Source organism: Telopea speciosissima, chromosome 8, assembly GCF_018873765.1.
Source record: "Telopea speciosissima isolate NSW1024214 ecotype Mountain lineage chromosome 8, Tspe_v1, whole genome shotgun sequence".
Taxonomy (NCBI): Eukaryota; Viridiplantae; Streptophyta; class Magnoliopsida; order Proteales; family Proteaceae; genus Telopea; species Telopea speciosissima.
Window position 1 is genome coordinate 47,718,041 of NC_057923.1, and position 72,089 is coordinate 47,790,129.

Genomic DNA, 72,089 nt, shown 5'->3' on the forward strand with positions numbered 1-72,089 from the left:
ATAAACATTTCTAAATTTGTTGCAACATCGTACGTAATGTTGTCTATGACATTAGGAGTAACATGACGAGTAAAAGAGAACACATCGATAGGTTTTAACAAATACTTCTTATTAGCATCAACTTGATCAAGATGAAAATATTAAGAGGATGTACCCTAAGATATTGCAAATATAGTATTAAACATATGGAAGTTCAATTCCTTATAATATTATAACAGTTATAATATCCACTACATCAAGGGGATGCAATGATTCGTCCTACAATGAACAATAATAGTATTTTGACCTCACTCATTTGTCATTTTAAACTCCATGAATATTTATTTTTTCTCTAATCAAAGTATAAAACTCTTTTAATATTTATTTTCATGTCTCATCAAAACTATAAGAAGACAAAACTATAAGATTAGACAAAATTAAGGTACCTTTTATAAATGGGCAACAAATAAAGATGTTGTAGTTTGTGTTAGGGTTTAGGGTTTAAACACAAGGTTGCTTAAAGCAATACACCCTGCATATCAAGTTTGGAATAATGCAAGTTGTTGTCTCCAGCTAGTATTTATAGGAAAGACTAAGGTTTTTAGGTTAGATGAATTTTATCCAGTAGGGCCCACCACATCCTGATTCCTTCTGAGCACCACGATGTATCAAAATATCCTTTCAAAATTGAAAGATGTTCAATGTAGTGTAAGGCATACCTTAGAGTACCCTTAAGATATCTCATGAGCCTTGTAAGAGCATTCCAAAGTTCTTTACCAAGATTACTAGTGAATCGACTCAACATGTCTACCGTAAAGACTATGTCTGGTCTAGTATAACTCATTACATACATGAGACTACCAATCATTTTAGAATAAATCAATTAATTCACAGTTTCGCCTGTATTAGGTTTTAGCCGTTGGTTATAGTCATATGGTGTCTCAATTGGTTTGCAATCACTGTATCCCCATTTAGAAAGTAGTTTCTCAATGTAATGAGTTTGACTAAGAACGATCCCTTACCTATCAAAACTTAGTTTCATACCAAGAATGGTATCTACTACACCAAGATCTTTTATGTCGAATTCTTTAGATGAAGTTGCTTTAATGTCACTCACTACAGAATGATCAGAACCAAAAATCAATATGTCGTCCGCATACAAGCAAATAATCGTAACCTTATTTGACACAAATCGAAAATAAAAGCATTTATCCGAGTTACTGGTATGAAAACCTAAGCTCTTTACTGTTTTATCAAATTTTTCATGCCATAATTTAGGTATTTATTTAAGACCATATAGAGATTTGTTCAACTTGCAAACTCTTTTTTCAAACCCTTTCATGGCAAACCCTTCAAGTTGGTTCATGTAGATTTCTTTCATTAGGTCTCCATTGAGGAAGGCCATTTTCATATCCCTTTAATGCACAACATAGTGCTCAATAGATACCACAGCAAGAAAAATTCTTATTGTTGCCAAGTGACAAACCGATGAGTAGATATTAAAATAATTTATCCCACTAACTTTAGTTAAGCATTTTACTAAAAATGATTGTGTGTACCCCTCTAAGTGTAGTTGACTGACTTAGAAATTTCAAATTTTTATATGTGTTTCACAATTTGTCCACTATGGTATCCATAAAACTTCTTATGCTGGTAATGGACTTGAACTATTAAATATAGGATAAATTTTTAGTTACCTAAGGTGAAAAAAAAATCTTTTCATCCAATGTGATTTTATGCAATGATTGGACTCTTGGAATAGTGATTACTATTATTAATTTTTACCCTTATTTATGAAAGGCCAAAATACCATTGTCAAATATTATATCGTGAGGAATAGTTTATTTTTCTTATTATATTGATAGTGATTTAGTAGTGTTTGATTGTATTTAGTCAAACAAAGTATTATTAGTCTTGTCTTGTGTGTTATTTTCAATTGGTTCTAAGTATGACTCAATCGTTAAAGATTAATAAAAATTATTGGTCTAAGCCATGATAAGGGATACTGAATCCTCTTGGAGTTGTATGTAGTTCTTCCTTTCTTCTTATGATCTTTTTCTATTTCTCTCTTGTTTCTTTTCTTTTTTTTTACAGGTTCTGATGTTGAGATCAGGTTTTTGTCACATGGTATCAGAGCTATGAAAAATAATATCTATCAAACAAAACAATTGTTTGAGTTCCCCTTTATGCTCATGTACTCTCTTTATTTTTCTCTCATTTTTTTTTTCTTTTTCTTTATAGATTCTGGTTGTTGAGATTATATTTTTGTCACATGATATCAGAGCCATGAAGAATAATATATATCAAGTAAAACAACTGCTTAAATAGTAAAAGTGCATGCCGTAATCACTTTTTTTTTTTTGGCAGATTAAAGCACCAGAAACTTTCTGATTTACAGGAAAAAAAAATCATTGTCATTACTAGTAAATGCCCAGAAAAATGTAATTGAAAATTTACAATACAGTAGTAGGAGTTTATACTAATCCTTCTCTTCCACCAATTATGCCTCAAAACCTAATGAAATCTTTGAAATGCTGGGGTGATCTTCTCTTTCTCTATTCTCTCGCTTAGAACCTTCTTCTTCTCTTCCACTAGTTATGCCTCAAAACCTAACGAAATCTTTGAGATGCTGAGGTCATCTTCTCTTTCTCTTTTCTAGCTTAGAAGCTTCTTCTTCCGCCACCTCCACTGGAATGTCTTCTTCCGCTACTTCTACCTCCACCAGATTGTCTTCTTCTGCCACTTCTGTCATTGGAATGTCTTCTTCCCCCACTTCTGCCTCCACCAGATTGTCTTCTTCCTCCACTTGTACCTCCGGAATGGCTTCTTCTGTCACCTCTGCCTCCACATGAATGTCTTCCGCTGCCTCTACCTTTTTTGGCTTTTTATCATCTTCCGCCACTTGTGCTTCTATTTTTGCTGAAAAGAAAATAAGGCTTTGAACGCTGATCTCCTCACTGTGAGTTATACCCATCACCTCTTCGTCCTCCTTAGATCGTTCCCACATACAGTTTAAAAGATTCTAGAATACCGAAACTTGTGATTTAAATTCATTTGTTCCTTGTCCATTTTTAATCTCAAAGTCATGCATTCTGAACTCTGAGTAACAGTAAGAGAAGGGTCGTCCATTAAGATTTTCAGATTATGAGATACATAGTACAAGTTTATTCAGTGCTTCTCATAGATTTCAAATTTCTTGGCCGCTTCACTGAAGAAAGATGTAGTATCGCTAATCGTCCATTCTCGCTTGTCTGATGCTCCCCGTGTCTTAACCACTTGTCCATACGTTGTAACAAGAAAAATAAAAAATAAAAATCTAGCTATTAAAACATAAATAGTCAACAGATAAGATATGAAAACAATTACTTGTTTAGTTAGTAGAGTCGTCAGTTCTTGTAGAGACGTGATTTGTTATACATATATTCCTTTTTATAAAAAATTAAAAAATATATTTATCGAAATGAAATTGATCAGTTCACAAAAGCTAATTGTGTGAACCTCTCTAAGTGTAGTTGACTGACTTAGACACTTCAAATTTTTGTGTACTTCATAATTTATCCACTACGGCATTCCTAACAACTTCTTATGTCGATAATTGACTTGAACCATTAAATATAAGATAAAGTTTTTAGCTACATAAGGTGAAGACAAAATCTCTTCATGCAATATGATTTGACGCCATGATTAGAGTCGTGAAATTGTGATTGCTATCATCAATTCTCGGCCCTATTTATGAAGATTCAAAATACTATTTCTAATATTGTACCGTGAGGGTAGTCTATTTACCTTGTTATATTGATAGTGGATTAATAGTGTTTGATTGTATTTAGTCTAGTAAGTATTATTAATCTTGTCTTTGATACTATTTTCAATTGGTTATAAGTAGAACTCAAATGTTAAAAATTAAGTTATTGGCCTAAGCCATGCTAGGGGTATCACTTGTGGCTCTAAGTGATTCACTTTTTTTCTCATGATCTTTCTTTCTTTCTCTCTCTCGGTTTTTCTTTTTCTTTTTTACAGGTTTTCGTTGTTGAGATTAGGTTTTTGTCACATGGTATCAGAGTCATAAAATAAAATAGTTAAGTAAATAAATATATTAATAAAAAATAAAGTATCGGTATCTTGTTAAGTTTTACGATTGGTGTGAAGTTCTATTGCTCTAATAAGAGTAGTACTTTTGAATTTTAGAAGTTAAAATACAGGTAAAAATTAAGGGTGTCAAAATGAAACCGAAATCGAATATCGAAATTGAAACAGACCGTTTACGATCGAACTGAATCGAACCACAAAAAAATTGTGCGATTTTGATTTCACATGTTCTCTATCCGGTTCGGTTCAGTTCAGAACCGGATAATCGTCGGTTAACCCTAATTTTGAATCGAATAGAACCGGATAGAATCCAAGAGTCCATAACTATCTAATCCTCTTCCCTTTTACGTTTTACCCTAATTGACTAATCCCTTTACATTTTACCCTTTAGGCTTTAGTAGTTAGTTACATACTCATCAATTAACACAGCTACGAAATCGTCTTTACGTTGCAGGCTGCCTCTCCTCAACGTTGAGTCGTTCACTTCACTTTGTCTTCTTCATGGTCTCATCGCTTAGAGTGGTTTCAAAGTTGCAATGGAGTTCCATAGTGATTTTTTATTCTTTACTGCAAGAGGTAAATCTCAATATTCTATTGTTAGCAATCAGTTTTTTCAGTAGTTTATGGGTTATTGTCTCGGTTCTTGAGCTTCTCTCAACCATGGGTGGGTTGTGTCTTTTAGTGTCCCTCTCACATGTGGGCCATACCAAAAATAATACTTTTTCTGATTTTCCCATACCCATCTAAGGCATGATGAGGCATTTGGGATTTTGGGATATCTCCTCATTATCTCAGATTCATGTTGCCCCTCTACGAAAGTGCAAAATTGAAAGGATTAGCTTTACCAAAAGAACAAAGTATTGTTTGTCAAGTTTGTCTCTTTGTGACATAATGGCAAGGATTCTTTGTCAGCTTTACCAAAAGAATAAAGTATTGTTTGCAAGTTTGTCTCTTTGTGACATAATGGAAATACTTAAATTGAAGAATCCACTAAGTTGGATTCAGTATTCTTTTGTCAGTTTGTGTTTTACTAATTTTTTTATCATTGTTTATTTATAATAAATTAAACTATATATAATTGTAAGCTCTTATAATCTTATTACATACAAAATTATATAGTTTAAGAAATGATAAAATGTTTCACTATATTTGTGTTTCTAATACGTGCATGCTAATATGGATTAAATTATAAGTTTGTTTTAATATGTTTAATATTTTTTTGTATTTGTAAGTGCTTTAGATATTGTATTTTCTCTTCATTGGTAAAATGGAAAAGCCTGAAATTGAGATGAAAGAGTCCAATAATGGTAATCTAGTACCAAATCTCCCTTTGATTGGGTCTGTGCCTGGGATAGCAATAGAGGTTAAAAAGGAAACTACTTCCCTTCCTAAGAGAAAATCCAAGGCTAGGACAGCATTATGTTGGACCAGTAATTGGTTCAAAGAAGCAGATCCAAAAGATTGTCCTGATGGAAAGCCTAGGGCTCAATGCACTAAATGTGGAGCATGATTCTTGGCTGACCCTGACAAAAATGGGACTTCTAGATTGAATAGTCACATGAAAAGGTGTCCGAAACGTGAGATCTTGGACATAAAGCAAATGTTTCTGCAATCATCTAGTGGGAAGTTAAATGTGAGTGATTTGAAGATTGACCCCGAAGTTGTTCGTGAGATGATTTTGACTCTAATTGTCAAAAATGAACTTCCTTCAAGATTTGTAGAGTATGAAGAATTTAGGAAGTTGATGTTATATATATACCCTGAGTACACTCCCATTAGTAGAAATACACTCCCATTAGTAGAAATATACTTTTGAGTGATATTCAAAGGGTATTTAAGAAGGAAAATCACAACATCAGAGAGGCAGTCAAAAGTTTTGTTGGGAGGGTTTTAGTGACCACTGATTTGTGGACCTCCGTCTCCAACGATGGTTATATGACTCTTACAACCCACTATATTGATAAGTCATGGGTTTTACATAAGAGATTGATCAAATTTACAGTCTTGACTCCTCCACACACTGGTGCACATATTTGTGAGGCAGTTGGCAAGATTTTGACTGAGTGGGGGATTGAAGGGAGATTGTTTTCTTGTACCGTAGATAATACAAGTGCAAATGATGTATTTGTTTCTCATGTGAGAACAAATTTGAATACAAAAGGTACATTAGTGTGTAAGGGGGAATTTTTTCACATCCGTTGTTGTGCACATATCTTGAACCTCATTGTGCAAGATGGTATCAAACTGATTGATAAAGCAGTTCAGAAGGTACGAGACAGTGTAAAATTTGTAAAGAGTTCTCAAGCAAGGAAGGTGAGATTTGCAGAAAGTTGTGGGCAAATAGGTTTGAACACCAAGAGGGGCTTACATGGAGATGTTAGTACAAGATGGAATTCAACATTCCAGATGCTTGATGATGTTTTGTTCTATCGTCAAGCTTTTAACAACTTTGAGAATTTAGAGTCAAACTATAGAGATCGCCCTACTGAGGAGGAGTGGCCAAAGATTCAAAAAATTACAAACTTTTTGAAACCTTTTGATGAAATCACAAAGCAATTATCTAGTTCAAAGTATCCAACCTCCAACTTATATTTTGTAAATGTGGTTCGTATTCATATGCTTTTAAATGATGGCTCTTTATTTGAGGAAGATTTTATGTTGGCGATGGTATCTGCCATGAGAGAGAAATTCAATAAATATTGGGAGAAATATTCACTGATTTATCCATTGCTGTTGTTTTTTTATCCCTGCTATAAGTTGGGAGTTATTGAGTAGGCATATGAGGAGATCCATGGTGATGATAAATTACTGATTGATGAGTCTGTTGACCGTGTGAGATCAGCTGTACGCCAACTTTATAGCGAATACAAGAGCATGACGAAAGAGCAGTGGTCGTCTTTGACTTCTGGTTATGAGGAGGTTGAGGATCCGTTCACTAAGTGGTCAAAAAGGAAGAAGCCTAGAGCTGATGAGAAGTCTGAATTGGACCAATACCTTGCACAAGATAGAAAACCATCAACCACGAAATATGATGTTTTAGCATATTGAAAGGGATGTGAGGTCCAATGTCTTGATTTGCCTCGGCTAGCCCGTGATATTTTGGCGATTCTTGTGTCCACGGTTGCATCTGAGTCGGCATTCAGTGCTGGGGGTAGGGTGATTGATAAATACCGAAGTAAATTGCTCCTAAAGAATGTTGAGGCTTTGGTATGCCTACGTGATTGGATGTATGATGTGAACTAAGGAGGTAATATTTTGTTTTCTAATCTTAAATTAAATTACTTGGACGTTGATAGTTTTAGAATCTTAAGTAATTTTTAATTTTTTATGTAGATGAAATGGATGCAGATATGGATACTGAAGAGTTATCAGAAACCTTGGGAGGTGTGTTTGCAGCACCCCTACACCTTATGTCGCTCCTGACATCATCCCCACCGTTATTGAATGATTAGGTATATTATGAGCTACTTGTTTTACATTTATTTTCTATTTCTGTAATTCCATATATATTTTTTGAAAACATTGTTTCCCTTTTGCAGGGCATGAAGCAATGATTGCATGGAGAGAAGGGGGAGGGAGTGGAGAACTTTTGATTTCTGGTAGATTACTGGTCATGCTTTCCTTCTTATAATTTCATTTTAAAAACCCATTTGATCCTTCTATAATATCATTGAACTTGCCAACATGATTTTCTCTTGCTTTTATCTTAATTGGATTGACTAACTAATGTATAATACCTATGGAGGGTTAGCTTGTTCAGTATAGGTATCAACTTATAATTCCTTCATTTATCTTTTATTACACTTAAGAAATTAACAAGAAAAATTTACATTCACTTTGCATAACAGGGAGGTGTTGGAATCTCTGGAGCAGAAAATTCTAATGGGTGGAGACAGGAACATCTAAGCTCATCTTTGTTGCGTTGGAACTCTTAGTAGAAGCTAAAGAATGCAAATTAAAGTGACATGGATGCATCTTTGTAGAATGTCTATGGTTAACTATGGACTGTTGGATTGAGAATGGAGCTTGGAAGCATAACATTACATAATATTAGATTATTCAGTCATTTTTCCTTGGGGATAATTTTGATGATTAGAACTTCTTTTGTTTGCTTGATTTTGGTGGTGTTGGAAACCTTATGGAATCATCTTTTGAACAAGATCAAGATCTTTTATTTAATGTTTGGTGTTAGTTTTTTATAGGGTTCTATGTTGATTGCTTATATTCTAATTTGTTTATGAAATGGGTTAATTGAATTAAAGGGTACAAAGGTGGAAGGTTGAGTATTGATTATAAGGTTTTGTTAGTGATATTCTGATTTGTTAATTAAATTCTAATTTATTTATGAAATATACAATTTCTCCCACATAACAAGGAAATGGATGATAGAATTAAAGGATACAAAGTTGAAACCAGATGTGAACTGGTATGACAAACCACATGTAAACCGGTTGTTAGCCGTATCATAAAAATCGAATAGAAATCGCGAAAACCGCACCGCATATAAAACGATTTTGATTTTGGGTGATTCTTATCCGGTGCGGTTTTGATTTCTACCTTACAAAATGTGCACCGAACCGGAACCGCACCGTATAATCAAAACCGCACCGTTTGACACCCTTAGTAAAAATGATTTAAATCTAAAGAAAGACATTTTACAACAAATGAGTGAAATAATACTATAAGGAGGAAACTGTGAATCACATGCAAGTTAGATGAGATTCAAGTTTTGTGTACCAGTAGATTCCAAAGTGCCTTGGTCTAATGTCAAGTTTTCGGTCCAACATCACAAACTACAGTGGTTTATTATATATATATTCTTTTTCATTAAAAATAAAATAAAAACTCTGTCGGAATGAAGTTAGTCATTTAACAAAAAGTGATTGTGTAGACCCCTCAAAGTGTAGTTGACTAACCTAGACACTTCAAATTTTTATTTGTACTTCATAATTTTTCCAATACGGCATCTCAAACAACTTTTTTTGTTGGTAATGGATTGAACCATCAAATATAAAATAAAGTACTTAGCTACCCAAGATGAAGACATAATCTCTTCATCCAGTGTGATTTGACGCTATGATTGGACTCCTGAAATAGTTATTGTTACTATTAATTCCCTCTCATATTTATGAAGGTCCAAAATATCATTGTTAAATAAGTTACAGTGAGGAGTCTGTTTGTCTTATTATGTTTGTAGTGGATTAATAGTGTTTGATTGCATTTAGTCTAGCAAACTATTATTAGTCTTGTCTTAGGTGCTATTTCTAATTGGTTCTAAATAGGATTCAATTGTTAAAAATTAATATAAGTTATTGGGCTAGGCCATGATAGGGATATTGAATCCTCTTGTGGGTCTAGGTGGTTTCCCCTTTCGTCTCATGATCTCTCTTTCTTTCTCTCTCGATTTCTCTTTTTCTTTTTTACAAGTTCTGATTGTTGAGATCAGGTTTTTATCATATGGTATCAGAGCCATGAAAAAGAATAAATAAATAAATTATATATATATATATATATATATATATATATATATATAATAATCAATAGTAAATAGGGTTTCTTGTGAAGTTTTACGATTGGTGTTAAGTTCTACTACTTATTCAAAAAAAAATTCTATTGCACTAATTTTATTCTTGCACGTGAAGACTTGCCCAATCTCGATCTATGATTGCTCATCTCAAAGATTTGTTTTCTACAACAATATGATATATTGTCAATAATTGTGTTATCTATATTAATCAAGCGTGAACAAAAAACTAGGATAATTTTTGTGAAGTTCTACTACTCTAATTTTCTTCTTGCATATGAAGACTTGCCCAATCTAGATTTGCAATTGTTCATCTTAATGATTTGTTTTCTACAGCAACATTACATATTGTCGCTAATTTTGCTACATTTTATAGTTGATTTACTTTACATCTATGATATGTATGTTGTTGTCCCCTTGTTGAATCACAAGGAATATGTTGATTTCGCCTTCTTGGTAAAGATTTCTTCATTCTATGATACATGAGACTTGCTACAACCAGTATATATTGAGATGTTCTTAATTGTTCTTGCTTGCTTTCTTGCATACTGCCACATTAGGTTGTAGAGAAATTTACTAGAATTGATTTTGATCCAAGGATGCGTACCTAATGAGGGTTTGATTGATGAAGGATTCCGCACCTGCCCTTTAGATTTCTTGCGAGTTGGAGCTTTAGCTGGTAGGTTCTGTTGATTGATACCCAGCTAAGTACCACTGGTTGTGTTTGCGAGAGGTTGAAGATAACCTTTGGTATTGCTTTTAATCCCCATTCATTCTTTGATTACGATTATTACCCCTCCCCTTTATTCTTATTTTATTTTATCTCATATTTTGTTTTGCTTCCAAGATTGTCTCTACTCAATAAATCAATAAGAATCACCTTTGTGTCTTTACCCCTTTTTATGTACCAAGTGGTCCTCTCATATTTGGTTAATTATAGTTTTGCCACTTCCCCCTTGAATAATTAGCTTATTTACAATTTTGCTATTACATTTTTTCTCTTAGCTACCAATTAGTTTTTCTTAGGTTTCTTGGTAACCTCATAATTTGGTGGGCGTGCTATATGTCTTGCAAACCATCCATTGGATCAACTCAATATTTTTTGGATCATTGTTATTGTCTATAAGGATCATTTAACTAGAGTTTGGGAGACATAAGGCTCTTAAGTGGCTCCACTTCCTATAACTTGGTTTTCTCCTTGCTTTGTGATTTGGTTTCCTGTAGCTGGGATTTCAGATTTTATTATAAGATTTGTCTTGCGGTTGGAGTTATTTATCTATTTTGATGTAGTCCATTGATGCTATTGTTGACGCTCTTGATCATGTATTTATGTGTTGCTCAAATTTCGTGATGCTGGTTATTATCACCATATATATGATGATGGATTATCCTTTGGTGTTCTCCCCTGCATTATTTGTCCACATGTAGTGCTACACCTGAGGGGTAGATTGGAGTTATCATCTAATAATTAAAGATTATTATTATTATTTAATTATGCCATCTGCTCTAGTCGTCAGTAACATATATATTTTCTTATAAGATGATTAGTTGTGGTTTTCAACAACAAGATTCTTGTATGTAGTTCCAGCAACCTTTGTTGTGTTTTGTGGTTCACAGCAACCTATGTTGCACTTTTTCCAATGGTTCGTAGTAATCTATGCTTCATTTTTATTAGTGGTTTGCAACGACCTATGCTACACTTTTATCAATGGTTTGCAGCGACCTATGTTGCACTTCTATGTCTTCTTTGTGAAGATTATTACTTCCCTTCCTTGAGAAGGGCTTAGGGTGTTGTTGCAATGTTTTTACTTCTTGTAGGTATTCTCTACTACTTATTTTGCTCATTCCTAGCTGGATTTATTTGACACAGATTTTTCTCTACTGCAATGATGGTGGTTGATATGCTATGATTGAGTTGCGACTGGAAGATGGTGTTGTTGACTACTAGCTTCTACATATAATTATTTTTTCAAGTTGGTTCGTTTGGTTATGTCTACCAGTCTATCTTTGTTGTTCCAAGCTGGAGCCTAAGATACATATGTTATACCCTGAAGGGGAGTCTATTTCCTTTGTTATGTTAGTATTGGTTTAATAGTGTTTGAATAGGCCACTATAGGGGGATATTGAATTCTATTGTGGCACTAGGTGATTCCTTCTCTCTCTCTCTCTCTCTCTCTCTCTAAGTTCTCTTCTTTTCTTCTCTTCTCTTCTTCTTCACGGTTCTGATTATTCAAATGAGGTTTTGTCACAACCATTTCTCAATCCAATCAAAGGGTCAGATCTAGTGAATTAAAAACTTCTCTCTTTTTTTTTTGGTAAATAGAAGTCAATTGATGAAAGGAGTGCGTAGTAGCCAAGGCTTAATTTATACACAAATCATTAAGCCAAGGAATGGAATTAGGCTAAATTGTCATACGCACTAATGGCAGGGTCTTCTTGGCAAGGGAATAAGCTAACCATTTTCTCCCCTTGAAAGAAAAGAAAAATTACAATCATTAAAGATAAAGGAAAGATATCTAAAGTCTCTAAGAAGTGAATTGATCTCGAGGGTACAAGGACGACCCTGATTTGTAATCCCGCACCGCACATGCCTCTACATAAGGTGTTTTTACGCCGGAGCCAACCAACATCATCTAAGCAAACCTGTCACCGGTTCAAGAACAAAACTTATCCATCCATACAACTCGACCGTTCAATGATCATTCTATGATGCCGCTCAGCCAAGACTGACTTATGGCTTGGCTGTTGCTATTAGTTGTCCTTGTCTTCTATTAAAGTAGGTTAACGAATGGAGTGTGCATTAGAGTTGCCCTGTCCAATTCCACTTGAACCTACAAAAGACCTTCCTTCACCGCTGCCTTGCGTTGCCCTTACTGCACGAGCCTCTCACACAGTACCAGAGTTAAAAGATAACTTCTTTGAAATCGTCAAGATCTGTGCCCCAAAGCAGTCCCTGATAATAAAACCAACTCCACCAATACCCACATTCAAAGCGAGGGAAGCATGAGTATTAATTTTTAACATACTAGATGCTGGCGGTTTCCAAATTGGTCCATCTTAATCCAATGGTATAAAGGCTGAAGATGCTATTGGCGGACAATTTGCTACTCCAACTTCTCCATTGGCTACTTGATATGCATTAACATATGACTCCCCACCCCTAGACTTGTGTTAATTTTTTAAACCTCTTGATGTGTATTAAGGATTGAAATTACTTGATTAGTTGTAAACGCTTGAGGATCAAGACCCACTTGATGAGCTTTGGGGTGAGGGTTAATGAGAGGTTGATAAAGCCTGGGAACCATTACAATTGGATAAATGAGGGTTAATGAGAGAGGTGAATAAAGCTTGGAAACTAATTGGCAGCCGGTGCATTGCACTTCTGATAAGGACCAACTGATTAATCGCTGAATGAACTCCATTACCATCTTCAATCAAGGTTGGAACGATAAAGCTTAGCATATTCTCTAACTGTCGAGCATCAAGGTCAGAACTAAAATGCATCTTCGGCCCATAGCGGCGACTTAATGCTGCTAAACTTTCATACAACTCCTTACATCGCGCTTCCTCATGTCCCAAAATGCCACAATAAGAACAGCATCCAAGCAAACACTCATACTTAATCTAGAGATCCACTCGCACCCTAGACCACCACCGGATTTTAATGGACGGCCTCAGAGGGTTACTGATGTCGAAGACAATACAGCAACGAATGTGCTGAATTCGACCTCCCATTTGCATTCCTTGAACAAGCATTGCCTTGAGAGGGATACCCATGGTTTCTGCCAACTGAAACGCAAACTCCAGAGATAGGAGTTTCTATGGTATATGATAAAGCTTTACCCAAAATTCAACCTTCTGAATCTCACAAACCATCTTCCCTCCGTCTTTCGAGAACACGGAGGTTACCTGCAACACTCCAAGGGCCTTCATCTAACTCATTCCTGTGGTTATTCCCATTAGAGAAATCTCCATCTGGCACGTAGTAATCCATGTTGCCACTAGTGATTCTGTCATGACGATGAGGCTTTCTATGGGGTATATAACCAACTAGGGTATTCTTCCATGCTTGGGCAATGCTATCATCTATATCATTTCTATCCTCGAAAATATCACTAGGATCTAGTACTATACCTGTTACTAGCGATTGACGCTCGGTAAGGAGTTCCAATGGTCTTCTGTCTTTGTCTTTGTCTTCGCTCTCGTTTTTGCCTACGGATTCGATTAGATGACTTCCAATGGTCATGGTGATTTCACTCACGAAGAGAGAAAAGAGAAACGCTCACGGATAGGAGAGAAATTGCTACAAACACGAAAATTCAGTTTACACTGATAAGGAAGATAGCATAGCCATATAGAGTGTAGAGTAATACAGTGTAGACCGTAGAAACCTCAATGTGTACAAAAGCATTTTGCCTTCTCTGAAGCCCTAATTTTGCTTTAGGCATTTCGCTCAATTCGCTCTGCAATTAACACAGACGACCATACCAAGAGAAGTCGAATTGAAGAAAGAAGGTTTCAATTTCAAAATGGCGGATTACGGGAGGAAATATGACGGTAACGACGATGGACTCAACAATTACAGTACGTTCCTCACCTCCACAGAAGACTAGCAGTCATGGCAGTGCAGACGAGTATAATGACTCAAAATCGCGGTAGCTCTATCTCTTCAATTGTTTAAGGTAAATAAAAACATGCAAAACAGATATTGACAATGATTTATATTGGTATCCATTTCCAAGAGCTCCTCACACTTTGGCTTTTCACTCTTTTAAGAAGCTCTTTCTTCACCATGGGTGGAATTAAACTCGGTCCTTAAATATATATTTACATTTACAAGGTGAAATATACTTGGAAACTATGGCATGGGATATAAAATATAAAACTTGCCTTGGACCGGCTTAGCCTCGCCAAGGCATCCTCTAGGTGTACAATAGTTCCATATCGGTCCCGTAAAGGCTTGGATGTGGGCATATATAATAATGGGTTCCCTCCCATTGTAGACCGGTTAATGAGGGTGAGTTCTTCCAATCGTATCATTTGGTGCTTTCATTGACCTATTCTTTTGCTGTTGATTACTCGGGAGGGGCAACGAGCTGCTAGGAAATGGCTACCTACCGCTAGGCAGAATCTTGGAGCAGGGTGGAGCCGCCTAGAAAGGGCTACTTGATCCGGAGTGGGTCTTTGAAGGGTGGGGTAATGTAATATACAAATAGTCCCACTTCGGTCTCGTAAGGGCTTGGATGTGGGCATATATAATATTGGGTTCCCTCCCCTTGTAGACCGGTTTATGAGGGTGAGTTCTTCCAATCATATCATGTCAAGGCAATTCACCACTGCCGTGGCTCACCTTCACCATGAAGGCTTGTGTGAGACAGCTCTGTACTGGATCTCTAGGGTTCATTGTTGGATCAATAGCAGTATTCTTTAGCCTTTGCACTAAATGCTAATAGAAAATCTCTCTCCTTTACAAAGTTCCTCATACGAAATACTAGTTGTCTTCATACTCTGCCCGTTCCTTGCACATGCATCCTCAATTAGTACAGAACAAATAACAACTATGTGTTACATATTTTCAGTCCAAGTGTGTCTATGTTTTGTTGTTTTTTAAAAATTCCTTTTGGTGGGTTTGTGCATCTGTCTATTACGGGTACTACCATTGTGCTGCTGTAGTCTTTAGGGTAGCCTGATTCTGCTGACATGGGGGGAACAAACCACCTGTGAAGCCTGTGAAGCAACAAGAAAAGGAGGAGATTCTAGTGAAAGTAGTGCTCCAATGGACCAAGCCTATCTCAGGTGGCTTACATGAGATCTTGAGAGGATTCATGGCTTTACCCAAGGAACCCTCTTGTTGTAAACCACCCAAGCATTACATTTTTAAGTACATCCGCATGAATGGGTGGTTAGATTTGAACCTAGATGATCCTGTTCTGGTCCACTTGTTTAAATAGAAAATTTTTTTGCTTGTTTTAACTAGGATGTAGTTTTTCCTTTCGGATTTGTACAAAAGAGGAGCTGACTGAATGTTTAGCTACACTTACCAGTCTTCACGTGAAGTTACTTAAACCCATTCCATTTGGGGACCTATCAATTCAAGTTTGTTTTTATTGGGAAATACAGAATGGGTCGGGGGCCAATGACAGCACATGCATTTGCATCATAGGGGCGAGATTTCTGCCTTTCTTGGGGGAGGGGCAAGTCATTTCACCCCCTCTCTGGGTGTGGAAGGCACATTTCCTGCAGAACTTTTCTCCGTAAAGATTTTACATAAAAGTTTTAACCCATATTTGAAAAGATAATTAATAATTAATTTCACTTCCCTTCATCTCCCCGTAATTCCTTCTTCATTACCAAAAAGCCATGCCAGAGATTTGTACTATGTAGGTGGAAAAGGCCTCTGCATGAATCAAGCTGGGCGGCGGTCCTACTGTGACCAAGAGTGTGGCCTACGCCAGCATTCCCATGTGTCTATCTCTCTCCTAAAACATTGGAGGCAGAGATGTCTTTTAATATAAAGAGGAGAGAGATAGACTCATGAGAATGCTGGCGTAGGCCACACTCTCGAACAGAGTTCCTTTTCCCTTTACTTTTACTCTTCAATCTCTCATCCACCCAACATTCTCCTTTCAAATGCAGCTTCCAGTTCAGCCCTTTTTCCTCTTTCAACAAATTTTGATGTTGAGAGTTGAGACTTGAGAACCAACTGGTATAGCCTCAGTCAAAGATCACAGAGACAGCCGTTGCTAATACCAACCGTCTCCCTGAAGTGGATTCTATACTCCCACCATTCACTCCTACCTGCGTACATACTTTCCTTCAACATCGATAATCCCTTCAGTAGTCCATTAATCCTATTAGTGATTGACATTTCTTTGGGTTCTTTAGATTGTAATCAGCTCTCTACTCCATATTCACTTGCACTATGGATAACCATATCTCGACTCTGTTTCCTGACTTTGTGCAGACTGCTTCCAACATAACAAGGATTCAGACCAAAACAAGTTGGAGCCTTCAATCTTGGCATGGATCTCAAACTTAGCTACTTATAAGACATTTCGATTCAAGTTATAAACACCAAATTTGAGAACTTAATGCAACTGCACAGCCATTGCACGTCCTGACTCCTGATCTGTTTTTCTAGTGTACCTTCAAGAATACATGCCAATACAAAAAAACAAGCTTACAGGTGATACAAAGTGTCCAGCTATCAGGAAAACTTGAGGGAATACACGTCTTTATTTCCATGAACTGCTCCTCTAAGACTCATTTGACTAACAAGACAACAAAATTCTCCAAACTCTCCTAATAACAAAGGTGCTACCAAAGCATCACTTTGGTTCTGTTATATCGCTGCAAAATATTCTTTGCTAAGCTTGGGATCTGGCTTCATGGACTTCTCACCAGGCTTCCACCCAGCTGGACAAACCTCGTCTGGATTCTCTTGGACATACTGCAATGCCTGCAAGACAAACGCATGCAAGTAATCATCATAAGATGATACAGAATAAATTGTAAATAGTAAAAGTAGCAGTGTCACCAGTAGTTTAATCGTAATAGATTTGTTAAAGATAGATGCAAGATAATTTAAATAAATTATTCACCTGGAGTGTTCTCATTGTCTCATCAACACTACGGCCAATGGACAGATTGTTGATGGTGGAGTGTTGAATAATTCCTTCCTTGTCAATAATGAAAAGTCCCCTCAATGCAATTCCCTGTTACATTGACCAACTACTAGTGAGAAAAAAATCTAAATGCTTCAGGGTAGAAATGCAATACACCAAGACAATGACACGATGTGCAATATAGAAAAAGAGCAAGCATCAAGACAATATGACACGACGTGCAATATAGTAAGAAGCAAGCATCCATGGAAGGGCAGAAGCGTAAAGCATAAGATCAAATGATGTATAAAACATCTGCCTGAGATTGAGACCCAGTTTGTGTTAGGTCATGTTACTGAGAAAATATTTAATCATAACCTGGTCAAATTATTATGTGTTGAGAGACACAGACAATCATAGAGAACATCAGGTTAATTAGCCAGGTCCTTCAATAAAACACCAGGTTGGACAAGTTTTGGTGGGGATTGGATCTCAGCTACATGAAAATTTCTCCCATCTTGAAACCAATTGTTGGCGAAAAAATCACAACACACACACACACACAAGGGCACATGCACGTGGTGCAAATAGCGCGAGCGTGCCAGAACCTTTGCGAAGGTTCAAACGAGGCTGGTACGGCCTGTTCTGACTTCTAATCAGGCAATTGTGGGTTCGAGTCCCACCGGGCGTGCCAAAATGTGTTGGCAAAAAAACCGCAACACACACACACAGGGGCACATGCACATGGTGCAAATAGCGCGGGTGTGCCAGAACCTTTGCGCAGGTTCAAACGAGGCTGGTACGGCCTGTTCTGACTTCTAACCAAGCAGTCGGTCTCCCTCTTGCCTAAGTAGCTCTAAGGTCTTTTGAGTTAAGTCAACAACGTAGGTCGCAAAATGCATAAATTCACAGATTGCCAACAGAAGGAACTGAGCCAATGAGCACTAAAAAAGATTAAACAAGACTGAAAAGTAAGTATATTTCGATCATACCAGATGTGAGCATGGACCCCAAAAGTACATCTGCGTCACTCCTAGTACATGACTGTACATCCTTCCAATCCAGGGAAAACGAAAGAAAATGACAACGGAAAACAAACAAAAATGTAAAGTAAAATCAAGCTTCTGATTCTTGTTAGGTGTTTTTTGTGTCTTTTCTGTATCAGTCGTCTTCCTTATATAGGAAGGACTCTCTTGCTTATCAGTTTGTGCGGTTGCTCCCCACAAAATCCGTTTCTCTTGGTCCCATACTTCCCAGCCTCAATCAGTGCTTGCCATGTGTCCCACCAGGCCTGCATTACTTCTAATTGCTTGTAGCCATGGTGGGGTCCACCTCACCCTGTGTTCTCACGTCTCTTGGGCAACGTTCTTCTTCTCCCAGTGTTCTCTGAGCACCTGCCACGTGGTTCAGCTTCTGGGAGATGACATAGGGTCGTGCTCAAGTGGGTTATTTCGATACAGCTTGCAGCCTGGCCGTCCATCTTGGATCCTTGATCCAGCCTAATCTGGGCCGATGGTTTTTAGGAGCAAACACCAATATATACCAGTAATCATGTTATACCAACAAAATGCTCCAAGGGTAGAGCCTGTGTCTGCCCCCGTGGGCCATGGTGCGAGGAGGCGTTTGCAGTAGCGACCTGTTTGTTTGAATGCAGCCTTGGTGTACAAGAGGAAGAAGATCAGGAAGGCCAGGACAGGGAAGAGAGCTCTTGATGGGGCCCAGAGGCGTGTAACGAGATCGATGAGGTCGGCAATTGTCTCCCTTAACTCTGTTCAATGAGTTGCATCTTTTGGAATGCGCGCGGACTTGGAAACAAGCCCACTTGTAGGCATTTGAAAGCTCTGGTAAGCTTGCACAAGGTTGAGATGGCGGCAATTGCTGAGCCAAAAGCTCAAGTTGCCGAGTCACGTCTAGTGAGGAGGCGGATAGGAATGGATACAGTATACACTTCGGACAGGTTATGGATTTTTTGGGGATCAACAATTCAAGTTAGGGTGGTTGAGGAGCATGGGCAGTACATCACGGTTGAATGTGGAGGGGGTGGGGCAGGCTCCTATGTCCTTACCTTTGTTCATGGGTTATGTTCGAGGGTGGAGAGAAGGGAGCTGTGGGAGAGACTGGAAGCCTTTTCTCTTTCGGTTTCCTTACCTTGGGTGGTTGGGGGGGACTTCAACGCGGTTGCTTCTTCTTTAGAGAAGGTGGGCAGCAGGCCAGTGTGCTCCTTGTCTATGGAGGAATTTGGCAGATTCTGTAACAGAGCAGCACTTATTGATGCGGGATATAGTGGTAGTATGTTCACCTAGTCCAATAACCAAGCTGGTGCTAGTAGGGTCATGGCTAGGCTGGACAGGTTTCTGGTGAATGCGGCTTGGGCGAATTCGTTTAGCAGGTATTCAGTGACACATTACAGCAGGACCTGCTCGGATCATGCTCCGCTTGGCCTCTCTTTTGGGGTGGTTGGCCCTGGCACCGGGGCTGGTTTTAAATTTCAGCAGATGTGGCTCAGACATCCAGGTTTCCAAGACTTTGTCAAGGGTCAGTGGGAGAGCCAGTGGTGGCTTCACCTCTGGGGATTTTGTACTTGAAGCTCAAGAGACTTCGTATAGCCCTACGCGGTTGGAATAAGGAGGTGTTTGGAAACATACATCAACGAGTTAGGGATGCTGAGGATGCGGTTCTCAGGGCAAAAACGGAGTTTGACTTGAGGGCTGATGACACCTCTAGAGATTTGCTTGGGGCTGCCAAGACAGAGCTGCAGGAGGTTTTATTGCAAGAGGAGATATTTTGGTGGCAGAAGTCCAGGATCACTTGGCTTCAGGAGGGGGATCGGAACACGAAGTTCTTTCATGCCACGGTCAATGTCAAGAGGAGGTTGACAAGGGTGCAGAGGATAAAAGGGTCGGACGGAGAGTGGATTTCGGGTGTGGAGGGAGTCCAGGAGGAGGTAGTGCGCCATTTCTCAGAGATCATTACTGCTCAGGGCAATGTGGTGGACGAGGATTTGAGTTCTTTGCTCCCCTTGCTGGCCTCGGATGCCGGTAATGCTATGTTGTTAGAGACCCCCTTAGTGGAGGAGGTGAAAGACACGGTCTTTGCTTTATCCTGTGACAGTGCGCCAGGCCCAGACGGCTTCACGGGGTATTTTTTTACTTCATGTTGGGAGGTTGTGGGTAATGATGTGTGGGCTGCGGTCAAGGAGTTTTTTAAAGGAGGGGACTTGCCTAGAAGCTTTACTTCTGCCAACTTGGTCTTGGTGCCGAAAAAAGACAATCCGAAGGTGATGGCGGATTTGAGGCCCATCAGTTTGTGCAACTTTTCTTATAAGATTATTGCGAAGCTCATTACTACCAGGCTAGCAAAGGTCCTGCCTCTATTGGTGGCGGAGGAGTAGGGGGCTTTCGTCCAGGGAAGGTGTATTCATGACAACATTGCCATAGTGTAGGAGATGTCCCAGGAGCTGAACAGGAGAGCTAGGGGCGGTAATGTGATTCTCAAACTAGACATGGCCAAGGCGTATGACCGGCTGGAGTGGAGTTTTCTTTGGGAGGTCCTTGCAAAGTTTGGGTTTGGTGGCAGCTGGATTGCTCTGATCAAGAAGACAGTAGAGAATTGCTGGTTCTCTGTTGTTCTTGGAGGCAAACAATCTGGGTTTTTTAAGTCTTCCAGAGGTGTGCGACAGGGGGATCCACTTTCGCCGGCCCTGTTTATACTGGCAAAGGAGGTGTTGAGTAGAGGTTTGAAGGGGTTGTTCACTGAGGGGCATGCTTCGGTTTTTAGACTCCCCAGAGGGTGCCCTGGGATTTCCCATAGTCTATTTGCAGATGACACCATAATCTTCACCAGGGGTTTGAAAAGCTCGTTAAAGCAGATCATGAGTTTTCTTAGCAGGTACGAAGGATCCTTGGGGCAGCTGGTCAACAAGCAGAAGAGTTGTTTTGTGGTTGGGTCCAGGGCTACGCAGTCGCAAACCAGAATGGTGGCTTCGATCTCGGGGTTTCCGCAGAGGACGCTGCCTATTACCTATCTAGGGGCTCCTCTCTTCTGTGGCAGGCTGAAAATTAATTTCTTTGATAAGCTGGTGGACAGCATCAGTAGCAGGGTGGCAGGGTGGAAAGGGAAGCTGCTTTCAGCAGGGGGCCGGCTCACCCTCTTAAAGCATGTCCTCTCCTCTATACCTATTCATGTCTTGGCCACGATGGATCCTCCAAAGGCTGTGTTGCGGAAAATATATGGCATATTTGCTGACTTTCTTTGGGGAAGCACGGAGTGGGGAAGGTGGAGGCACTGGGTCAGCTGGCAGAAGGTGTGCAGGCCTTCGGAGGAGGGAGGACTTGGAGTGAGGTTACTGGAGGATGTGGGGTTGGCATTGAGGCTCAAGGGCATTTAGAGGGTCTTGACTGACCACTCTCTCTGGAATGAGTTTTTTAGGGCCAAGTTTTTTAAAGGCCTTCATATATCCCTGATGGTTCCGACAGGGGTTAGGTCTAGGTCATGCAGGAATGCCTTGGCCTACAAAGGGCTGTTGATGGACAGATCTCGCTGGCTTCTTGGGTCGGGGGAGAATTTCTTCTGGCTGGATAACTGGTCTGGGGCTGGTCCGTTGATTGATGCAGTTGATAATGGCCTCCAGGTTGATGTGGATCCATGCCTTAAAGACGCTTTGGAAGAGGATGGCTCTTGGAAACAGGACGTTCTGAACCACATCGATGACGCAACGATCAGGAATGACATTTCATCAAGAGATTTTTGCCTCTCTGCTAGGGAGGATGTTCTGGTGTGGACTCCTGCAAGTGATGGTCTCTTTTCGGTTAGATCAGCCTGGAATGAAATAAGAAGTGTGTTGCCTGCTGTCCCATTTGCTAGCTGGGTCTAGAACCAATCCCTTCCAGTAAAGGTGGCTTTCTTCACGTGGCAACTGTTGAACGGGAAGATCCCAACCGGTGATCCCTTAATGTCGGTAGGGATCCCGATGGCCTCCAAGTGTCTGTGCTACGGAGAGCCTAGAATGGAGACATCGGACCACTGCTTGATTTCGGGCGGAACTGCAGCTAAGGTGTGGGGTTTTTTTTCTTGGCTGTTCGATATTGAGGTACTTCCAACCCAGGATGTTAGAAGCAGGATTACCCAGTGGCATGCATTGGCAAGCAGACACTGCCTCAATGCTTATATTACAGGGTTGCTGCCATCCTTGATTGTTTGGGAGCTTTGGAGGGAAAGAAATAACAGGAAGCATGATGAACAAAGGCGCACAGCAGTCACGATTATGGCTCGCATTAAAGCCTGGGTAAAAGAGCTTCCTATGCCGGCGAAGGTGAGAAAGGGGGGGTCTGTTAGAGACAGATTAATCCTGCAATGTTTTGCGATTGAGGCAGTTCCAACTAAAAGTCTGTGCCCCCTTCCGATTTTCTGGCGCCCTCCCCCCCCATTCAGTTAAGCTGAATGTGGATAGAGCGTGCAAGGGCAACCCTGGAGAGGGGGGGGAGGAGTGATCAGAAATACGGGTGGAGTTGTCCTGGCAGCGTTCTCTAACTTCTACGGGTTGTGCACAAACTCTCAAGCTGAACTTAGAGCTTTGAGAGATGGCCTTAGATTGTGCCAGGAGATGGGGTTCAAAGAGGTAGTAGTGAATTCAGATTCAGCCAACACAGTTAATATGGTGCTCCTTCGGAGGTGCAGCCTTTGGAAAGGGTGGTATTGGTTCAATGAGGTTTTAGCGCTCATACAGGCTACTCAGGCGACAGTGGAGTTTGTGTTTAGAGCAAGCAACAGGGTTGCTGATTGGTTGGCCAAGCAAGCTTGTGAGATAGGGTCTATGGTCACGTTCCTGCAGGGTAATTTACCCACAGGAACCTTCCAAGAGATTATTAAGGAAGATAGGGAGGGCCTGCCGGTCCTTAGAGTCTAATGTTATTTTGGTGGGTTTGAGGTAAGGTGGAATGTCCCCCCCTGTATTCATTATTCTTTGTTGATTTAATAAAGCTTTGGGGCTGGCCCGGGTCCCAGTTAAGTTCGGGTTTAAAGAATAAAAAAAAAAAGTTAATAGAAGGGTCCAACATGCATATACATGATTGGCATGCATGGTTTTAGGACTCAGAATCAGATCAAGATGAATCACCCGATTCAACTTGGAATTGGCGTCACAAAAATCCTTGTTCCAGCTGATCCCCAAGACCCCGGGTGACTCATCCAATCCAAAGTAATCCAGATCAACACGACCCACCCAATTCCCACAACTCATAATACCCTCCTAGATCAAATACTGAATACCTTCGCACTCCGCCAACCTCTGAAACTTCTCCAAATCACCTATGCGCAGCATACACATCATTTCAAAGACTCTTGCCGCCTGCGCCGATACCGGACATCTCCATGGAAAATCCATTGTTCGTACCTGTCCAGCATTCTCCTTCATCAATGACCTCTATCTTGGATGTGCAAAATTAGTCGGAATTTTGCCAATTCATCGGAGGAGGGAAGCACTGAAGAATGGGATAAGAGAGATAGAGAAACTCTTTACTGCAAAAGTCGACCTCGAACCAGGGAAACCAGCGGGAGATCGATTGCAGCCAGGATCAATACAATAAGGATGAACAAATTGAATAACTAAAACTTCTATTTTTTTTTATTTTTTTTTTCCTGTTTACATATGAAAGAAGAACATAGAAAAGGATAAGAAGAAGAAGGGGGTAGGGGTGGCTTTCTCAGCCTGGGTCTCTCATCCACAGTTATCCCAGCTGTTGAAACAAGGATATTCTCCCATAAACGATGGCAACATGGCCTGGAAATTCTATTCTCCAAAATCTGCTTCTATTACAAGAAGGGCTGTCTATATAATGGAATAGATAAGCTCACAAAATTAGAAACTTAAGAAATAGTAACCTCTAAAAACATAAACTTAATAAAAATAGAAACTACGCTTTATAGTTCAGCCAACATGCAAGGACCAAAATTAGAAACCGGGGAATGAACGCCTTACCCCTGCTCAGACAAGGCGCTTGGGCAGGGGTAAGGCAGTCATTCCTCGCCTTGCTGTGTCTCGGCAGTAGAGGATCTGGATCCCTTTTTATTTGTCTTGGTCTCTTATCTTCTTCATGCTTCTCTGGGTTGGGGCTGCCTTAGGTGATGCTCCATCGAACCAACAAAAACTTGTCACATCGTCAGACCAGGCTGCCTCTCACAGCAATCGAATTCCACAACCTTAGTGGGCTGGTTTTGGGACTTGTTCCTGCGGGTACATATGGACTTGTGATCAACATCCGCCTTATGCAAAGCTTTGGATAGGAACCCATGAGTCAGGCCCGTTGTTTGTGGTGAAAATCAGTGTTGCAGATGCGGTGGAGGATGGCCACATTTTTGTCCGTGAAGACGACAGTTCAGCCAAAGCAGAGGCGTCAGATTGCAGTGTCAAATTTGGCTGATGGTTTGGATTTCCGACTGGATCTGCCTCAATTTCTTTGTGAGGGCAAGGGCTTGCTGTCTTCTTCAGCGAGATTGATGACGAGGGAGGGCAACAGGCAGATGTTGAATCGGCAGTAGAAAGGAAGAGAAAAAGATGGGAAAAAGAAGGGGCGGGAGTTGGAACAAATTTGGACATGGAGAGAGAGAGAGGAGTAAGAGAGATTTTTTTTAATATTTTATTGGCCAAGTTTTAACCCAAGCCCGTTTTCCAGAATCAGTAGGGGGGATTGAATCAGATTCGACCCTGGATCGGATCAGAATCGGCAGGAACTGATCCCATCCCTGAATCCATTCTCTTGAAACTTGCTGGCACGTCAATTAACTTGAAAGATGATAAAATCATCTAATCTATCTTTTGAAATATTTGGTGTGTTAATTATTGTAACACGGTAAAAGGGGTTTTCCCTCCTATTGCGACTTGGTATCTTGGAGTCCTAGTATGTTTACGAGTAATTAGAGTTGGTCTTTGAGTTATTTACTTTTGTTTTATTCTTATTACAAACAGGAGTCTAAAGCTATGTAGTCTGATGAATATAATAAAGACATTGGGGGGGCAGCTAGCATCGACTATTGCTCTCTAGTCAGTCCTCCTTTCTCCCCCATCTCTTTTCTTCTTCAGATTCTAGTTAAGATTATATTTCGTTACATGGTATCAGAGCGATGCAGAAGAAGAAGAAGAAGAACAAGAAAAATCTGCAAGTCCAAAAACAAAATTATGCCTTTACGATCATACCTGCTGCTATTTTTAAAATTTATTTGTCGCTCAAATTTCAAGGGATATTTCCTACTGCTAGGAGATCCATTCGATCCTGTGTCTCGCTGCTATTTGGGTTGTCCAAAACCAGTGGGTGATACTCTGTTTTTTGGGGGATTTTTCTTCCCATTGATTTCTGGTTTCCACCACTGTTTGGCCAACAGATCTGCTCCAACTATTGAGGCATCATTGCCCTCTATAAGAAAGTCACTCGACTGGTATTTGGGGCCCATCTGATCCCCTGATCTTTGGTGGTGCAAAATCACCTATTTTTGGACAATCAGCTGGTGTTTTTGGGAGTTCTTCTCTGGTTTGATGCCCACTGCTATATTTGTTGCTGATCGTTTGCTGCTGGTTTATGGTTTATGGTTTACCGCCTTGATTTCCACCAGAGCCTTCCGCCTTGCAAGATTTGCTGGTCTAGAATTCTGGTAGTTCGAATGTCATAGTTTTTCTGATTTCTGTATCGGCAGTATCCTGTTCCTGACATGGTTTATAAGGACTGCAAGAGTGAAATATCCGTATCCTGACCTGGTTGCTCCATCTTACTTAAGGTACTTGGTTTCAGATGTTATCTGGTATTTTATTTGCAACCGTGAAGGGGCAGATCTTATTTGTTATTCGCAGCTCTTGTTGACTATGGGATTTTTTTTGTGATGTTCATTCTTTGAGATGCTGATTACTGGTGGTCATTATTTGTCCACGTGTAATGCTACACGTGAGGGGGGGATTGAAGAATAGTATTCTCTTATCTGCTCAAGTCACCAGCTCATGACTATTTTTATCTGAATTATTTATTTGTTCGTGCCATCGGCAACAATTTTATCTATGAAGATGGTATTCAGCAACAATTAATGTTTATTTGGTCTGCAGCAACTTGATGCTATCTGGTCCTCAGTAACTTATACTGTTTATTTGGTCTACAGCGACCTAATGTTGTCTGGTCCACAATAACCAATACTACTTATTTGGTCTGCAGTAACCTATACTGCCTATTTCTCATTGGAGTTTTTTATTTGAGACCTCTGTTTGGGGCTCTATATCTGCCTTTGTTTGAGTAGAATACTACTTACTACCTGCCTTCCTTGAGAAGTGCTTTTGATGTAGCCGTTGAATGCTGCACTTTATCTTTCTTTGGGAAGATTACTACCTACCACTTATGATGTAGCTGTTGGATGTTGCACTTTTATCTTTCGTTGGGAAGATTACTACATTACTACTTGTCTTCTTTGAGAAGTGTCTGTGATATTTTTGTTGCTATGATATTGTGGATTGAGGTTAGTGTTCACTACCGCCTATTTTACTTGGGGCTGATAGAATTTTTATTCGACACAGAGATTATTATCTACTAAGGTTGCTGATGATTGATGTGCTTGAGTTGATACTGCTAACTTGATGAAGTTCTCCCTGTGCTCACTGGCGTCTACAATTGCTATTCAAGACTGGTGTTGCATTTTAATATCATCTATTCTTATTGGTCCAAGCTGAAGCCTTCTTTTGATATATGTATACTCCAACTTGAGGGGAAGTGTTAATTATTGTAACACGGTAAAGGGGATTTTCCCTCCTATCATGACTTGGTGTCTTGGAGTCCTATTATGCTTAGGAGTAATTAGAGTTAGTCTTTGAGTTAAGTAATCAATTATCTTCAAAGTTTTGAGATAGACTTTTTCAAGGTTTTGAGGTAGATCGACTTTTTAGGGTTTTGAGGCCTGGATCAATTTTGCATAGTTTGTGGCAAGAGCTCGACTTCTATGACACTTTTAGGCAACTTGTACTGCTGATGATGCTACTGCCTTAAAAAAACAGAAAGATAAGTTTCGGGTTTATGATTTTCTAGCTGGGCTAAATGTTCAGTATGATCAGATTCGTGCCCAAGTACTTAGCCGGGACACTTCCTATCTAGGAGCAGTCTTTTTTATTGCTTTACTTAGAGGACAGCCATCACAATGCTACGCTACTGCCTTAAAAAAACAGAAAGATAAGTTTCGGGTTTATGATTTTCTAGCTGGGCTAAATGTTCAGTATGATCAGATTCGTGCTCAAGTACTTAGCCGGGACACTTCCTATCTAGGAGCAGTCTTTTTTATTGCTTTAGTTAGAGGACAGCCATCGCAATGCTATGTTACAGCATACTACTAAGAACCGATCAACTTTAATCTTTGGGTCCACTCAGCCTAAAGGTGGTACCCCTTGATCCAATGATCGTTCTATTGATCGTGTCTCCTCTGATAGGGAACCAGTCAAGTGTGACTATTGTGGCAAGAAACGTCATAACAAGGATTTCTACTGCAAGTTGCATGGTTGACCTACCTCCTCACGAGGCCGTGGTCGTGGTCGTGGTTGTGGTCGTGGTCGATTCTCCCAAGCTACCCATCACACAGAGGCTTTTGAACTGACTCATGATAGTACCAGTTCCTCTCTTTCCGAAAATGAGCTTCCTATGCTTAGACGTTTGATGGCTTGCTTAGAGCCTTCCACTGCTCCTGCTCCCGCCTATACATCTACTCTAGTTTCCTCTGGCTCCTACCTTCCCTACTCAGGTATCCCTTTTGTTGGTCATTGTGCATCGGTTGTCTCTCGTCCTTGGACTATTAACTTCTGTGCCATTGATCATATGACTAGCTCTTTTAGTCTCCTTTTTTTGGTATTCCCTTTGTTCTAGTAAAGACAATGTTAAGAGTGGCTAATGGCTCCCTCTCTTGTTTCTGGAAAGGGTTCTATCACTTGTTCTCCCTCTTTATCCTTAGCATATGTTCTTCATGATCCAGATTTTTCTACTTTCTTCCTATCAGTCGTATTACCACTGATCTGAATTGTAAAGTGATTTTGTCCCTTCCCACTGTGTTTTTCAGGGTCTGAAGATGGAGACAATGGTTGGTTGTGGTAGGGTGCATGGTGGTATTTATTTGCTCGTTGATGACATTTCTTCAGTCGGTCAAGCTCATCAGACCGGTTCTCCTTCAATATCTTCTGAGTTACTTCTGTGGCATAAACGTTTAGGCCATCCCTCTGTTGGCACTTTGGTTAAAAGTTTTCTTAGTTTATTTCAGCACTGCAATCCTAGGGATTTCTTTTGTGATGCTCATGTTTTGGCCAAGCAAATTCGTGCAACTTATTCCAATTTGAATAATAGAAGTTATTCTCCTTTTATGTTAATTCACTTTGATGTGTGGGGCCCTACCCGTTGTTTTTTCATTACTGGTTATCGTTGGTTTGCGACTTTTATTGATTGTCATACACGGGTTACCTGGTTTTATTTGATGCCTCAAAAGAGTGAATTGTCTCGTTGTTTTCAACTTTTTTACACCATGGTCTGTACCAATTTAACTCTACTATCAAAATTCTCCGTAGTTATAATGGCAGAGAATATTTTGAGGGTCTCTTTCAATCTTATCTTGCCACTCAGGGTATTATCCATCAAACCAATTGTGTTGATACACCGGCTCAAAATGGTGTGGCTGAAGCAAAAATAAGCATTTGTTGGAGGTGGCCCAAGTTCTTATGTTTGAAATGAATGTTCTACCTCAGTATTGGAGTAAAACTGTTCTCACTGCTACTTATCTCATCAACCGGATAACGACTCTTGTCCTTGACTTCAAGGCTCCTACTGCAGTTCTCCAAGGTTCTTCCACCTTTATCACCCTCCCCCCATCTCATCAAATCTCTGTTTATATGGATGTTGTATTCCATGAGTTTGTTGTCTACTACTCTCTGGCACCTCTTCATAGGGGCGATACTTCTCTGCTTGGTGAAGATGTGCCTCCAGCCATTCCTATTTTGGCTCTAACTCTACTTCTACAGTTCCTTCAGTCCAGGGGGAGTCTTCTCCTGCTCATGTTCAGTCGCCCATGTAAGTTTATGTCCATCGTCATCGTGAGCAGCAAATAGACACCACTCTCTAGGGAGAGTCTTCTCTTGTTCATGTTCAATCACCCATGTAAGTTTACGTCCCGGAATCAATGTGAGTAGCAAATAGACACCACTCCAGTGGCACCTATCACATTTGTACCACCACCTAGCCAGTTGTCATCTCCTAATCCAGTCTTAACTCTCAGTCAGGTAATACTTACTCTAATTCTCCTATTATCTTTTACCCATCTCTTGACTTACCCATTGTTGTTCGAAGGGGAACGAGATCTTGTACTCAACACCCAATTGCTAAGGTGGTTTCGTACAACTCTCTTTCTCCTTCATACCATACCTATGTGTCTTCCTTGTCATCTATTTCCATTCCCCAAAATTAGCAGGAACCTATTACAAAACCACAATGGAAGACAGCCATGATTGAAGAAATGCAAGCCTGAAAAAGAATGGTACTTGGGATCTGGTCTCTCTTCCAGTTCCACCACAGAAAAGGACAATGAGTTGCAAATGGATCTTCACCGTAAAGCAAAATATGGATGGGATAGTGAGCCTATACAAGGCCAAGCTGGTTGCAAGAGGATCTACCCAAACTTATGGTCTAGATTACCAGGACACGTTCGCACCAGTTGCAAAAATGAATACCATCCGTGTGATTCTTTCTTGTGTTGTGAATCTAGGATGGGATTTGCAACAACTTGACGTCGAGAATGCATTTCTTCATGGTCTAGTAGAAGAAGAAGTGTACATAAAAATTCCTCTTGGTTTCTCATGTCCAAAAACCAAGGGAAAGGTATACAAGCTCAAGAGGGCTTTGTATGTGTTCAAGCAGTCTCCTCGTGCCTAATTTGGGAGATTTCACAAAGCTATGGTACCTGTAGGTTACACTCAAAGCAATGTTGATCACACCCTATTCATTAAGCGAACTAGTTCCAAGATTGCTATCCTTATTATATACGTTGATGACATTGTTGTCAAAGAGAGTGGCAGAGAAAATTTCTCACCTAAAGACCTACCTTAGTCAAGAGTTTGAGATCAAGGACCTAGGTAAGCTGCATTACTTTCTGGGTATTGAGATTGCCCGTTCTACCAAGGATATATCTTTCTATCTCAACAGAAGTATACCCTTGACATTCTATCTGAGACAGGGATGTTAGGTTGTAGGCCTTTAGATACTCCTCTTGAAGAGGATGTTTATCTAGGATGTTAGGTTGTAGGCCTTTAGATACTCCTCTTGAAGAGGATGTTTATCTCACTAGTAAGACTGGTGATCCAGTGGATAAGGGACAGTATCAGCAATTGGTTGAAAAGTTGGTTTACCTATCCCACACTCATCCTGACATTGCCTTTGCTATTAGTCTGGTAAGCCAACATATGCATGATCCTTACTCCTCACACTTAGAAGCCGTGTTTCGGAACTTCTGTATTCTGGATCTTGCGCTACTTGAAGTCTGCACTAGGAAAGGGAATCCTCCTCTCTTCTCATGGCCATTAACGAGTTGAGGCCTTTATCGATGCTGATTGGGCCAGCTCTCTAGAGGATCGGCGATCTACCACCGATTATTGCACTTTTGGGAGGCAACCTGGTTACTTGGAGGAGAGCAGGCAGTTGTTGCTCGGTCCAGTGCTGAAGCTGAATTTTGTGTCATGTCTCATGGCATCTATGAGTTGATGTGGTTTCAAGGTCTCTTGAAAGACATGAATCTTCTTGTTTCCCTTCCTATGATGCTTTATTGTGACAGTAACTGTGATTCGTATTGCTCACAATCCAATCCGGCACGATCACACCAAGCATGTGGAGATTGATCGGCATTTCATCAAAGAAAAGTTAGATCAAGGACTGATTTGTATTCCTTTCGTAAAATCGGAGATCCGTTAGCAGATGTTTTACAAAGGAGTTAAGTAGTAAGTTGTTTCATCTTATTGTGTGCAAGTTGGGCATGTGTGACATCCATAGTACTATATCTCGCGATATATCGGTATCTCGGGCCTACCGAGATATCCGAAATATCCGAGATATCGCGAAATATGACCGAAATATTGCATTTTTTCTGCAATATTTCGGGGGTCCATCTCGGGGGGTTTTTGGCCATATCTAGGCCTGAAACTTCATGGACAGCCTTATTTAAGCTTAATAAACACATTTAAACCATAAAATTGTAAAAATGTGAATTCAAATTGGTGTTTTGGGCTTGCACCCTTGATTGACATACGGTCGCCGACCCTAATGTATAAATAGTTAAATACACATAGATTAGGCAGTTAATATTTAATAATAGTATTTAACTTCATCACATATCAAGTTAAAGCCAATACACATTAATGAGTGCCATGATTCTCATAAACTCCATAATATTCAATAACTCGCTTAAAGCCTTAAAGGCAATACACTAAGTGTCAAAGTTAGTAAGTCACAAGACTCGCAACTCGCAAGTCACAACTCACAAGTTCATAGATCAATGAAATCACAACTTAAGTTACAAATTACAAGTGCTAAACTGCTAATAGTAGTTGCTGTGCCTCCCTGGATCAATCCCACTCATGCCTCGCTGGAGTCGACGTCCATTGCTCTCTGTTTGAAGGACATATGTGGACCACGGTATAGAATCGGAGAAGAAACGAGTGTAGTCATCCACAAGTGTCACGTAAATGGAATCATCAACATACTGTGGGTAACCTATCCTAGGATATAAACTAGGGTTACCAATCGATCCAATCCGTGAAGAAGATGATCCACTGTGATATGATGTTGGCGCCGGCGCAAGAGGCGATGGCATTGGCTGTATGTATGGTGGTGAGGTTGGTAGTTAGGTCCGCTAGGGTATGCAAAGATGTTATTTACAAAAGATGATCCAAGATGTCCCTGGGATGGGATCGTAGTCATAGTCCCCTACCCCACTAAATCGCCCATATGATGATGATCCATATCTATATCCATCGTAAGGTTGTGATGCACCATAATCCGATGCCAATGGAGTGGTATGTGCGAAAATTAAAATAATTATTTAAGAGCAGAAAAATAAATCCGACACCGTGAAGCCGTAGATCGGCCATTGGTGTCTAGCATATATTTAATTCATTACCATCTAAGTCATATTACCCCTAATTATTTCCTATTTTAATTGTAGGAAAATGAATTTTTAAAACCAGAAAAAAAAAAAAAAATACATATGGAAAAAAAATTTCGACACTGTGAGGCTATAGATCGGCCTCCGGTGTCTAACATATATTAATATCATCACCATCCAACAAAATTTGTACATAGTCTTTTCAAAAAAATAGTTTTAGAGGAATAGAATTTACCTTAAATAGTGGAAAAAAGCTTGGATGATGAGCTTAGATGACCCTCCGATGAGTTTACCGCGAAAATCCGACAACAATGTGCTTGAACAATGGCTAGAGTGTTGGATGAGAGCTTGGAAGAGTGGAAGAATAGGCAAAAGACTGAAATTCCTTAGCAAATGCAGCTCTCGGTCGAAATATGGACCGAAATTTGCGAAATATTGTATTAAAGCCCCCCTTCACGTGACACTTTAAGCCAAAATACCATATTTCGTCGATATCTCACGAGATATCGAGATATTGTCGATATCTCACGAGATATCGTCGATATCTCACGATATCTCACGAGATATCGACGAAATATGGTATTTTTTCATTTCGACCTGATTTCGCATCTCGGTAAGCTCGAGATATACGAAATTAAGCGATATTTCGGCGAAATATCGCGAGATTTTGAACCATGGTGACATCTATGCACCAACTTGAGGGGAATTGTTGTAATATTGGGTGTAAATGTGTAATATGGGTATACGGGTAAATCTATCCATAGGGTCATTATTGTACTTGTATATGTATGTCATTTATTATAAATAGAATAGGGCTGTCATTCTGGCAGAGTCTAATCATTCCTCTGAATCAAACAATATCTAATCTACAAAGCATAGCCTGGCTCTGCATACATTTGAGAAAATAAACCAGTTGTTGCTAACATGCTGGGCATAAGAAACCAGAACTAGAAAGTTATCCTTTTATCTTTATTTCACCACTCAGGAATAATTTTCCAGCAGATTTCTACCTGGCTATGATAAACGCCTCATTCTGAGTAAAAAAAACACCACTCATTTAGAAAGAGTTTCTTGATGAAACTAAACAAATTAATCACTGATTAGAAAATGCCCGGAAGAAAGAGTGAACAGCATACCTGATCAGGGATCAATACATCATAGGATTTTGAAATTGATTTTGTCACATCGGAAATCAAAGGATACTTCAGATCACCAAGCCCACCTGATTTCCTATCTGTTTGGACCCATGCAAGGTGCGAGAACTACAAGAAGAAAATTAAAGGGCGCAAACAAGATTTTAATTTTTTTTAAATCTTGTAATTTACCAAAAAGAATAACAATTGAAGTTCTGAATAGAAGCTACATGGAAATACACCTCAAAAACAGAAGTACCCATGGTACATTAAAAAACTAAATACAAGATAAGAAATCGTTACCATCCTCAAGAACTAAAGACAACACAATTTTTTATTTTTTTTCTTTATAACAGATAAAGACAATACCACTGGTTGAAAGGAACTCTAAAACCCCAGCGACCAGCAGATTTAATCATTCTTTGATACTATATAAGTCTCATTACACAATAATCTTCTTCTTTATCTACCACCTTCACAGCCATGTCCAACCATGGTAAGAGGCAACTATTTATGCATTCACTTCTCCTAAAAGCAACTGATGTCTTCCCACACTTCATTCTTCCATGTTTTCTCTACCGAGGAGAGAAACCATGTCCAAACATTTTTCCAGACACATTAATTAAAAAAAAAAAAAAGAAAGAATATAGAGACATTTTTCTACACAAGTTTCCATTTCAACGTGTCCACACCCCAATGTTTAAAGCATGACGCCTTATGAAATTATAGCCTACAAACCTTTTAAATCTGATTGAAGTGAAATCAGCTACAATGATCTTCAAATTGTATAGTTTAAAACCTGCACAATTTCATGAGTTCATACTCCACATGTCTCTTTTCTTGGTGTTTCAGTTGACGGGGAGCAACAAAGACACCTTTCTTGATCAAAAATGTATAAAGAACCCTATTAATTGAATGGACACCATGTAGCTGTTTTCCATTTACTGAATCTCAAAGTAGCACACTCATTAGTCTAATTGGACATGGTTTGGGCCAGGCCCAGGATTTACAGGCGTAGTGTTTGCAGAAAAATATTACACATTTGTATAGGTTAGGGCTTGTTACAAGTATGACCTCGGACAGAGCCTACTGGATGTCAAGGATCCATGTTGCAGACCCCATTTAGCTGAGATTTTCCTGACGGGTTGGACTATGCCTCTTTCCTCCTCTTACTATCCTTTTCCTTTTTCATCTCTCTTTTTCCATCTTTTCTTTCCTTTTTTGGTTCAATCTATGTTTTCCATATTTTGTTTTGTTTGGATCCATGTAGCCGACCCATTAAGTTGGGATAAGGCTTTGTTTGTTGTTGTTTGTATTTGAATTAGTATCCAAGAGGACCAAGACTACTGTTTTAACAATTCACTGGGTGGTCGTATTTCTACCAAAAAAATTAAGGCACTCACTGATATTCATTTAGTGTTCATTTGGTTTATTAATTTAAATCAGTCGAGTGTCTAGAAGGTGTTCTAGGCTTCACAAGCAAGAGGCCAAAGAGTAAGTGTTTTTTTTCCCCCTTCAATTTTTACATGGTTGCTGCTGCCATAGCTTCACATTGAAGGATGTCTAATTTTCAGAAAGCCCCAGGCTGGTGCAAATCCTGTCTAAAGCCACCATAGAGACAGGATCACCTCGCTTCTTCGCCAAATTAACTCGGCTCGATGCCATTTCAAGGTGATTCAACTGCTTGTCAAGTTCTTTGCCTTAGTTGCATCGAGTAACTCGTCGATTCATTCAAGGCTAGTGAGCCATGAGATACAACTCCATTTCAATCAAAATATACAGCCAGATTCAAAAACTTCTCCATTTTTTGAATAATAAAGGTTGTATTATTTACTTGACAGGAGTAAATTGCCTAATTCCAGCACCTTTAATAAATACATATTATATTAAATATCTAATGGTCTGCATAAAAGATTTCCTTACCAAATGAATCCCAAATTTATTACCAATGAAAAACTGTCTCCACCTTTTCATCTATCCCAAATTTAAACTTCATTCAAAGTTTCGAACAAAAGAAGGAGAAGATGAAGTGAGCTACAGGAGACTTTAACCTAATACAGTAGCATCTTGGAATACCAAATGGAGGGTACAGATCTGTTCTTATGTATGTGGAGAATATTTTGTAAACAAGGGTATTTATGTAGTTTTATTTTACATCTGTAATAAGGGAGATTAGTATGGTCATAGGATATTTTGGTGGGTCCCATTTAGGTATCATTAGTGGTTATTGGATTCTTCTTTTAGTAGGCGATTAGGATATAAAATATTATATTTAATTGTTAGTAGTTTGCAAAAAGGTTAGTTTATTGCAGTTGGGAACTTACAAAGTTAGTTTAAACTTAGTAGGGAAGTTTAGAGTCCTTGGGTGATACTATTATTGTTTAGATCTCAGATTCTTCTATTTCTTATACCAAATGTTCTCTCTCTCCTATTTTTTCTCCCTACCAACTTGGTACTTTCTCCCTAACCTTTCAATATTCTTTTTCCTTCTCTCTCCTAAACTATCACTTTTTTCTATCTATTCTGTTTTGTCTCTCTTTCTTCAATCAGTTCCTTCAATTCCCCCTCTCTTTCTACACAATTGATCTGCTATTAATGTCTTTAAAATTCGACCACTGGAACAAGATAAGATCTGATAACATCTGACCACCAGATTTGAATATTGATCCAACTTGATTTGTCCATTATTTCCCTTAGATTTCTTTATGATTTTAATCTTGTTTCTCTTCTATTTTATCTCTTACAAAATTTCAAATGATCTGTCTTAATTATTATCTCCCCTACACATCGACAGCCTTTTCTCTCTTCTCTATTTCATGATTTCATCTTATCGATCTTATTATTTAAATTATTAATCTCTAGTTTATCTTGGAACTTAATAACTGAGATCTGGTGATTGTTCCCTTGAAAATCTGACTGTTAGATTTGACATCAGATTTTATCTGAATCTAGCCTTCAGATTAAAATCTACTTCTTCCAATCCTTAGTGAGCCCATTACTTGCAGATCCATCAATCAATCTGCATCACAACCTCAATGACTTCCATTTCCTAACTCTTTTTCTAACTTTATTTGTATTTAATTTGAAAAAAATGTGGGGTACACAACTGTATTTTCTTTTTACTTTTTTGGATTTCAATCACATTTTTTATATTTTATGATTTATTTAATTACATTAATAATTTTTTATAATTTTAATCTCTCATCAAGTTGACTCATGAGTTATCAAGGTAACTCCACTCTTTATGCCATCAAGTCAAGTCCCAGTTTTGAGTTTTAAAAAATTGCAAGGAGGCTTTACTACATACTTCTCAAACCTCCATTTATTATTATTATTATTATTTTCTCATAACTTATTCTTAAATTTTAGCATATAATCAGTTATTTTTTAGGTAATGAATGGTACCTAGGGTTATAGAAGCCTTCCCATAGAAATCACACGCTGTACTGCACCAAACTTATTTTGTCCATATGATTTCTCCACCACCTGGAGTCTCAAAGCCATTCCAATCAACCTAAATCCTGTTGTCAAGATATACCCACCAGCATCTTCAAGCACGTCATCTCTCTAGGCAACCCAAGCCCCGAAACAAAGTCAACCTCCAATCCTATAGTTGTTAACACCCAAGCCCCAGATTTGGTTCCCACATTCAAAGATGCAAAAAAGAGCACCTACAGCATGTCACTAATAGCGTTTATAGAATTTTGTCTCATTCCAATAATATTATAATGTATAAGACAACACAAGATGACCAAGTCTGAGTTTTACATTCATGTCAACCAGATAAGTTATTCTCTTACTCTCTTCGAAGTTAGAACACATCATGTGCTACATGAGCCATATGTTCAGTCTCTAAGAATTGCCATCTGTAAGTACCGCGGTCCTTCGGGACGAAGGTCATCCTCGGCCCTTTTGTTGGCGTATTGGTGACATAGGGTTTTGGGAGATACATATGTGTGTGTATGGATGTGGATAACATTGTCAATGTATGATAAATAGTGGATTGGGATCATGCATTGAAATATGTTAACATAATGAGAAGTCGCCACCTAGGGTTAGGGCCTAGGACCCATTAAGTGTAGCCCTACCCGTGGTGAGCGGAATCGGGCTACGTGACTCCATATGGTCCAACCAAAGGTTCGGGTAAGGGGTCAGGTTACGAGTGTGGGAAGGTGTTAGGCACCCACCTCGCCCGGCCGAAGCCGGTCTCTCTGTGTTAGATGCTACATAAGGACGAATGTTGTTTCTCTCTTATTACGGGGATGGGGGATATTATGAACTACATTCAGATGCTATGAATTGAACTAAAGTATAATAAACTACATTATATATGTGAAAAATGCGGACTAAAACGGTAAAATATGAAAGGACTACGTTGGATCAACAAAAATGCAATAATTATACCTGTATGGTTGTATGCCCCTGGCTCAGGGGAGATGGACTTATAGACCGACGCTGCTTCTTTCTCGGCAAAGTAACGGCTCTTTCGAGTGATTTGGAAAAGAGTAACCAGAGAGAATAGCGTCTATAGCAAAGGAGTTTCGATGGTTATCCGTGCACGGACGGGATACCAAAGCCAAGGAGCCAAAATGCTCTATACTCAGAAGGACAATCGAAGGATCCATCCGCCACAAGAAAACTTCAAGCACTCACACACTCATGAGAGAAGGAAGGGAAATGAGGGTGAAAAAGGGGGAAAAGATGCTAGGAATCACTTGAGGAGGGTCTCTCCACCCAAAATTCCCTGGGAAATGTGGGAGGGGACCCTCCTATTTATAGGGAGGGACCTTTTCTCTCTCCTGGCCGAAAAAGTCCTCCATGGCGCCGTGGAGATGTCCACGGCGCCGTGGGTGACGTCAGCAGGCTGATGTCACACCCCCTCATGGCGCCGTGGAAATCCGGTACACATCCCCACAGTGCCGTGGGCGCGCAGTGCTATTTTTCCCTTTTTTTTTTTTTGGCCTAAAATGGATCATTTTGTGCTCAGCATGGTTCTTGATCCCATGGGTCAAGTATCTTTGGATCTAAAAAGAGGGAGGGTGCGTCGTCCATCGTCCATGTCCTGTTGTCATCATCGCCAATTAGGGGGTGACAAAAAATCAGCGTCTACAGTTTGCCCCTCTTTGGCCGAGGCCTATGCCAACAGCCGAAGGGTAAAGACAAAAGACCAACTAATTTTGTCACCAAGAGCATGTACTGCTGACGCTTTGCTCAAAGGCGGCAGAGTTGCTAAAAACAGGCGGTTAATCGCGATGAAATCTTTCGATAATCCTCAAAAGAAAAACTCGGAACAATTTTTGAGGGTGATAAGGCACCGCTCGACCAAAGACCTAGGTAAGGCACCACTCGGCCCACCAGATCGAGTATGAGGGACTGCACTCGGATAAAATTTTGAGGGTGATAAGGCACCACTTGGTCCGAAGATCCGATTTGAGGGTGATAAGGCACCACTCGACCAAAAGTCAAACTTGGAGGGTTATAAGGTTCCACTCGACCGAAACCATCAAGTTTGGAGGGTGATAAGGCACCACTCGACCGAAGATCTAGATAAGGCACCACTCGCCCGAAGATCCAATTTGAGGGTGATAAGGCACCACTCAACCAAAAGTCGACTTGGATGGTTATAAGGTTCCACTCGGCCGAAACCATCAAGTCCGGAGGGTGATAAGGCACCACTCGACCAAGATCTAGATAAGGCACCACTCGGCCCGAAGATCCAATTTGAGGGTGATAAGGCACCACTCGACCAAAAGTCAGACTTGGATGGTTATAAGGTTCCACTCGACCGAAACCATCAAGTCTGGAGGGTGATAAGGCACCACTCGACCGAAGATCTAGATAAGGCACCACTCGGCCCGAAGATCCAATCTGAGGGTGATAAGGCACCACTCAACCAAAAGTCAAACTTGGGTGGTTATAAGGTGCCACTCGACCGAAACCATCAAGTTTGGAGGGTGATAAGGCACCACTCGACCGAAAGTTAGTATTGAGGGATTTCACTGGGGATTTTTTTTTTTTTTTTTTTTTTTTTTTTTTTTTTGGTCCACGACACCGTGTGCGGGTCCGCACGGCCCCGTGTGCACGGCTCCGTGGGCAATCCTCCACGGCGCCGAGGGCCGCTGTTCCACGGGACCGTGGAGAATTCCACGGCGCCGTGGGCGCGATAGAGAATTTATAAATAGAGAGCTCCCTCCCTCATTCCTTCACTCTCATTTCTGCTGCGAAGCTCTACTGTTTTTTATTTTTGACTTCAAACCCTTTTTATTTGCTCACGCCATGTCTTTTCGCCGACGAGGACGCCAGTCTCACCGGGAGCCACTACTCGGTACCACTGCTCGCGATGCACGGGCTACATGGTATCTTTCAGGGGTCACCCTGGCTGACACGGCCCGCCATGGTTGCCGCTCCATATGGGGCCAGGTCAGTATTCTTACTCTTTCCCTTTCAATTTATGCATTTATTTATATTAGCTTCCTACTTCACCACATAGATTAGAGGTAATGCCCCTAGATTCTGCCCCAAGCTCCTAATGGCACGCAAATGTAGGTAATGCCCCCAGATATCATCCTAGGCACCTAGTAGCACACAAATTTAAGCGAGGCCATCAGACAATACCCTAAGTGTCTTTTAGCACGCAAATCTAGGTAATGCTTCTAGATACCCTCCTAGGCACCCAGTGGCACGCAAATCAAAGCGAGGCCATCAGACACCACCTTAAGTGTCCTTTGGCACGCAAATCTAGGTAATGCTTCTAGATACCCTCCTAGGCACCCAGTGGCACGCAAATCAAAGCGAGGCCATCAGACACCACCTTAAGTGTCCTTTGGCACGCAAGTCTAGGTAATGCCTCTAGATACTCTTCCAGGCACCTAGTGGCACGCAAATCAAAGCGAGGCCACCAGACACTACCCTAAGTGTCCTTTGGCACGCGAATCTAAGTAACACCTCTAGATACCCTCCTAGGCACCTAGTGGCACGCAAATCAAAGCGAGGCCATCAGACACTACCCTAAGTGTCCTTTGGCACGCGGATCTAGGTAACGCCTCTAGATACCCTCCTAGGCACCTAGTGGCACGTAAATCAAAGCAAAGCCCTCAGACACCACCTTAAGTGTCCTTTGGCACGCAAATCAAGGTAACGCCTCTAGATACCCTCTTAGGCACCTAGTGGCACGCAAATTAAAGCGAGGCCATCACATACTTCCCTAAGTATCTTCTGTCACGCAAATCTAGGTACCGCCTCTAGATACCCTCCTACGCACCCAGTGGCATGCAAATCAAAGCGAGGCCATCAGACGCCACCTTAAGTATCATTTGGCACGCAAATCTAGGTGACACCCCCTTTTACAGCCTCTCCCTTTCTCTCTTTTTTCTTTCCTTTTTTTTTTTTTTTTTTTTTATTTTTTTTTATTTGTTTAATTGTTGTCCTCATTATCTCGGCTAACCATTTGCCTTATTTTTCTTTGCAGGGCAGCTCCCTTCCTTCGCCCAAAAAATATTGTGGGCTGGAGGCTGTTTCAGAGTGGTACCGCACACTTTGCCCAGCGGTGCTGTCGCGGGTTGTTCGGACCGGGCTGGGGCACATCACCTCGTCCCTGGCTCGCGAGTTGGACAGTCCGACTACGAGGGCTCTGATAGAGAGGTGGTGGCCGAGCACCCATACATTTCACCTTCCCTTAGTGAGGCGACGGTCACCCCCCTAGATTTCTACATGATCACGGGACTGCCCTTTGGTGGATTACCCGTGACACTGACTCCGGAGGAGAGGATTATAACCTCGGCAAAGCCATCAGAGCGCCTGGAGTACTACAGGCAGCAGTTGGGGATTGCCGTTACAGGGAGAGAGATCCCCGCGTCGGTCTTGAGGGGTATGGGATGAGAAGGCCGTTACAGACCGTCCGTCCGTCCTTCAGGATCGCAGGCTCGATGCTTCCTCCTATTCTTACCGGCGGAGGTGATCTTGGCGATATGACGGTGCAGTGACAATGACGCCGCATATGTTCGCTTCTTTGAGCATTTTGGCGTCGCCGGGCTACGATTGGGGGCTCGGCATACGCCTACTTCTGGATATGTTAGATTATCCGGTTGTGGGGTCACCCAACCCGATCGGATCTTCGCTATGTCTTATGGGTGGGTTCTCTCAACTTTGCCTTTTTCTCTTTTCCTTTTTTTGTTTTTATTTTATTCTTATTTTTTAAGCTCATTTATGATTGCACTTGCGAGACGTGGAGCTATGAGATCCTTCGGTTTCGGTCCCTACTTTGGACACTGGGATGACCCCGGAACCACCTTTCCTCGGACTCACGCGATGGCGTAAGTCCCGCTTGCTCGATAGCGGTCGCCATAAGGACCTTGGGTCCATTCGCGGCCTCCTGAACGAGTGCACCGACCGAGGTAAATTTAAAGTGGTTGTTTATCTTATTTTCTCTTTTCTTCTCTTCCTTTTTATTTCGCATTGATCTTGACTCTTTCTTGACAGGCTTCTCTCCGTCCTTATTTGGGGGAGGTGATTTTAGAGCCGGACATGTTTGACAGGGCCTCAGCTCTCTCCACTCGCAGGGTCCTTTTTGAGGGCCCATGGGGGTTAACTTTTTACTTGGGAGAGCGAGTGTCCCTGCAGTGGTCTGAGGCTCCCTTGGTGCCCTGCCCTCTTCCTGCTCGGGTCCATCAGCCAGCCTTAATGGATCGGGATGAAATCAGGCACTGGAGGGTTGGTGAGTCCGCGATTGGGCTGGTGCTAGCTGAGACGGACTATACCGACTTCCTTCTCCAAGAGACAGTCTGCGTCCCCCTCACCCGCAAGGGTCCTCAGGTAAGATTTCCTCCATTTTCCCCTCGTCTCCTCAGATTGTTAATCTATCTTTTATTCTGATGTGTTTCTCCTCTTGACAGTTTCCAGGTCGCCCCATGATTCCAGGGGTCTATGGTGGTGGGAGTTCTTGCGCCTCCCGAGTAGGGGAGGTGGAGTCAGGTGTCGGGCCTTCTAGAGAGGTTCCAGCCCTGCGGATTGCTGGTCCAGACGACCACATCCCAGGGTATCGTTCGTGGTTCATTCGCCACCACGAGCCTGGGATGGTTGAGGTCATTTTACCACCCCCTCGGGCTGCAGATACGGACCTAGGCCTCCCTCTTCCTTATGACGGGGTAAGCACATCCGACTTTCCTAACTTCATCCATTATTTTTCAAACTCTTGACATCTTGGGTGGTTATCATGTTTAGGTGGATGCGAGCCGATACGCCGATATGAGGCACATGATGGCGAGCATGGATAAGATGATCATCTCGCGTGTGGACGCGGGCCATAGTATGGTAATGCTTCGTCTCTTCCCCCCCCCCCTTTCTTCTTTCTTTTTTTTCTTTTTTTTTTTTTTTTTATTTCAATTTTTATTATTGTTATTTCTTGCTTATCTTTTGATTTTCCTCTCTCTCTCTCTCTCTCCTTTTTTAGAGGGTTGAGCTCGACCATTGTCGGAGAGAGATTGAGAGACTCAGGCTTGCAAATGATCAGCTGCAGTTTAACCTCACGCGGGCTGAGGTCGAGAGGGATGCCTTGATAGCGTCCCAAAGCGAAGAGGGGGGAGGCTTGGATGTTGACAATTACTCCCCTGAGTCATGACCGCTCCTCTTTTTTTTTTTTTTTTTTTTTTTTAATTTGGAAATATTGTTACACTTATGTATATTTATTTTCCTTCCCTTCTCTTTTTTGTTTATACACTTTGGCATGGATACTGGTGCAATTTTTATGTACACGTTTCTTCTTCTCTTTTTTTTTTTTTTTTTGTTTTTTTGTACACAAACGAAGTGTCTATGAATTCATTGGATATTTCTTTCTTTGAAATGCACATGAGACTCCATCCCTTTCCTTAGAAGTACAAATTCCATTGGTAAATGGTTCCATTACATGAGCAAGGACAGAGAAATTGAGAAAAGAAAGACAAACAAGTAAAGATAGGAACATCCAATTGATATCACTTATTTGTAACATTTTTCGGATAATAGCATCACCACTTCTTGTGTCACATCTATGAGGTTCTGAAATTTTCCATCTTAGGTTGTTCCTGCCTCGGAGATACTAAGGAAGTGACATAAAAACTGATGTGAGTTAAACCCATGAATCTCATATAATTGTTCCCTGATGTTTCTGATTTTTCTCTCTCGGCCTTCATCCAAGGGCAGTTCCACTGGATTTCTTGGACATCTCTCTCCTCCAAATATTTCTTCCAGTCTTGGACCTTGTGGAATTCTGACTTTTCCCTTTGTATTTGATAATGCATAGGCCGGAGGTGAGGACACGGAATTGGTGTGACCAGTTTTAGTTTTTCCATCAACCACATTTGGAATACCGCCGGAGATCCATGAAGGAAATCTGTACCGTATTTCTGAGACTGACTCATGGTATCAAACCCTTTGAATGTTTCTGCTAAAACGGTAGGAGCGATGTCGCATCCTTCTTCAATTTGCCTCACCACTTCTTCAATTATTGGGGACATGCCTTTTCCTGGAAATGCTAACAAGTACCTCCCAATCATACAGAATAAGTATGCCTACCTTCTGCGTTGGATCTGTCTTTCTTCTTCAAATCCATTGTTGTTGAAGTTCTTCACAACTTTCAACGCATCCACCTTGTCATAATTGAGAACTTGCTTTAACTCCTTATTCATGGCAAAGAAATCTCCCAAATTTTTGAAGAGCTGTTCTTTCTTTATAGTTGGGAGGAACGACTTTCCTCGAGGGTGTGACATCATGCAAGCCCGGAATTCTTCAATGGTCGGAGCCAGCCAGACTTTTCCGAAGTGAAACGCGTGCAATTGGGGGTTCCAGCACTTCGATACTTCCCTTAGTAAATCATGATGGAGCTTGAAACAACCGATCCTTCCCAATACTATCAGATGGTGATCCTCTAGGAGTGTAGGCTCGTCCACATTCATCCGGAGAGTCCACTGACGCAACTGTTCGTCGAGTCCTTCTTTCTTTAATCCTCTCATGCTACCTGTATCAAGAATTGGGTTAGCATTTTGTGACACAGAATGAATAAATCCTTTGTTAATAACCAGCTCTAGATGACTTTCACTTATAAGCTAGGTTAAGGAATGGAAGGCCAAATGGCGAGATTTACCCATATGTGCAAGGGATGTCGGCTGGCGGAATTTATGGGAGGAAACCGATACAATGCCTTCTCTTTTTTTTTCTTCTCTCTTTTTTTTCTTTTTTTTTGAGACCGTACCCGAATACATCGAGTTGCCTACGTATCCCTTCGGAGGAATCAGGTCGAACGTAGTTCAAATTGCTTCACATATCTCAGACAAAATACTTCTTTAGCTGGTCCATATTGACCAGACCCCGAAGATCTTCTCCGTCAAGATCAGAGAGTTGGACCGCCTGTCCTGGCAATATGGTCTTGACTTTGTAAGGTCCACTCCAATTGGGTCGGAATTTTCCTCTTGGGTCGTGAATTGGAGCTCGCTGCTCTCTCAGGACCAAATCTCCTTCCTCAATACTCCGAGTGCAGATACCTTTATTGAATGCCCTAGCCATTCTTTGCTGATATTTCTTGAGATCATCCATGGCCTTCATCCTTTTCTCATCCAGGAGATTGAGCTCTTCGTACCTGGCCCTTACCCATTCTCCTTCTGGCAATTGACTATCGAGTAAGACTCGAAGAGAAGGGACCTGAATTTCTACCGGTAATACGGCTTCCATCCCATATACCAGAGAATACGGGGTTGCTCCGGTAGAGGTTCGAATAGATGTCCGATATGCCCATAAAGCTAGTGGAAGTTTCTCCGCCCAGTCATTGTGTGTATCTGCCATCTTTTGCAATATGACCTTCATATTCTTGTTGGCTGCTTCTACTGCTCCATTAGTCTGTGGCCGGTAAGTAGTAGACTTATGCCTCTTAACGCCCAATTGGTTGCAGAGTTCTTCCACTTTTCCCCTGAAATGCAGCCCTTGATCTGAAATCAACTGTTGCGGCACACCGTATCTGCAGATGAGATTCTCTTTTATGAACTTTGCCACCTTGGCGGAAGTTAGGACTGCATAAGATTGAGCCTCTACCCATTTTGTGAAATAGTCGATGGCGACTAACACGAATTGATGTCCATTTGAAGCCTTTGGAGTTATTTTTCCAACTACATCAATTCCCCAGGTAGAAAATGGCCAAGGGGCATTTAATGAGTGCAACTCTGTCGGAGGAACATGAATGATGTTGGCAAATATTTGGCATTTATGACATCGCCTTACGAAGGTGGCACACTCAGCTTCCATAGTGGCCCAATAGTATCCCATCCTGAGAATTTTCTTGGCCAGCATCCTTGCATTCATGTGTGGTCCACATATTCCTTGATGGATTTCTTCCATCATGATTTGAGCCTGATCCTCATCCACACATAATAGTTGGATACCATCATAAGACCTTTTATACAACAAGTTTTCTTGGAGGATGAATTGAGTGGCATATTTTCGTAAATGCCGCTTCTCTCTTTCTGAAAACTCTTAAGGATATCTCCTTTCCTTGATGTAGTCGACCACTGGAGCATACCAAGGTCTTCCATCCTCGGTGAGCATATTGACTGGTTCTCCATATGCTGGGCAAGTCCTTCTTTCTATTAGGAAGGGCTGGATCTTGTCTCGAGTATCACATTCTACAATGGACGCCAAAGTGGCTAAAGCATCGGCGAACCGATTGCTATCCCTGGGCAGATACTCAAAAGAAACTTCCTTGAAGCATTGCGTTAGTTGTTCCAGACAGACTTGGTAGGGCTTCAACTTCTCATCCTTAATCTTCCACTTTCCTTGTGTTTGACGGATCACCACAGAGGAATCTCCGTAAACTTTAATTTTGTCAACTCCTACTGATGAGCCATTTCTAACCCAATAGCACAAGCTTCATACTCGCTATGTTATTGGTACAACTAAATTCCAATCGAAGGCCATTGGCAAGTAAAAGTCCTCTGGGGTTATCAATAACACCCCTGCGCCAAATCCTTTTTGATTGGCGGCTCCATCAAAGTACAGTTGCCACCCCTTAGTTGGTCTGGCTTCTATGGAGTGCAAATCTTCATCTGGGAAGAGGTCCTCTGTCACTCGGGAATCATCCTCGTGGGAAATGCTGCTAGATGGTCGAGATTGCTCGCCCTTTCACGGACTTTTGGTCGACATAAGTTATGTCGAATTCGATAATAGCAACAACCACCTAGCCATCCTCCCCTGTCAATGCTGGTTTCTCAAAGAGGTACTTGATTGGATCCATACGAGAGATCAACTTGACGGGATGTGACACCATGTAGTGCCTCAGCGCTTAGTTACCCAAACCGAGAGATGTACATGTCTTTTTCTATCGGGGCATATCGAGTTTCGTACTCGATGAATTTCCTGCTCACATAGTAGATTGCATGCTCTTCTCCATCAGCCTTGCCAACTTGGGCCATCATTGATCCGACCATTGTTTCTCCTACCGACAAATATAGGAGCAAAGGTTCAGGACACCTGGAGGGACAAGTATGGGAGGAGAAAGTAGATACTCTTTGATCTTCATAAAGGCATCTTGACATTTCTCGTTCCATTCTTTCGGCCCTTTCTTCCGTAGGAGTTTGAAGATAGGTTCACAAGTGGATGTCAACCGAGATATAAATCTCGATGATGTTGGATGCGTCCCAAAACCCTCGTACCTCTTTTTCTCGTCCGAGGTGGTGGCATTTCCGTGATGGCTTTTATTTTGTCGGGTCCACTTCTATCCCTCTTTCGCCGACAAGAAATCCCGTAATTTTCTGCTTCGGCCCCAAACACACACTTCGAGGGTTCAGCCTTAAGCTTGTATTCTTTGATTCTTTCAAAAACTTTCTAAGAGCTGCAAAATGGCCTTGTCGGTCAATAGATTTGACTATCATATCATCGACATATACCTCTACTTCTTTGTGTATCATGTCGTATAGGATAGCCGTGACCGCTCTTTGATATGTTGCCCCAGCATTTTTCAACCCAAAAGGCATTACTTTGTAACAAAACGTGCCCCAGGGTATGGTGAAGGCAGTTTTCTCCCTGTCCTCCGGGCACATACTAATTTGGTTATATCCTGAGAAACCGTTTATGAAGCGAGAGAGAGCGTGGCCTGCGGTGTTGTCTACCAAAATGTCAATGTGGGGTAACGGAAAATCATCCTTCGGCTGACCCTGTTTAGGTCACGAAAATCCACACACATTCTGACCTTCCCATCTTTCTTAGGGACTGGGACAATATTGGACAACCATTGAGGGTACTGGGTTACTTGAAGAAATCCTGCGTTCCATTGCTTGATTACTTCTTCCCTGATCTTCTCACTCCATTCCGGCCGCATCCTTCTTAACTTCTGCTTGACTAGGCGAGCCTCCGGATATGTTGGTAATTCATGTTGCACAATCTTTGGATCGATGCCGGGCATATCCTTGTAGGACCAGGCGAAGACTTCCTCAAATTCCTTGAGGAGAGAGATCATTTGGGATGTTTCGTTATTGCTGAGAGAAGCACCAATTTTGATTATTCGAGGGCATTGATCGGTCCCTATATTTACGGGGTGGGTATCCTCTCAGACGGGTTGAGCTCTTCTTTGCTCCAATTGTTCTAACAGATTACGATGTTCTAAGACATTATCATCATCAGAAGAATAGGAAGAAGAAGAAGAAACATACTCAGAATCAGTAATTTCATTCATGATAAGGGGAAGAGTACAGATAGACCCAATGGACTGGACATTTCCACCGGACTCAGATACAGACTTAGACAGGACTATGCTAGAGCTGGTTACAACTTTAGATTCATCAATATGGAAATCCTCCATCATTCTTGCCCAATTCGCTACGGATCCTTGGAGAGGTTGTATGAGAAGATGTGGTGCCGGTCCTTCTTCTTCTTCTTCAATGATCACTGCTACTTCGAACAATTTGCCGATCCCTTGATCCCCTGTGACTTCCTTCTTGCTGGCTTGATCCAATTCCATGGCTATCCAATCTACTTCGTTCTTAAAGAATACTTCAAGTCCTGGTAGACGGTCGCCCTGTTCTTGATCGAACCATGGTTCTGGATTTCCACAGTAAGGGAAGTCTTCTCCCTCTTTCACGAAGTACCCGTTCAGGGTCTTGAAATATGGCTCACCATTTGCCGTACTATTCGTCTATCCTGTGACTTTCTTCCTTGGGTTCTTCAGGTTAAACCCTAATCCACAACGGTTAGCATTGGTTGGTATCTCCGGGAACGCCGGTACTCCCTGTTGGTTTTTACCTAATCCAGGGAAATATTTCATCTTTCTCATAATCTTTACAGAGGCCTCGCTCCACATTGTCAGGAATTTCCCTAGACTCTGGTCTTCTTCACTTGCAGAGGTAGTACAAATGTGGCCGATTTCAAACCCACCCAGCTGCACTTCTTGCGAGGATGAACCGCCTACTTCAATGTTGGCCAAAGTGTGTACCATTTCCGGGTCTCCAAAAATGGTAATCACTTTCTGATCATATATGAACTTCAGCTTTTGATGAAGACTTGATGCTAGGGCTCCCGTTGAATGTAACCATGGTCTTCCAAGCAACATATTGAAGGATGCTTGAATGTCGATGACTTGGAAGTCTATGGTAAAGCAGGCTGGTCCAATCTTAACACTGGTGGTAAGAATCCCAATCACCTCCCTTCTGGAATTGTCGTATGCCCTGATGGTTTGACTGGACGACTTCATTTTATCTAGAGATAAACCCATGCATCACGCGCTTTGAGGGGCATCACATTGAGGGCGGACCCATTGTCTATCGAACACAGGGAACCGATTCTTGTTACATTCCGTAATGTAAAGTGCCGGTTGTGATTCTTTCCTCCTGGGGGTAAATCCTCTTACGAGAAAAAAGAGTGACTGAATGGCATAAGTGGCCCCCACTATGTGAGATAATTCCTCAGGCCCCATTCCTATGGGCACTTGAACCATGGTAAGAGCTTTCAGGACAGCTTCTCAGTGGGTTGGTGATGCCATTAATAAACCCCAGATTGAGATGTTGGATTGGGCTTTCTTCAATTGGTCTAGTACTCGGTTTTCTGGCTCAACAACTGTCGTGGACTGGCTAGACCGATATTTTTCCACTATCAACTCTTTATTCTTGAAGTTTCGGCCACTCCTGGTTTCCGCCACCTCTGACTCTCTTTCTTTAATGACCAACCGGACTGGGCAAAAGTCCCCATCTTCTTCGTCACTATCAGTGATGATAAGATGACCCTTGGGACAAATTCGGGTTTTACCTCCTTCATCAGACAAGGCCACGATAGACTTCCGGGCTTGATTTAGGATTCCTGACAGGGTTTCTCGCTTTTTAGCAACCTGCTGGACTGTATGGGGTTCTTCTGGTATCAATTGGCTAATGGCATGAAAGGCTTCCCAAGCCACTTGGTACATCTTCCTTGCTTCCGCCAATGACTTATAGAAGCTGCGATCCTTCTTTTCTCCTTGAGAAACTGAACTTTCGGACCTCTTTTCTGGGGTTGAAATAACTGGGTGGATATTCCCTGTTGGGTCATTTACTGCTTCTCCCTCATTGACATGACACATATAGAAATCATCATGTGCTCTTGCCCATGTGCGGTATTCTCTGTTACCCTGATACGGAGACGGGGGAGGAGTCCCACACAGGTCTTGTGTCAAGGCCAAAGTTAACTTTACAGAGTTTTCCAAATGGCGAATTGCTTGAGGGAGCGCCCACTGTTCTCTAACAGATTCCAGCTGTTGAAGCTCCTCCTGGTACTTATCATCCAAGACCACCGTCCTCATGAGTGTTTCCTGGATTTTATCTACATCCCGGTGGATCTTGTTCACCCGGAATGATAATTCCCATGGTGCGGGTCCACAAATGTTCTCATACTTCTCCAGACGTGTCCTTGGTTGCCAAGGTTCCTCATCCCTCGTTTCTTCTTCCCCTTCAGACACTTCAACATTGGATTCCTCTGATGCAGATTCTTGCTTACTTTCATCTTCTTCAGATGATTGTTCTTCCAACGGCTCTTCCCCTTCATCATCAATGTCCATAGGAAAGATACCTCTGGTGGGGTCAATCTGAAATTCCCAGAGGTTGATATCATTGATCCATGCGTCCCATGTTTCACTTCTTCGGGGCGGATCTGGATAGGAGAATGAATCTGAATACAAGACCAGGTCTTCTGGAGGAGTTCCGAACAGATCACAGGCCAAAGCATTGACTAACCAAGTCATATTTTTCAGCTCATGGAGGGTTCGAGCGAGTTCATTGCTCTCATTTGGCATCACCAAGCACTCACAACGTGCTGCGAAGTTACTACACACCAGATCTGGAAATAAAGAAGTAGCCTTGTACAGGATCTCTTGAGTATGGGTGGAAACATCGAGTATATCTGCGACCTGATAGAAGGCGCTCATGTTCCAACGCTCGAAATCTTCTCTGGACACCGTCCAATCGCCTCTGGGAACCCCTAAAGATGATATCTCCTCATCATCTCTGCTTTCATACTCATCTGATGATACGGGTTGAATAAGGCTGGTAGGGTCATTATTATCATCGCTTCCGATGTTATTTACCCAATCCATCGCTTCCACTCCTTCGTCCTCCATCGTTGGACTTTGCTCAGCATACTCTATCCATCCCTCATGGATATCTTGATCGTCTTCCTCATCTGAGCTGTTGTCAATATCTCCCCTTTCATGGGCAAGAGAGACTTCTTTGGTCAGAGCTTGTCCAATAGCTAGTGCTGAGACTGCTTTAAGGAGCTGAGGTGTGACTCTGGTGATTTCAGTCCCTCCTTCTTCAGGAACCAGGTGAGATATTTCGGATGATGAGAAACCATACTTGCACAATGGTGTCATTATCTCGAGACCCTCTAATCCATACTCCAAGAAATCCATCTTAAGCCGGTTGATGGATGCTATACCTCTACCTTGGTCACATGGTTGCCGCCTTTGTTCGGATATTCCCGTCACAGTTGGTTGGGCGCAATAAACGCAAATCTGCATCCTTTCGCCGTGCTTGCCGTGATTGCTCATCTCTTCCGAATACCACGGGATGGGCTGGATCAATGTGGTAGGATCTTGGAATGGTGTCTCTTCTGCGCATGTTCACCGATCCTGTAGACGACTCGGGAATAGGTCCCCTTTACCGGTGGTTGTGAGATTTTCCATGCGGTATCGGTATTCTACCCATGTGGCACCTTCGACTTTGGATGATAGAAAGGGGAATCGGGCGATCCACTTCCTGAGACACCTCTTGTCGAATCTGTGGTTCTTTTTCCTCCTTAAGTTTCTTGGTCAACATTGTTATATAGACGTGTGCCTTCATTAGCTTCCTCTTCCTGACTGGATGAATCAAGGTGGTAGGATCTGCTTGCTCGGCATCCTCTTGAAGCACATTTACTCCATGGTTAGGTAGAGGATTTGTGGTGACATTTGGCGGCTGCTTCTTCTGAAGTTCAATTTTACCCTCGTCAATCAAGTCCTGGATCGCATGCTTAAGAGCTAGGCATCTATCCGTATGATGGCCTTATTGGTCGTGGTAATGACAGTACAGATTGGGCTTATACCAGGTAGGTGGATTGTTCAAGTCCACAGGCTTAGGAGGAACGGAATTGATTATTCCCTGTTTCTTGAGCTTGGTGAATAACAATGAGGGCATCATTCCTTCAAAGTTGAAATTCCTCCTGGATGCTTCAGATTCAGTTTGGATCACAAGGGGGGTGGATCCTGTGGCTACCCACTGGACTTCGCGCTTTGGCGCTTGTCCCTACGACATTTCCTCCTTTGGCTCTTGGGCTTTTCCTTGCGAATAGCTTCCGATGCTTCACGGGTCATACCCACGATTCTACCTTTCTTTCTGAGATCTTATCTTCAATCTTCTTCCGATTGTCATAAGAGCATCGAATGTTTTGATGTGCTGGTAGTATATCTTCCCACGGTACTCCCCATACAGATTTTCTAACAATATCTCGACCTACTCCTCCTCAGTAGGGTGGTTCCACATTTTTGCGGCCTTCTCCCTAAACCGCATGATGTAGTTTGAGAACTCTTCGCTCGGTTCTTACCTCAAGGTTTCCAATTCTCTTCGAGTAATATCCATCTCAATGTTGTATGAATATTGCTTAGTGAAGGCTTTAACCACGAGAGGCCCATGGAGGTTTAGGTGTGATCAAGTGGGTTAACCACCTTAAAGCGAGATCCGGCCAAAGAATATAAGAACGCTGTCCCATTTGGTTTTCGAAAGTCCCCATGATCGCAATGGTGGCAAAAATCTTGAGATGAGCCCTAGGATCTCCCGATCCGTCGAACTTATCCAATTTCCATTTGAAATCTTCGGGGATTTTCCCTTCGGGAAAGAACACCAGGTCTTCTTCATCTTTTTCTTTAACTTTGCCCTTGACAACCACTTCCAACTCGGCTACTTTTTCTCTCATTTTCTTCTCCCTTTCAGTCTCAGGAAGGTCCGTAGGGTGGCTATCTTCCCCTTCTTCTACTGGTATGATGATTGGAGTCTTGAGGGTTGCGGGGTTAGTTTTCCGGACTTCTTGCTCTGCTGGTCCAGCTATGGATCCGCCCCTAGATAGTTCATTGGTGCGAACTAGTTGTGCCATGAGTTGCCGCGTTTCGGCCATGTCTACTTGCAGCCTATCCACTCGATCTTCGACGTGACTTTCAGACAAGTGATCCTCCGGAGGATTCATGTTACTCACAAGTGATATCTCAGAAGATGAACTAGAAGGAATCAGGGATCTTGAGGAGAATGGTGGGTTGGCTCGAGTCAACCTTCCGTCGCGTCAGACCCAGATGGATAAGGACGGAATCGTGCTTCTACGAAATAGAGAAGAATACCTAGTTTAGACCCTAAGAAGGCTAAAGAAGAATTTTATTTTATTTATCTTTTTTTTTTGTTTATGATTTTTTTGTATTTTATAACATTTGTTTCATTTTATTATTTTATTCGACTTAAGTAATCGGAGTGGTCATCAGAGTTTCAGCAGACTCCTTCTGAGGCCAGACTTCGAATGCCGTCATTGCCCAAGCATTTTCGAACACAACAACAAAAAACAAACAAAAGAAAGATCCTAGTTACCGGGTCATTGATGATTATGTCTGGAGTCAAGATGAGATGCCTTCTTTTTTTTTTCTCGAGGGACATGTAAGGTTCCATTATATGGAAGTGGACTTCTATTTTTCTTTAAGGGACCATCGTGGGACTATGGAATTCCTTATTTTTGGTGGTATCTCATATCAAAACCAGGTTAATCGTCAAATGACCCTAAACTCGGTCTTTCTTACAGCTAACAAAGGTTAGTTTGTGTCGTACCTTAATCATATGTGGTCGATTTTCCTACATGATGCATGTAATGGGTAGGCTTTCATAGGACAGAACAAGGCCACCCTTGACAGAACCGATATACCTATCGCTCGTGGTCGCGAATTGTAGACACGTGGCTCTTTTGATATACCTGGAGAATAGGTCACACAAACTCAGAGTAATCGAGCTAGTGCCTTTTTTGAGTGGCAGAGCACTCCACAGCACACTAGTGAATACCCTCGGTGATTCTAAACCCGTACAGTAAATATCAAGGGCTATAGCTTCGCCGCGAATTACCCATGACTACTCATGGGGTCCAACGACTAACTACAGGGGTAAGAGGAGTTCCCATGCAGTGTATCTGTGCAAGAAAGTGGTACAGGAAGCGGCTATCATCCGATCTCAGAATACTTAGCATGATGTGCCTCACCTCCCCGGGGATAAAGGCACGACAGGGAGTACCCTCGCCGTTTGATTTCACTTCGAGCACTATGCATGATGCGGTTAGTACACACAAGGGTTAGCCAGACAAATGTATATGGTATTTATTTATTTATTTATTTATTTGTATTTTGTTTTGTATATTTTTTTTTATTATATTCTTTTATTATTATTTTTTTTTCTTTTTTTTTTTATAAAAGTTTAGAGAGAACATTCTGTCATTTATTGATAGCACCTATTTAGAGAGTTTGACCTCGGGTGGACGTTTGTCCACCTATTCCCCAGTGAAGTCGCCACTGTAAGTACCGCGGTCCTTTGGGACGAAGGTCATCCTCGGCCCTTTTGTTGGCGTATTGATGACATAGGGTTTTGGGAGATACATGTGTGTGTGTATGGATGTGGATAACATTGTCAATGTATGATAAATAGGGGATTGGGATCATGCATTGAAATATGTTAACATAATGAGAAGTCGCCACCTAGGGTTAGGGCCTAGGACCCATTAAGTGTAGCCCTACCCGTGTTCCTCCATATGGTCCAACCAAAGGTTCGGGTAAGGGGTCAGGTTACGAGTGTGGGAAGGTGTTAGGCACCCACCTCGCCCGGCCGAAGCCGGTCTCTCTGTGTTAGATGCTACATAAGGACGAATGTTGTTTCTCTCTTATTACGGGGATGGGGGATATTATGAACTACATTCAGATGCTATGAATTGAACTAAAGTATAATAAACTACATTATATATGTGAAAAATGCGGACTAAAACGGTAAAATATGAAAGAACTACGTTGGATCAACAAAAATGCAATAATTATACCTGTATGGTTGTATGCCCCTGGCTCAGGGGAGATGGACTTATGGACCGACGCTGCTTCTTTCTCGGCAGAGTAACGGCTCTTTCGAGTGATTTGGAAAAGAGTAACCAGAAAGAATAACATCTATAGCAAAGGAGTTTCGATGGTTATCCGTGCACGGACGGGATACCAAAGCCAAGGAGCAAAAACGCTCTATACTCAGAAGGACAATCGAAGGATCCGTCCGCCACAAGAAAACTTCAAGCACTCACACACTCATGAGAGAAGGAAGGGAAATGAAAGTGAAAAAGGGGGAAAAGATGCTAGGAATCACTTGGGGAGGGTCTCTCCACCCAAAATTCCCTGGGAAATGTGGGAGGGGACCCTCCTATTTATAGGGAGGGACCTTTTCTCCCTCCTGGCCGAAAAAGTCCTCCACGGCGCCGTGGGTGACGTCAGCAGGCTGATGTCACACCCCCTCATGGCGCCGTGGAAATCCGGTACACATCCCCACAGTGCCGTGGGAAGGTGCCCACGGTGCCGTGGGAAGGCGTCCACGGCACCGTGGACTCTTCCCACGGCGCCGTGGGCGCGCAGTGCTATTTTTCCCTCTTTTTTTTTTTTGCCTAAAATGGATCATTTTGTGCTCAGCATGGTTCTTGGTCCCATGGGTCAGGTATCTTTGGATCTGAAAATAGGGAGGGTGCGTCGTCCATCGTCCATGTCCTGTTGTCATCATCGCCAATTAGGGGGTGACAAAAAATCAGCGTCTACACCATCAGATAGATACTGATGTTCTTCAAGACTTTAAATAGTACGTTCTTCTCAACTGGAAGAAAGAAAAGCTTCCATGCACCCAGTTCATTTATTGCATCTCATATTACCAAACTTGCAAAACAGTTTGTACTTATAAAATAAGAAGACAAGCTTGGACATCGGATAGTCTAATTTGGTGCGATTGAAAATGACATTATTAATGAAGAGATGTTAAGAGGGCTAAGATAAGGTTAACTAGTGAATAGGTTTATTATACATGACAAACAAGTAGATTTCTTCTCCAAAGCTGAAATCTTTCTAGTGACAATAATAGACAATTGCAAGGTTGCAGGATAATGGCAATAAAACCTTAAGTTAAAAAATGGAAAACCAACTCACCACACTGTCAACAGAGACACCCAGTATCTCTGTGTTTAACTTCTCAAAATCTGAGTACCGGTCACTGAAAGCAGTGATCTCTACAAGCATAAAAGACATGAATGGGAAAGACAAAGATTCAGTTCCAAAATACATCTAAGTATCTGACATTCAATTAACATTCTTCAAGGGTCAAACTCACCAGTGGGGCAAACAAATGTGAAATCCAGAGGATAGAAAAAGAGAATGACATATTTCTTTCCAATATACTCGGATAGCTTGACCTATTAAAACAATCTCTCAATTAGGAATGCAATAAAACATGTGGCTACCTGGTATTTAGTCCATGATTAATCACAATGAACCAGTGGCATACATTATAATACTGAAAACCACATATTCAGTTCAAATGAACAGATGTGAAGCACTTATTAGTCATACCATTAAATGGGTTGTTATTAAATGTAAGATGTACACTAGACATGACAATAAACTGAGGTCATAATCTAATTTCAAAACAAGGAACAGTCTGAAGCACAATTAACTACTCAGTGGTTTCTCAAGTCCAGTTCAGGTTCATGGTTCGATCTCACAACCATTCAGTAAACACAGTTATTAAGTATCGATTTCCCCCAACCCCAACCCACCAGAGGATTAAAGTGAGAGGAATATGCTTCTACAATTAGGTGAGAGTGGTCCTCATTGGAGCCTAGGGAACATTATTTTATTTAAGTTTTGAAAAGCCACATAAAATGGCCTTTGATAAGTTTTTGCTTCAAAAGGATGGGTAAATGGTGACAGCAAAACTAACATAGCCTATACTTTAGATAGAGATCGGAAATCAACCATTTGGTAGACCATAAATACCAGCCAACTAGCTTACCTACATAATTTCAAAACTCTCCAATAATAGGCCCTTCTATTACTGCACTTGCAGAAAAATACAAAGATAGACTAGTTCAATAACAAAAATCAATTTAAACTCACAAACCAATTAATAGATACATGGTGACTGTAGGACATGATATGAATGTTATTCCTGACTGATCCAACATTTCTGTTCTTCTGGCTCCATTTGTTTCCAGGTAGAAACCACATAAAGGAAAATTTTCAGATAAAATAAGTATAAATAAAAAAAGATTTACTTGAAACCTTTTAAGTGGCTTTTTACATCGAAACAAATGGAGTCTCAAAGACATACCTTAATGAACTCCTGGTCAAAAACGGCTTCAGCTTCAAAATCTGGGGCCTGATTACCAACCAAAGGAAGTTCACTCTGGGCAAGGGGAGGCAAAGCAAACATCAAAGATCAGACATCAATCATAATTTATAAGTAAAACCATAAATATTGACTAATAGTCCATGTGGATAAACATGGTTACAAAGCTGTTACAGCTTTCATAAAATCACAATTCATATCAGAGAATTCAGGACCTGCATTTCTTACAGGCCTTATTTAGAAAGCTACTCAAGCCGTATTTTATTAAAAGAGGATGGATAGGATATAATCAGAACAAGAGCTCTGAGATATTCCGGTCATGAACATGTATGGGAAGTTGGGGGGCAGTAGTTGACCAGATACTTTTCTTTGGGTATTCGAACCTGGAGTTCGTATATGAGGATATTTCTAACAATTGTACAAGATTAAACCCTTTACAGAAACCATGTGGAGATGAAGCAAAACTGTAATACGTCAGGGGTCTATCATATAGCAGACTAAGAGAGGACTACAATATGAATATTGAATCCATCCACCCAAAGGCGGCTCAAGAATAAAAGCATTGAAAATACTAGTCACACAAGCTCTTAAAATGTGACGGAAACTAGAAAGCAAGTTTACGTACACAGAAATATTATCAGATTCCTAGCATTAATCACCCAAGACATAAATTGTTCGCCAATATAAGAGGAAAACTTATAACACAGTTCAAAGATAATTGTACGAAAAATGATGCATATTCACTGTAGCTTCACAAACGGTAAATTCAGCAAGTAATTTGCAGAATACCAAAATACATATGATAAAACAAATTCAGCAGATAACAGTACAATTCGATCCATCTTCATTACAAAAGAGATACAGGAGCAACACAGAAAATACCCAAGAGAACGATGTAAAGCACATTTTCCCAAAACGACAGAGTACCTCTAAACAGAGATATAGAAAAAAGCAAAAGCAATATAAATCCAATAATCTCTTACAGCATTGACAAAGAAGCTCCTCCTGGAAGATGATCTGGAGGTGGAAATTGGCCTAGAGACGCGAGACTGGAAGGGTCTCCGGAGACCGTTGAAGCTTTTGGGGATTGTTAGGGTTTGAGAGAATGGCTTGGAAGGGACCATAGAAGCCATGGGCTTCGCAGATTTGCATGAAAAGGAGCCAGGGTTCGATGAGAGAATGGCAGAAGGAGCTGAGCAGGCCATCTTGGTTTCGCTCTCAGTCTCACTCTTCTCCACTGGGCAGAAGAGAGTCTCTCGTTGGCAGAGAAAAAAAGGTCACCTTGCGTGGATAAGCGAAAAGGTTATGCCTTTTTAAATAGCAGATAACAGGCTCCACAGATTCGGGACAGCCGGAAATATAGGTAATTCGGAGGCCTTTTAGGGGTATTATTGTCATGTAGTTAAATATGTTAGAGTAAATTACACTGTGACCCCCTGAGGTTTTTCCTAAATACAGTGCGACCCCCTGTGTTTTTAAATTATACAATCGAAACCCCTGAGTTTAGGTTAGTTGTTACAGTCAGCCTCACTCCGTTAGTTAGGTGTTACGATATTGGTAATTGATACCTTCAAATGACTAATATACCCCTAATGGGGTGTGAGCTTACCATTTTGCCCATAGGGCATCCCTAACGTCACACCCCCCCCTCCCCTGCTACTCGAATTAGTCGCAGGTTTAGGGTTCTGGCAATCTACCTCAGGCCATCTTCAAATCCTTCCTCTACTACTCGAAGGCATGATAAGGAAGATGCATTTTAGGGTTCTCAGGATGGCGATCTGTTGAGGCCATCTTCAACTCCATCCCCTGTCTGCTACATAAACCATTCGTGGGATCCAGCTTTGCACGAATGGTTTGGGTGGCTCCGTTCAACTCCACCCCCTATCTCCTCATGTATTTGATATCTCTCTTTGTTGCCAAAAATTTTAAAAAACAAAATTTAAGTGCATCAATCGAAGGGATGAGGGGGAAAAAAGATGCATACCGGGGAAGGTGAGCAAGGATGGTACTTGGTAGGTTCATTGAGAATTAAATAATGAATAGATGGGTTCATTCATAATCAACAACTCTAATTTCAAGTTTGTTCATCACCAACAAGTAAGTTTGAAATCCCCAAACCCTAGATTCCCCTTGCTTCTTATTTTTCCCAAGACCTAAATTCACCCCAACCCATTCTACTCGTGAGAATCACTCCAAACTCAGGTCGAGTGCTACCCTGCCCCTTTGGAAAACTCGATCCAAGTTGGGTGTAATTCTGCCCAGCCAAACCCAAGGAATCCTAATTTCTCTTCCCTTAAACCCTAACCCTAATCTAACCTATTTTCTCCATAAACCATTGTTGTCGATTCAGGTTACAACCACTGTTTTGCTAATTTGAGTTTAATTCATCATTGGAATTAGTAAATCAGCAACCTTACATTAAACCTAACATGTAGACCATAACTTCCATAAACCCTAAACCAAATTTAGCCTTTCCCTTCAATAAACCCTAATCGAATCATCCTTTGAGACATATTCTGGTTTTGGTTTTTAGTTTAACTACTTTCAATCTAGAACTACATTACTTACAAGGTTCACATCCAAATATTTGTCTTTTTCAAATAGAATTAATGAATTGAGTAAATACATTCAAGGTTAACAAAGACCAAGCACTATCATTGACACCTGCAACACAATCAAAAACCCAAAGATTTCATTTTTTTTTTTTCCTTCTTCAAGGAAATAGACAACAAGAAGAAGCAAAATTCTGTTCAATAACAAGATTAAAAAAAAATAAAACAAAACAGAGGGAGTGTATGGATCTGTTTGAAGAAATTAAATAAAGAAATGAACAAACCCAGAGATAGAAAGAGATCTGAATTTGGGTTTGCTAAACTTTTAGGGTTAATGGTGATAAGGGAGAGGGCGTGAGAGAAAAAAAAAAAAAAAAAAAGGAAATACAACAGAGAATAAAATGGAAATACGAGAGAGAAGAGGGGTAGTTGAGATGAGGGAGAGAATAGAGAGATAATGGCAAGTGGATAAGGGCATACATGTGTGGCGGAGTTGCAGGTCCAACAACTTCAGCTGTGGGGAAGAAGGCAACAATGAAGAGGGTTTGGATAGGTTTTTGGTAATAAATGTTGGAAGGGCAAAGTTGGCTGTATAATTTAGAAACACAGGGGATTGCATTGTATTTAGGACAAACCTCAAGGTCGCAGTGTAATTTACCCAATATTTTATTCCTACGGTACCAATTAGATGAGAATGAGGTACGAAACTGTCAACGCCAGATTAAGCATTGGTGTTTTAAATGATTGAGAGAGGGTGTAGCATTGGTGTTTTAAATGATTGGGAGAAGCTACACCAATAGCAGTACGAGGGACGGTATCATCTACATGGAACCATACGTTTAAAAAACAAAAAGCAACCCAATGATAGGCCTTGCCCCCTTGATAAATCAGCATGTGCAGTGAGAACTTTCTTTTTTTTTTGTAAGTATGCGGTAGTAACTTAAGAACATCAGATTAAGCATTGGTGTTTTAAATGATTAGCAGAAGGTACACCAATAATGGTGCAAGGAATGGTATCATCTACATGGGACCATACGTTCATGAAAAAAAAACAGGCCCAATGACGGGGCCTTGATGAATCAACATGTGTGGTAGGAAATTGTGAACATCAAATTGAGCATTGGTGTTTCAAATGACTAGGAGAATGTACACCAATACCAGTACGAAGAACGGTATCATCTACATGGAACCATAAGTTTAAAAAACAGGCATATCCAATGACGCCCCCTATGCATGTGGCCAAGGACTAATAATGTTGTGTATGACTACACATGCAAGCACAATCAATAAAATTGTGTATGACTACAAATGCAAGCACAATCAAAACTTGTGTCTTGAAACTATATGAGGGCATTATTTTTAAAATGGAAAAATGCTTCTTCAAGATGCCAAATGATCGCTTAATAACAATCCTTAAAGATGAGTGTATAAAATTAAATAGTTCCTCTGCACATTGTGGTTGTCTACATTTAAAATCATGTTGATGATATCAAACATTTCTAAAAGAAACCATATAACCAGACATATGTATGTATCTAGAATCAACAACCTACTATTTGTCTACAAATTAAGATTAATAATTAAAATTCATTAGGGTCACTCACATATAAAAATTTTAATAACAACTACAATAATTAGAATATAAAGATCACATGATGGTGGATGGGAAAAATTCAAACGAAGTTTGTTGACGGTTTCCCGTAATATTCGGTTGTCAAGTGTTATACCTTCCCAACCAGCCCAAAGGAAAGTGAAGCACGTGTCAAATAACATGCAACACATACATTTTGTGTAATTTCATTATTTCTACCAAATTTATTAGGTACTTGTTTTGTAAGTGGAATTGATGCATTCACATATGTTCCATCTATTGCAACATTGCAATTGACAAAGAATGCATAATACTTCCAATTAAATTTGATCTAAGGTGGTGTCTCCTCAAATGAGGGTGGTTGTACCATCTCTCTAGCTTCATAGTGCTTGCAATACAATGTGGAAGTGACGACTCACTGCTTTGCTTGAATGCGAAAATATTTCTTTGATAACATCATTCTAACATTGTGAGCTACCACTAATATGGTCATTAACAATTGTTCCTCAACTGTTATGCTCTTTGTATTTGTCAGTAAACTTCTTTCTTTTAATGCAACCACCAACCTGGTGAAATGTTCTCTAGACATACAAAATAGTTGTTGAATCCTCCTTGGATGTTTATTAGGACTTAACATTTCAAATATTCAGACATGACCTGTGAGTTATCATACGTGCGTAGCTTGTCTTGTAATTTGAAAAGTAGTGTTGTCATTGTTTGTTTCATCATCATTGTTGTCATCAATGTGTGTTCCAAATAATGATGCATACGCCCAATTAAAATAAGTGGCAATAATGACAAATAATCATTGGAATCTCTATTATGTTTTCTCTCCGTAACAATTGTTCATATATAACATGTCACGCCACAATCCCGGGATAAGGGAAAGAGTTGCTCTTACGGGCGGAGACCGTATGGTCTTAACTTAAAAGCATCGCATTGTATGTAAAGGCAATAACAAGAACAATATCATATTAACTAAACATATCTATATATACTAGTAAGCGTGCACGTGCAAATGCTCGTGAAACCTTTGTTACGTTGTAGAGAGAGAGAGAGAGAGAGAGAGAGAGAGAGAGAGAGAGAGGTAAATATATAAAATTTAAAGAAAAATTAAACCCAAAGCTTGATTATGCCATGAATAATTGGAAAAACAACAAAAAAAAAAAATTGTCTAAAATATCATCATGATCAAAGAACAGCAAACCTATAATAAAATTTATGGTATTAGACATTTTTTTTAAAAACTCAACACTGGCACCAATTCAAATACTAAGAGTTCATTCATCAGTCAATCATGATAGCCAGGAGGGCTTTTAGAACAAAGTGAAAAAGCAGGTGTGCATTCAATGTTTTTTTAATAAGTTCAATAGAATCATTTATGATTGAATATAATCACATAATGGACTTCCCCAACTTTTTATAGTTGAGTCTTAGATCCACAACTGTCAATCAATAAGAAGAAGTATATAACCTAATGTATCAAACACACTCATGGCATGTTAGTTCCACCACAACTTACTTTATCCAGAAAATACTATTAATTAGTTCGATCTAAAATACATGACTATAATATGATACTTTAAGCTTTCTTATTAAAAGGACCGTGCTTACAACATCACCCTGTAAGCAGATTGAGAATATTGGTAAAATATATAAAAGAAGGGGAAAGAGAACACTAATGTATCAATATAAAAAAGGAGATACAAAGCAACTACCTCAAATCTTGAGGCCGAAACAAAGGAAACTTTGAATCATCAATTTTTTTTCCTGATTCTCCATTTTTGTCATAAACAAGTCTAAGTGGAGAGGTCAGCATCAATCCATGGTTCATCCTCGAAGCACGTTTCCGGTGAAGCCTCTACAAACAATTGAACTGAAAGTAAACAACCAAAACTATATAATGGGATAACAAAAATTTGAGGTAGATAAATAATTACTTCAGTTATACACATGGATATTTATAAGGGATACGTTTCCTCCACTGGAACCTATATCTGTAAAGTGGTAATTTGAATGGTGCCTAAACTTTGTTGGACATGTCCCACATCACTCTCCATTCATTGTCCAGCTTCAGCCCATTTGGACTACAACACATGCCAAGAAGGTAGGAAAAATGGGTGTAAAGAGCACATCAATCTCCTTTGGGAAAAATTTGGCCCACTGAAATTACAAGGCAAAGAATCCAATGAATGCATGATGATCCATCTAATTCAGATGGGCTACTACATTTGTTATGTGACCAATTCAGAGGATGATATCCTATCTATCCAACAAGGAATTATGAAATTGTCCTCCTAAGATTTAAAAAAAAAAAAAAAAAAAAAATAGTGCCAATGAAGGACTTTTTACTCCATTGCAACTGAGGAAACCTTTCTCCACATTCTAACACTAAAACTTACAATCAGAATAGCCAAAGAAATTTCAATGATGTCTCTGTTGGTTGCAATGTCAAGTCCTGAAAGTGAACTGCTACTCAAATCAGAAGCCTTCAATCTAGGATCCTCCACACAACTTCCATTAACAATGGCAAACAAGTTGTGTCCTGCAGAAACCTTGAAAAGCTCCTTCAATAAAAAGAAAAACTAATACTTCATAATTATATATATGTCAAATCCTAAAACAAGTTAGCTATTATATGCCAAATCGTTATAAGGAAAATAAGCCAATAGCCACTCATATATAAACCTCCAGTTCCCTACTTATGTCTCTCGAAACCAACTCTACTTCCACTTGTTTGGCAATAGCATCCAACTCACTCAACCACTCAGATATGCTCCTTTCATCCAATGGAAAAGTTTCCAAAGAATCTCACTCTTATGCCTGAATAGAGACTGAAGCATCTCTCCTTTCATTCATTAGGGTGCATACCAAAATCCGTTTCTTTGTGATGGCTTCTTTGAATCATTGACTGAAAAAAATTAAAGCCATCGTAAGGATGTAAGACATGATGATAATAAACCTATTACAAATTAATCTTAATATAAAGCTGAGAAGAAAAGATGTACAATGGAATCACTTTAGTCTAGATAGTTGTCGATTTGAAGAATTCAATTACCTGTATTTTAGTATATACTCAAGAATGAGGAATTAGCCTCAGGGCAACTAAAGAAAAGTAAGAATCCGTGAGTGCAAACTTACCGGAAGATGATTGTATCCAGACTTCATGAGAGAGAGAGAGAGAGGAGAAGAAAAGTCAAGAGAAAAAGAAGGAGATATCGTATTTTTTATGAGAAGAAAAATATATCGTTGTTTTTTTTTTAAGAAGTATTTAAGGATTTTTTGTTGATAAAGAAACTTTTTTTTTTGGTAGAAGTTGATAAGGAAACTAAATGATTAGGATTGCAGTTGTGAGGAGAGAGAATTTAGAAAGATTGGAGAGAGAGAGAGAGAGAGAGAGAGAGAGATAAGGGGACGTGAGAGATTATAAAAGGAATGCAATTACAAAACAGGGAATGGAAGAAGCAACTTCCGTTTTTTGTTGAGAACATCATCTCTCTTTTTTAAGGCACGGGTCGATGGAGAGAAAATTATTTTAAAATAAAAAATAAATAAATAAACATTTCAAAATTAATTTTGTTTTACTGTTATTTTTTTAATTTAAAAGTCTTTTTAATATCTTTTTCAATTTGTTGTGTCTAACAAATATAACTTACTCTAAGAAAAATTAAAACCAAGAGAGATAGGGAGACACAAAAGAGACGAGAGAAAGAAGTATCGAGTGAAAGAGGAAGAGAGAAAATCGTTTAAGAGGGAAAAAGAGATATGGAGAGAGAGAGAGAGCAGAGGCTGAGATATACATCAAGAGAAAAAGAGGGAGAAAGGAATATCGCAAGAGAGAGAGAGAGAGTGAGTTACCGAGAGAGAAAAGAAAAGAGAGGGATATCAAAAAGGAAGATAGTTGAAATATTATATAGTTTCTACAAAAAAAAAAAAAAAGGGAAAATTATGTTTACCACACCCCTGTAGTTTGAATCTATTATGTCTACCACTCTTGCAAATTAATCTATTTCAAAAACGTCCCTGTATTTTAGAAAAACCTTACTACCATACCTCTACCGTTAGATTAGAACAGTTAAGTGATGATGTCATCATCCAATTTTAATCTAAATGCCCATATTACCCTTAATAAAACCTCATTCCTTATTTACCCTTACTTGAAATAAATAATATTATTTTTTTAGCCCCAAAACACCATCTTCTCAAATCTCAAAATGAAAAAAAACAAAAAATGAAAATTAGAGGAAAACCTTCATCACCTCTGAACAATCGAGAGAACTGCCTCCATTCCCATCTCCGATCAACTGACGCCACCATCGCCAACCATTCCCAACAAGGGCGGATCTCGGAGTTGTCAGGGATCGAGAACCCTTTTCGTTTTCGGCACTAGAATGAGACTCTCATGTGAGCTGCTGTCGTCCCTATTCTCTCTGCAAGCATTACCCAGCCCATCCCAACATTAACCACTGCAATTGCCAACACCACCTGCAACTGTGACTCATAACCCCACAGCCCCGCAGTCCCCACCGCTGTAATGACCCCATTGCTGACAGCTTCAAGCCCAGCCCCATCTGGACGCCATTGTCCACTAGCTACGACTAACACCATGTGCCCAGTACTATAGTCGTTGCGGTTGTCTCTGTTGCTAGAGGCGCAAGCTCTGAAATAGGGAAGGAAATTAGATGGGGATCAGTTTCATAATGCTTATGAACAAGCAAGGCCAAACCCGCCTTGCCCAGTACTACAAGTACCTCACCCTCGATCAGAGAAGAGCTCTCGAGGGTGAAATCATAGGCAAATGCCTTGCCAGTAGCGAGCAACAGGTTTCTATCTCTCTCCCTTTCTCACATGCTTGACCCAATTTTTTGATTTTGCTTTTTCTTTTCTATACGCCCTCTTATCTTCCAGCTTCTTGATGATCCTTCATGGTTTTGACTTTTATGAGGTGTTGCGTCAAGAAATCGCCAGTGGGTCCTTCGGGTGTCATGACCTTCAAAAGGACGTCAGTGACAAGGGAGAACCGGTGTGGTTCCGGCCTAGGACTCTCCGATGCCTAAGTTAGATCTCTCTGAAAAACAGATGAATTAATGTAATTCAAGATGGGTTAATGGGGTAGAATACCTGGGTATTTATAGCTGTGTATGGCAGTGGAGAGTCTAGGTGTTTGGTGATAGTCTCCTTGGTAGTAGAGTCCATCACGTAGTAGATCACCTCCTCAAGGGAGGTAGAGTCCGGGTAGGGAAGGTCTTCCCTAGCAGATGGACATGTGCTTCCCTCCGTGTTGGATAGGATCCTTAAGGGTTGAGTACGGATAAGATACATCTTCTTTGGGATAAGATCCCTTTGTCGATAGGATGATGTAGATCATTGTGGTGACATCATGCTGACCTGTGTAGTGATCTTGGTCCTTGAGTGACCTACTGGGTCTGTTCCTCTTGGGCCAAGGATGAGTCTCAATGTAGCTGAGTTAGGGACATTCTCTTCTTCCTATTGTGCCACATGGCAGATTGGGATTGGCCCGAATATTTATGGTTTATCACATGCCCCCCACTCTCTTGGAATGAAGTGCTCAAGAGAGTAGCCTCTTAGTTGGTGAGGGATCCATGGTGAATAAGTCTTCCTTAGGGGAGATCTACGATAAGTATTTCTCAATGTTACTGTAATATCCCACATTTATTCAACGATCCAAATAATTGTAAATTTTGAGGACAAAATTTTTGTAAGGATAGTGGATTGTAATATATAATAAGGGAGTTAATTTAAATCTTTATCTGTTATGTAGATCCTATAGAAGTGACGGAAGGATGATCTGATTTCTGGGAAAGCCCTGAGAGCACTTTGGCCTTGAGACAAACAATCAAGGGTTAGTACTTTTGCCTAAAATAATATTTTACTGACTTTTAGGCTGAAATAAGTCCATACTTAGTCAAGGTTAGTTCCCAAGAGTTATTCTGGAAGTTTTACCAAAAAGGATAAAAATGTCTTTTTCAGGATTTTGTAGAGAGAGAGACTAGAAAGGGTATTTTTGGAATTTTTCACAATAAATAATTTAATAAGTAAATCAATAATTAATTTAATAAATATTCGTATTTGAATAATAAGTTAATTTCTAATTAGTGCAACCAAACAGACCTTAACCTAATTTGGGTTAAACCTAAACCGGCCTAGTTCTAGTGTGAACGGGCCTAACATTTGTGGGCTTAATAAATTATAATTTAATTATTCCAACTTAATAAAATAACATTATTTTAAAGGATTTATGCTTGGACAATTTATATAGACTATGTAAATTTTATTTGAGTTTTGGATGAGAGGATTGAGGTGATGTGACAATCTCCCATTGGTTGGAGACTTAGCACTAAGAGAATCTTTTCTCTAAGGATAAGAGAAAATCTCCATAGAATAGAATCCTATCAAAATAAGGAAGTTAAGTTAGATTAAAACTATCAAATCTAATTTTTAATTAAAAACTCTAAGTTAATGATTCCTCTTGAAATAATTTTATTTGAGGAAAGCAAATTAGACTTGGAATAGAATTTTAGAAAGAATCATAAAAGGATTTGAATTATTCAAAGAGTTTTAAATGATGAGAATGGAGCTCCCTTTTCCCCTAGCAAAAACGTGAGAGAGAGAGAGGGAGAGTAATCGTGGAAGAGGAAGAAGAAGAAAGGAAGAAAAAGAAAAAGGGAAGAAGGAAAAGAGAAGAAGAAAGGAAGAAAGGGCGGAAAAGAGAGGAGGAAGAGGAGGAAGAAGAGGAAGAAGAGGACAAGAAAAGAATCAGAGTTATTTATTCTCCTTTATTGCTGGACCTGTAGTTGCAGCATGCTTATCATCCTCCATTAGAGCACTTTTAAAGCTTCATTAGGAAATCCAATTTGTCAAGCAAATGGTGAGTTGATTCTATCCCGTATAGATTTGATCTTTCCCTATTCAAAGGACTATAACTCATTCAATACAGATCAAAATTGAGTGATTCTAACTCTGTTACTCAATACACACTAAAGTCTACAAATTTTGTAGAAATAGACATCTTCTAATTCTCACTATAAGTGAATCAAAAGTCAAGTTGAAGTTGAGTAAGAAATTCTAGAATTTTCAAATTTCAGTAGAAGTACACATTGATTAATTCGACAAACCAGCAAGTGCACTTTATGATTCCATGCTTGTATTCTAAATTCCTCTTCGATCATCTATTTGATTTATTCTCCAATGATCTACGTTCTATTTGATTTATTCCCCAATGATTTATGGTCTATTTGATTTGACCTCCAATGAAACTATGTCTATTTGATTTGGTCTATGATGATCTATTCTATCAAAATACTAATCTTATGATTTTAGGTGATACATCTTAAGCCAATCTATGATCTATTCTAATCGGAATCAGTTGATTTGGTGAACCTATCTTTCGGTTATTTACCATAGTAATTTTATATGGTGAATAGAATATCATATGTCAATATTAATATTGTGATTATTTTCATGCATATGTTTAAAGGAAGATTTTTTATGAAATTACATTGCATATTATTTTATGAGTTGGGGATTATGTTCTCCTATATTTTGTATAAAAAAAAAAGAAATTATTGATTTACACCTAATGGTAATGACATATTGTTTAAGGCTGTATTACGTTACAAGTTGTATCACGTTACGGGGCACTATTTCATGATCCTGAAGGATGTATGATTAATTATAAGATTTTGGCTTTTGTGGAAACTGAAAATGGTTAAAGGTTGTATCACGTTATAGGCCGTATCACATTACGGGGCCATATTTCACGTTTACACGAAGTTAATTGATAAGATTTAGGGATTTGGTGAAACCTGAAAATGGTTAGGAGCTGTATCACGTTACAGGCCGTATTACGTTACGGGGCCATATTTCATGTTCACCAAGAATTTATTTGAAAATGTTTGAGAGAAAATTATTTTATTGCTTATGCATAGCATTACCTCATCTTTGTTTATGATCTTCTATTCCATTATTATCATGATTTCCATCTAATCTTGACTACTGCTATTCCTCAATTGGTGTCTCTAATTTAGAATACTCGAATGGTTATTATGTTGTGTATTTGCTAAGCTTTTTTTCGAAAGCTTACCCCTTACAAATTTCAGATAATGAGCCCTTAAAACCTGAAGTCGCACTTGGTGGATGGGCGACCGAAGAAGAGGAGCCACGTGATGATAATGATGGACCTTACTGTATTTGCTATTAGAGGATATCAATGATTTTATTAGGTTTGAAATTTTGGGAATAATGAATTAATTTGAGACCTTTTGGGAAGGTTTATAATAAGGTGTTAGTTTAAAATTTTGAAGATGATTGTAACAAGGTAGATATTGTTGGATTATTTAAAGACTTCTGCTGTGTTTTTTTTGTGAATGGTTATGATTAGGTATGCTGCTACTGTAATTTAAGGCTATGACAATTTTTATTTGGTTCACACTCCGGTTCCTTTTCACTAAGACTATCGATCTTGTGGACCGTTAACGACCTAAACCCCTTGACAGATTTGGGTGGGGGCGTTACAGTTATGAATCGAGAAATATCCTTTTGCCACGAATCAATATCTTCTCTCAATGTTACCATTGGGATCCCTTTTGGTTTTAAAAACCCATTTGCATCCAACTGTAGATACACCCTCAGGCAACTCAACAAGTTTCCAGACTTGATTTTTAGCCATAGACTCCATTTCCTCTTTCATGGCATTAAACCGCAAGTTAGAGTCTTGACTATTCATGGCTTGCGAGTATGAGATTGGATCTACTTGAGTTCCAACTCCACCCTCATACTCTTAGAGATAGACAAGATAATCCGAAGGTATTGCTGATTTCTTTTCTCTCGAGGATCTTCTTAAAACTGATTGTTCAATATTTGTATTTTCATGTTGAACAATAGGCTCGGTAACAATTTCATTTTGACGAGATACCAATCCACTAGATGATCCCTCATTAAAGGGTATGTACCCTTCACTCTCAGATGTGGAAATAGTTGTTGAAATTTCATTGAATTCCACATTCCTCGACTGTGTACTTCCACTGATGTTGCCATCCTCTAGAAATCTTGCATTCTTAGATTCTACAATGGTAAGCGCATGGGATGGATAATAAATTCTATAAACCTTTGACCTTTCGGTGTAGCCAATGAAAAAACCACTGACTGTTTTCATGTCCAGTTTCCCTTCGTGTGGGTTATTTGCCCTTACTTTGGCTGGACAACCCCATACTCATGTATGTCCTAGACTTGGTTTTCATCCGTTCTAGAGCTCAAAAGGAGTCTTTGGAACAACCTTTTGGTACCCTATTCAGTATATATACTGTCGTTTTTAGGGCTTCGCTCCATAAGGTTAAGGGTAGATTTGAATTGTTGATCATCCTTTTAACCATTTCCATAAGCGTTCTATTCCTTCTTTCAGCACTAGTTCGGAAACCCAGGCATGGTGTACTGTGGTACTATACCTTGCTCTTAAAGGAATTTAGCAAATGGACCAGTTTTTGTCCAGAATTTGTGTACCTCCCATAGTATTCACCACCTCTGTTAGAATGCACAATTTTAATTATTTTATCGGTTTTTTTTTTCTACTTCTACCTTATAATTCTTAAAGGCCTCTAGTGCCTTGTCTTTATGAATTAAAAGATAGAGGTACATAAACCTTGTATGGTCATCAATAAATGAGATGAAGTATCTCTGACCATTCAGATAAGGTGTGGCAAACAGTCCCCAGATATCCGTGAGTATGATCTCTAGCGTCTCAGAACTTCTATTAGCACCCTTCTTGGTTTTGTTGGTTTGCTTTCCTTTGATGCAATCCACACAAACACCAAAGTCAATAAAATTTAGAGTTTTAAGAACTCCATCTTTTACTAACCTCTTGAGTCTATCTTGTGAGATATGACCCAATCTTTGGTGCCACAATTTGGAAGAATTATCATTAATCATATTTCGTTTAATGCCAATACTACTACTTGAAATAAGTAAATTACTTTCAAAACTAGGATCTAAACTTAAGAGGTATAAACCATCAACTAATAATCCAGTACCAATAATAACATTGTATTTAAAGAAGATTAAATTTATTCCATCAAAATTAAACATGTAACCCTAATGTGCTAATTGTGATATAGATACTAAATTTCTTGTGAATGATGGAATATAAAAGGTCATCTCCAGATCCAGGACATGACCAATTTGCAAAATAAGTCTATAGACACCAACAGCCTCCACTTGAGATCGCACCCTGTTTTTGGAGTACACCTGAGTCTCATTTCTCTGTGGAGGCCTTATCTCTAGAAATCCTTGCAAGGTATTGGCAATATGGATTGTGCAACCCGAATCAATCTACTAATTATTGTTGAAATCAACTAAATTAGATTCAAAGCAAACATAACTAAATGACATACCTTTCTTCTCCTTCCATCCCTTGAATTCTAGACAATCCTTCTTAAAATGACCTCTCTTTTTGCAAAAGAAGCATTTGGGTTACTTCTTGCCTTGTTTCTTCATAGGCTTTTTCCCTTTCTTCTTGTGCAGAGATTTACTAGACTGTCCTTTCTCATAGGTTGTCAGGTGTGCACTTTCC

The 72,089-nt window shown here is 40.3% G+C and overlaps 2 protein-coding genes across 2 annotated transcripts; one reads left to right on the plus strand and one right to left on the minus strand.

Moving 5' to 3' along the window:
* Positions 1-5,626: 5,626 nt before the first annotated feature.
* Positions 5,627-7,116, plus strand: LOC122672376 (zinc finger BED domain-containing protein RICESLEEPER 2-like). The gene is made up of 3 exons (XM_043869861.1): positions 5,627-5,790; positions 5,898-6,735; positions 6,844-7,116. The coding sequence occupies exons 1-3, from the start codon at positions 5,627-5,629 to the stop codon at positions 7,114-7,116; spliced, it is 1,275 nt and encodes a 424-aa protein (XP_043725796.1).
* Positions 7,117-16,660: 9,544 nt separating this feature from the next.
* Positions 16,661-58,662, minus strand: LOC122671787 (2-Cys peroxiredoxin BAS1, chloroplastic). The gene is made up of 7 exons (XM_043869220.1): positions 58,345-58,662; positions 57,344-57,418; positions 56,345-56,426; positions 56,164-56,243; positions 33,477-33,602; positions 17,194-17,307; positions 16,661-17,051 (listed from the first exon to the last, which is right to left on the minus strand). The coding sequence occupies exons 1-7, from the start codon at positions 58,564-58,566 to the stop codon at positions 16,935-16,937; spliced, it is 816 nt and encodes a 271-aa protein (XP_043725155.1). The 5' UTR covers positions 58,567-58,662; the 3' UTR covers positions 16,661-16,934.
* Between the last annotated feature and the right edge of the window lie 13,427 nt (positions 58,663-72,089).

Bases quoted from the DNA above. Each gene is read 5' to 3' on its own strand.
- LOC122672376 (XM_043869861.1), top strand. From the start codon at position 5,627: ATGAAAAGGTGTCCGAAACGTGAGATCTTGGACATAAAGCAAATGTTT. The intron at 5,791-5,897 runs GTATGAAGAATT...TGATATTCAAAG, and splicing joins CTTCCTTCAAGATTTGTAGA to GGTATTTAAGAAGGAAAATC. The intron at 6,736-6,843 runs GTATCTGCCATG...GTTATTGAGTAG, and splicing joins AAGATTTTATGTTGGCGATG to GCATATGAGGAGATCCATGG.
- LOC122671787 (XM_043869220.1), bottom strand. From the start codon at position 58,566: ATGGCCTGCTCAGCTCCTTCTGCCATTCTCTCATCGAACCCTGGCTCC. The intron at 33,603-56,163 runs GTGAGTTGGTTT...TTCTTCTTGTAG, and splicing joins GTGTCTCTGTTGACAGTGTG to TTCTCGCACCTTGCATGGGT. The intron at 17,308-33,476 runs GTATGCTGTTCA...TCAATGTAACAG, and splicing joins ATGTATTGATCCCTGATCAG to GGAATTGCATTGAGGGGACT.